This window comes from Durio zibethinus, chromosome 1 (genome assembly GCF_047325235.1).
Source record: "Durio zibethinus cultivar Kanyao isolate XHJ-2024 chromosome 1, ASM4732523v1, whole genome shotgun sequence".
Classification (NCBI taxonomy): domain Eukaryota; kingdom Viridiplantae; phylum Streptophyta; class Magnoliopsida; order Malvales; family Malvaceae; genus Durio; species Durio zibethinus.
In genome coordinates, this window is record NC_143162.1 from 27091998 (window position 1) to 27164086 (window position 72089).

At 29.8% G+C, this 72089-nt stretch overlaps 2 protein-coding genes and 1 pseudogene across 3 annotated transcripts; 1 reads left to right on the forward strand and 2 right to left on the reverse strand.

Moving 5' to 3' along the window:
* Nucleotides 1-17547: 17547 nt before the first annotated feature.
* Nucleotides 17548-22124, reverse strand: LOC111311186 (very-long-chain aldehyde decarbonylase GL1-9-like). Its single transcript, XM_022910559.2, has 3 exons — nucleotides 21943-22124; nucleotides 21294-21651; nucleotides 17548-18226 (listed from the first exon to the last, which is right to left on the reverse strand). Exons 2-3 carry the CDS (start codon nucleotides 21522-21524, stop codon nucleotides 17684-17686), a joined length of 774 nt encoding a protein of 257 aa, XP_022766294.2. The 5' UTR covers nucleotides 21525-21651; nucleotides 21943-22124; the 3' UTR covers nucleotides 17548-17683.
* A 2623-nt stretch (nucleotides 22125-24747) lies between these two features.
* On the forward strand, nucleotides 24748-28244 carry LOC111312206 (NAC domain-containing protein 17-like). Its single transcript, XM_022912269.2, has 4 exons — nucleotides 24748-25218; nucleotides 25964-26241; nucleotides 26336-27587; nucleotides 27802-28244. Exons 1-4 carry the CDS (start codon nucleotides 25029-25031, stop codon nucleotides 28152-28154), a joined length of 2073 nt encoding a protein of 690 aa, XP_022768004.2. The 5' UTR covers nucleotides 24748-25028; the 3' UTR covers nucleotides 28155-28244.
* A 2097-nt stretch (nucleotides 28245-30341) lies between these two features.
* On the reverse strand, nucleotides 30342-49396 carry LOC111310730 (exocyst complex component SEC5A-like; annotated as a pseudogene). Its single transcript, XR_016328472.1, has 16 exons — nucleotides 49330-49396; nucleotides 48862-48998; nucleotides 45426-45482; nucleotides 44554-44691; nucleotides 44263-44448; nucleotides 43880-44008; nucleotides 42137-42270; nucleotides 41851-42061; nucleotides 39709-39824; nucleotides 39382-39616; nucleotides 39007-39100; nucleotides 32471-32548; nucleotides 32307-32363; nucleotides 31905-32054; nucleotides 31212-31427; nucleotides 30342-30821 (listed from the first exon to the last, which is right to left on the reverse strand). The product of XR_016328472.1 is annotated as an exocyst complex component SEC5A-like (transcript).
* Between the last annotated feature and the right edge of the window lie 22693 nt (nucleotides 49397-72089).

A 72089-nucleotide genomic window follows, 5' to 3' on the forward strand; every position in this document is an offset into this window, starting at 1 on the left:
CCCAAATTAAATTATTTAATAGGAGAAATGGAGGGATATAATGTACGGTACGTCTTAGCGAAAGAAGGAAAAAATACAACGACCAATTCTAAATTTGGTGGGCCAACGAGTGTTGAGCTGGATAATGGGCCTAAACAAGATGAAGGTAAGGTTAAGCTTAGAACAGCCTAGGGTAAGTGGAAGAAGGCAGCAAGGAATTATAATGAAAAGGTAGAGAATGAAACCGTAAAGTTTGACGGAGAAGGGGTAAGCAGTAAAAGAAGTGACATACTGTGTTAGCTGATAGAGGAAGGGTTGCAAGAGGTGAGAGCAGAGACAGAAGGACAATACCGAGGTGGAAGGAAGCTTGACTTATGATGGACGCAGAACGATAGAGGCTAATATGAATGGCCAGCCTTGTCGAGAACAATGCAAATACTAATATGGAACTGTCGAAGGTTGGGGACCCCTCGATCAGTTCACGAGGTGACCAAGTCTGTAGCTCAAGCCCTCAAGTGGTGTTTTTAATAGAAACAAAAAGAAGAAAGACAGAAATGGATTGGTTGAGAATAAAGTGGGGTTTTGATAGATGTTTTGTGTCTAAATGTATAGGTAAGACTGGAGGTTTGGCACAGGATTTCAAATAGTAGTTGTATAATAGAATAGTAGTCACAAAATTGTGATAGCGTTAACACCCGTGACCTCTATCGAGGAAAATGCAACCGAAAAATTGAATTACACTCAAAACGATACATACCAACCATTAGAAAATGATGTAACGAGAAATAGTCTATTATTATTGTTATTTCCCGTTTTCTTAGTTACTGGTTCAAATTAAACATAAAAAAACTTCAATCGACAATAATCCTAATTCAATCCACATATTACCTAAATTCAAATTAGCCTCAAGTTTTAAATCAATAATCAAAATAAAAAAAAAAGATAAGAAAAAGTTAAATTACCTTTTTTTGAAAAAATTTTGTAAACTAATGTTGATCTTTTCGATAACCTGAGAGAGATGATATTGAAATATTCTGTAGGCAATGACATTGATGAGGGTACACGAGAGAGAGTGATAGGTGCAGAGAGAAAAAGAGAAAAAAGAAAAAAACACGAAAAAGAGTTGAGGGCGAAGATTTTTGCCTTTCTAGTTATCAAAATTTGGGAGAAATTTTGGGGGAGAGGGTTGTTTGCACTGAGAGAGATGCGTGGGTGCTGAGTGGGGTGGGGTGGGTGGTAGGTTTTTATTTATTTAATTTTGTAATTAATTTTATTAAAATATATGCTTGAAAATTTGTAATTTTTGAAATTATATATGAAAATTTTTAATAAATTTTTTGTATAAATTAGATAAAAAATAATTTAAATTAAATATTATAATTTGATTTTGTTATTTATTAATTTATGGTTTTGTATTTGAAATTTAATAAATTTTTTTGTTATTTTGGTATTTATATTATTGTCAATTCTTTTGTTATTAGATTAATTCTTATTAATTTATAACTAGAATTGATGGAATTTGAATTTATTATATTTTTAAGTTTGTAATTTTATTAAATATGGATGCTTGGTATTTAACGTATTATGTTTAATTAATATTTTAATTTATCTAGAATTAATTTTGAATATGAACTTGGTTCAAGTAAAAATTTTGTTGTTAAACCAAATATAAATGTTTTATTATAATCTAAAAAAATTGTGAATAATTTTTTTAGAGAATAAAAAACATAGTGTTATAAACTGTTTTAAAAAACATTAAATAAGAATTTTTATAATTATAATTATAATTATTATATTTTATAATAAATTATGCAAAATTAAAAAAACATTTACGATTGCGATTATCACAATGATCTCCGTTATATTCAAAAACACGATAAACGTAACACGATCGAAAATATGATCGTAACTGCTATTTAAATCCTGAGTTTGGCGATGATGTGGATGGATTGTTTAAAAGTCAATGTACTATCTTACCCTAGATGGCATATTGACATCTAGATATCAAAAGGTGATCAGGTACAACCATGGATGTTCACAGGGTTTTATGGGAACCTAACACTTAAAAGAGGAAAGAGTCATGGGACTTACTAAGGTCAGACTTGCCGTGGATTTGTGCAGGCAGTTTCAATGAAATTCTGTAAAATGACGATAAGCTGAGAGGTGCTCCTCGTCCTGCATGGCAAATAATAGATTTTAGAAAGGTGGTGGATGAATGCGAAATGTAAGAAGTTCTAGTGGATGGTCCAATTTTAACACGGCGAGGAAATGGTGCAGAAACAGTTTTTGAGAGACTTGATCGGGTCTAGTTACATCAAGTTGGTGGAACATGTTTCCGTTTTCGTGGTAAGAACATCTAGTATCAAACACGTCAGATCAACTTCCACTGTTATTGCATGCATTAGACAGACCAGCTACTTCGATTAAGAAAGGAAGGAAAATATTTAGATTTGAAAATATGTGGGCACAACATGCAGAGTGTGAGGGAATTATACATGAAGAACGGGGAAATGTCCAACCAGTAAGTTTACAAAAGGTAGAAAGCCGTAGAAGAGCTTACCGAAGGAAACTAAAGGTGTGGAATAGGGAGGGTTTTGGGAATGTTCACATGAAGATACAAGAAAAGCAGAGGGAATTACGAGAGTTGCTAATGAAGAAACAAGATAGGGATCAGGTGATGGGAGTAGCACAGTGTAGATGTGAACTCACGGGATTGTTTCAACTGGAGGAAACAATGTGGAGACAACGCTCTCGAATCACTTGGCTGAAGAAGGGGGACAAGAACACTGGATTTTTCCATGCCACAGCATCTCGTCGGAGGTAGCATAATCTTATTATGAAACTAAAAGATGAAAGAGGCGTGTGGACTACTGATAGAGCCAAAATTGAAAGGACCATTCAAGACTACTTTCATGACATCTTTGCTACATCTCACCCTATTAACGTAGGAAGTGTGATTGATAATATAGATAGAAGGATCACAGATGAGATGAATATGCAGCTTGGCAGGGACTTTACTATTGAAAATGTCAAGGAAGCACTATTTCAAATAAATCCAAATAAGGCACCTGGCCTGGATAGAATGAATGCTTTCTTTTACCACCAATATTGGCATATAGTGGGAGAAGGAATAACCAAGGCAGTATTGCAATTCTTAAAAGGGGATGCCCCATCTGAGATAAATCACACCAATATAATGCTTATATCGAAAGTGGGTACTCCAAGTACGGTAGTGGACTTTCGCCTGATCAGTCTAAGCAATGTTCTGTATAAGATTATTTCGAAGATGCTAGTAAATAGATTGAAGCCAATACTACCCATGATCATTGGACCTCATGAAAGTGCCTTCATATAGGGAAAAATGATTTTTGACAATGCTCTAGTTGCATATGAGACTATGCATTCCATGCAAAAAAAGAAGAGTGGTAAAGTAGAGCAGATGGCACTAAAGCTCGATATGAGTAAGGCCTATAACAGGATCGAGTGGGTTTATTTGGAAAGAATGATGATAAAACTGGGTTTCTCTACGAAATGGATCATATGGATAATGATGTGTGTACGTAGTGTTGTTTATTCGATAATGATCAAAGGAGATCCAAGTGGTAGGAATATTCCAACAAGAGGACTCAGTCAAGGGGATCCATTATCCCCATATCTATTTTTGTTGTGTGTGGAAAGGCTGTCTAGCTTATTCAATCAAGCTGAGCTAAGAAGAGAAATTAAAGGAGTGGCAGTAGCTAAGAAGGCACCAAAAGTTTCTCATCTGTTGTTCCCTGACGATAGTATATTATTCCTTAGGTCAGATGTAATAGAGGGGCAAGGGAACCACTTCGTAAGTATGGGGAAGCATACAAGTAGTGAATGTTGGGAAATTGGCAGTGCTATTTAGCCCTAACACAAGTGTACAAGTACAGAATGATGTTAAGGCATGCTTGGGGATTAATAAAGACCTAACCAAAGACCTTTATCTTGGCATGCCGCTCTTACTTGGAAGATCGAAGAAAAGAGTTTTTTTTAGAGGATAAAAGATAAGGTATGGCAGCGACTACAAGGCTGGAAAGGAATACTATTGTCATATATGGGTAGAGCGGTTCTAATAAGTAGTGTTGCACGATCTATCCCAATATGAGCTGTTTCTTGCTTCCTAAATGTTTAGCGCATAAACTAAATATGATCATTGCACGGTCTTGGTGGGGCGGCAGTGAAGACCAAAGGTGCATACATTGGAAAAGCTGGGAATCTTTGCGTGTTTCAAAGCTGGATAGTGGAATGGGGTTCTGAGATTTTGAATCCTTCTACCTTGCAATGCTAACAAAGTAATTATGGCACCTAATACAAGATGGCTCCTCGCTGTGTTATCAGGTCCTCAAAGCAAAGTACTTCAACCAGTGAACATTGTTAAGTGCGATTATACGGTTTAATGCTTCTTATGCATGAAGAAGCCTTATGGTAGGGAAAAAAGTTTACTAGCAGGATCAAAGTGGGTGGTGGGGGATGGAGAACTGGCTGATAAATGGAGAGACAAGTGGACTAATAGAGCACCTGGTTACACACTGATTTGCCCTTAGGAATATACTGGTCATCTTTTGAAGGTTGCAACACTAATTGACAGCACCACATTAACGTGGAAAGAGCAAATGATTAGCTCTTTATTCAGTGAAGAATTTGGAAACATCATTCTTAACATGCCTTTGAGTAAACAAGCTATACTGGATAGACTGATATGGAATGATTCGCAACTGGAAATTTTCATGTTGAGATCAGCCTATCATGTAGCTATGCAAGTGTTGGGAAAATAACAAGCAGAGGAGAATTTGCGGTCTTCGCTCTGGCAATACTATAGAAGGCGAAAGTGTTACCGAAGGTGAAAATCTTTATGTGGAGGTTATTATGGGGTATTTCTGCCAGCAAAAGAAGTATTGCGAGGTAGAAGAGTGGGAGTGGAAAGAAGCTGTTGTGTTTGTGGAGTAGAAAACAAAACAGGGTTCCAGGTTTTCTTCGATTGTGCGTTCGGCCGTACAGTATGGGAGGAACTATGTGCGTGGATGCCGACTTTATTGGAGAGGGGGGCCTCGTCTGATGAGTTTTGGTTTGATTTCATAATCAAATCTAAAGCAAAAGATCATATAGAAATGTGTATGTATGCTTTATGGCTTATTTGATAGAATCGAAAACAATCTCTTCATTATGCCACATGTAATACTATTAAAGTCATAACTAACAAAGCAGTACGGATGAAAGAGGATACGAGATTGACGATAGGCCTGGTCAGCTAAAACAAAAAGCTCGAACCATGCAAAGCTGGAGGCCAGCTGAAGCCTTTGAGGTTAAGATAAATGTGGATGTTGTTATTGACTCTGCAAACAAAATGGCAAGATTAGGGATGGTAGTTCGTGATCACAGGGGACATGTGCTGCTAAGTGGCGTAACTAAGTGACACCCTAACCCTCACCCATTACAGGTTACAAGCGAAAAAAGTTTAATTTGAGTGAGAGTATTTCGTTAGCCACTGCGGAGGCATTAGACTTCACGAAAGTAAAAGGTACATTACTCCTTCCTAGAGGGACGGAGCTCAGGTATAGAGCTCATGTTATGCATATGCATATGAATGACATAATTAATAAAGTAAATAAAAATGAATGAATAAATAAAATATATACAGAAAGGTTCAATTTTATTAGGTTTTTGGATAACACAAATTTATTTGCTGGCCTGACTCTCAGCATCTCCAGCAGAGTCGCCAAACTGTCATAACGTCTAAATTTGAGGATCTATCGCTAGATATTGACTTGAAGGAGTTGCCACCAATCTTTTTTATTAAAGTGCGATTGGTCACCTAAGGAATCTATCCTTTCAAGGAACACCTAAGTTTAAGGGTCCTTAAAAGAATAGGTTCAGGTCTACTAACCAGAATAGGGTTCGGGAGTTCGGTTACGCGTGAAGAAGTTTATAACACCCTCACAATACCCATCGAAAGATGGTACCAACTTAATTTTGTGTTATCCAATAAGCCTTAAAAATTTATCAGATAATTAATTATTAGAAATTATTCTCAATTGACTCTAATACTTTTAGCAGAAAATTGAAAAAATTCTCTCACCTCAAGAGTATGCAAGAAAACTACTGTTTCACTTGCAGAGGCTCCATCGTCGGATTATTTAAAAAAAATTCAAGAAAATAAAGAGGAAAGAAAAAAAATGATTTGCTTTTGTGCAGGAAAAATTGATACTTTCAACTTTTTCACAAAAATATTTTTTTTGGAAAGCTTATTTTCAAGGAAAATTGATACTTTCAACTTTTCATCAAAAATATTTTTTTTACAAAGCTTATTTTCAAGGAAAATTGATACTTTCAACTTTTCCTCAAAAAAAACTTTTTTTTGAAAATTTAATTTTAAAGAACATTGATACTTTCAATTTTTTCTCAAAAATATATTTTTTGGAAACTTTATTTTCAAGGAAAATTGATACTTTCAACTTTTCCCTAAAAATATTGTTTAAAAAGCTCATTTTCAAGGAAAATTTATACTTTTAACTTTTCCTCAAAAATATTTTTTTTGAATTTTATTTAAAGAAAATAATAAAATAAAAATAAAGGAAAATAAATAAAAATAAAAAATATTAAATAAATCTAACCTAATCAATAAATAATAATAAAAAATGATAATAGTAATAAATATATATATATATATATAAAAATAAAATGAAAAATGAAAAAAAAAACCTGAAAAAGGCTCAACTAACGGCTCGGCTCGGCTCGGTGCAAGTTGAGGAAAAAAAACAGCTCGGAGACGCTACTCGACTCAAAAAATGGCTCACACTCGGGTTGAACGCGGGTCGACGCTCAGGTCGGGTCGGATCTTGGTAAAACATGTGGATTCTTTAAGTTACTTAATACAGAAACGACGTCGTTTTGGAGATGGTATATAAGGCTGAAGGTCAGTTTTTTTCTCAGAATCCTTTCTCCTCTTCTCTCTCTTCCCTTCTTTCTTCTTTCCCTTCTCTCTAAAACCCGAAGAACTCCGGTTGAATGTCTGTCGAATTCTAAAAATTTTTGCCAGAATCTGAGTTTTTTGTCAAAAGTTCATCGAAAAACTGATCGATTTTTGGAAATGGTTACTGAAAACTGGAAAATTGGTCGAAAAATTCAAACTTGGCCGAAAAATTCAATCTTCGTCGAAAAATTCAACTAAAATCTAGAAATTTTCTAAAAATTTCCAGAAAAAAATAAAAAAAATTCTTCAAAAATTTCCCACCGATTCTTAGAACTATTCTCCCACCTTTAAACATTTTTTCAGCTTTTAAATATTCTATGTTTGTTCTTTTCTCTCTGTTCCAATACCTATTTATAGGGATTGATCAGAAGAGTTTCTGATCAATCCCAATTCTCCCTGGGATTTGGATTCAATTTTTGAATCCAATCCCAACTCTGTCAGCCCTAAATTCACGTCAGAATCTCAGCTGTTCCTAATCCTAATCCCAATCGGATAATCAAAAAAATTGAAGAAAGAAAGAAAAAAATAGAAAAATAAATAAATAAATAAAAGATAATATATTAATTAATAGATAAACAATAATTAACAAATAAATAATAACATATAAATAGATAAATAAATATATAAATATATTAACAGATAAAAACATACATTAATAAATAGTAATAATAAATAAATAAATAATAAATACGTAAAAGATAAAGAAAAAAATATATAAAATATAAAATAAAAATAAAATATAAAATACAAAAAAAATAAAGTGGACCAACCCATTTGGACCAGGCCCAATTGATCCAAGCTTGGACCAAATTAGGTGTCTACATCTATGTGAGGATATTTTTTTGAAAATAATACCAAAGTAATGGAGTTTTTAAAAAAATATTCAAAAAAAAGTTTCATTTGTCAATTTTTCCTAAAATTTTGATAGATGTTAATAATAATGTGTAGTGACTCCTTTAGTAATAAAATTGGTGTAATCAAAGTTTAAAAATAAAAATAATTAATTAAGTAAGAAAGGATAAAGTGAATAAAAATTTCCAAGAATGAGATTCTAAAGAAATCCGAGTAGAGATTTCTAAAAAATTCTTAGGTGAAAAATTTTTTTTAAAACACCGCCAAAGTATCGAGGTATCTAAGAAAATTTTTAATAAAATTTTTATTTACTTTGTTCCTTTCAAAAGTGTTTGGAAAATAACTAACGAAGATTGAAACATAATAAGTGTTGTATTTTTCACATGCATATTCTTTTTTATTATTTGTATTACATAATATTTTTACAAAATAGAATTTTCAATGATAGAATTTTGGGAAGTCCGAGTAGTGATTTTCAAAAATTCTCTAGACGAGGAAAGACTTATAAAATTTACCAAAATATTGAAATATTTAAAATGATCTTTTCAATACGAAAAATTTTCTTTTCAATATGAAAAATTTTCATTTTATCATTATTCTTAATTTAATTTTTTTATATCTTTTTGGAAATAAATTTGTTTAAAGATAATGTTATTATTATATGATTTTTAAAATAATGAGAATTCTCGATAATGGGATTTCGAAAAATTCGAGTAGTGATTCTTAAGAATTCTTTAGATGAAAAAAGTCTTTTAAAATTTGCCAATGTATTGGAATATTTAGAAATTTCTTTTCAATATGAAAATTTTTTATTTTATAATTATTTTTTATAATTTGAATAGTTTGCTTAAGAAACAAGAATATAGTTATATTGTTACATGACTTTTAACAATTTTTAAAATTAGACAAAAAATCTTCGAGGATGATTCTAAAAAAATTCGAGTAATGATTTTTTAGGAATCTTTAGGTAAGAAAATCTAATTAAAATGCCACTAATGTATTATTATATTTAGATTAATTTTAGATAAAGATTTCTCATTCTTTTTGTAAATGGCATAAAAATGAGTTTCATGAAATATTATTTGCTTTAAAATTATAGATATTATTTTTTTGTTTTTTTCAAAAAAAATAAATGTTAGAAATAAATATGAACTACTAAAGATAGGATTTTTTAGAATTTCGAGTAACGATTTTCTTAGGTGAGATAGTTCATTTTAATATCATCCGAGTATTAGTATATTTTTGGAAAATTTTCAATATAAGGTTCTTATTTACCTTTCGAGCTTACTAAACAATCAAAATTATGTTTCTAAAAAAAATTAAGAAAATTAAATTTTTTTAAATACCAAAATTAAGACCATTTTTGTCAATATTAAAATATAACATATAATTAATTGGTACCGTTTTAACGAGCGCTATGGGAGTAATAATCCTTCCCCACGCATAATCGACTCCTAAACTCAAGCTATTTTTCGGAAACCTAAAAATTATCTTTTTAATAAATTTTAATTAATTTATTAAGAAGGTAAGTTTTAATAGGTGGTCAATCACACCTAACAAAAAAATATTAGTCATGACTCTCTTTCATTTGTTTTCAAATTCATTTAGCGGTTCCCAAAACCATTACGACACCAAACATAATCATCCTCAAAACTAAACTCATGCTTTTTATAGTCTTTTTTTAGACTTTTATTCCAACTTTTGGATACTTAAAATTATTTGATCATGGACACTAAAGCCATATCCGCCACGATTAATGTCTTTAAAAATAGTTAAAATTTCATGCATAACCACACAATCTATAAATTTTGTGTCCAAATTAAAAAATATATGAAATTTTTTCACCCAACAAATAGAGAGAATTTTAACTAGTTACAAAGAATTATATAACTTCTCCAATTGAATTGAAATTATCTTAGACAATATGTTTATTTCTTGTCAAAATAATATTATATAAATCAAATAATATTAATCATACATTATTTTCTTACCAATAAAATGCTATAATTGAATATGAACCATAAAATATGACTTTATGATAAAAACATATATACTTTCTTTTTTTTCTAGAAAAGATTTATAAATTCACAATTTTTTTATGCCTTAAAATAATTCTCGAGAATTTTATCATTTTGATTCAATAACATGGTCTTACCAAAGTAAAACAAGGCTATAAAAGATTCACAACCAAAGCTAGCAAGTACTCAATGTCCATTTAATACTCATGACTATTCAATGCCATGATAAAAAAAACTCACATATAACATACCATAAAATCATGAATCATAAATTAAATAATTTAATTTAGAATCAAAGTATTAAAAAGATAGTTAATAAAGAAAGCAAAATTTAATGAAACTCAAGGTTTCTTATAAATTATTAATTATCAATTCTTTTAGTAGAATATAAAATCTAGAAAGATAATAATAAGAAAATTATCTTGTAATTAGTATTTATTTCATTAAGAAACTATTTGGATAATTGAAGTTTTCATGCTTGTTTCAAAAGTCAATTTTGCCAATTTTGTCAATTTCTTTTCCTTGTATCTTCCTCATTCAAAATATGAATTTCATAATTTTTTTAAATTGTTGGAAAAATTAAATAAGAGAAGAGAAATAATAAAAAAAAATTTTGACTTTAAGGTGTGAATAATATTTTTTTTAACGGCAATTACGCCTATAAAATATAATAAAATCCCAAACTCTTCAATTAAAAGTAGTAAAAATAATTATACTAAAATATTTATTTATAATAAATGAACAGACATAAATTTTTATTTAAAATATAATATTCTATTTATATTCAAATAATTATGACTATTTGTCATATAATAATTATTTCTATTTAAACATAATTATTTAAAATATGAATAAAATTAATAAAAAAATAATTTTATTCATCAATAATTAAATATTTTTATCCAATATAAGATATACCACATTTTATACTATCAATAGTTTTTACCTGCACAATCCAAGATAAAAACCAAAGCTATTTCATAATGAAGCAAAGTAATGGAGCAAAGTAACCACATTTCATAGCTCGGCAAGCGTTGGGAAAAGAACAAGTAGAGGAGACTTTGCGGTCTTCGCTCTGGCAATACGATAGAAGGCGATAGAAGGCGAAGGTGCTACCAAAGATGAAAATCTTTATGTGGAGGTTATTATGGGGTATTCTGCCAGCAAAAAAAAGTATTGCAAGCTAGAAGAGTGGGAGTGGAAGGAAGCTGTTGAGTTTGTGAGGAAAACAAAACAGGGTTCCAGGTTTTCTTTGATTGCGTGTTCAGCCGTACAGTATGGGAGGAAGTATGTGCGTGGATGCCGACTTTCTTGGAGACGAGGGCCTCGTCTGATGAGTTTTGGTTTGATTTCATAATCAAATCTAAGCAAAAAGATTATATAGAAATGTGTGTGCATGCTTTATGGCTTATTTGGTTGAATCGAAACCAATGTCTTCATTATGACACTTGTAATACTATTAAAGTCATAACTAACAAAGCACTAAGGATGAAAGAGGATACGAGATTGACAGTAGGCCAGGTCAGCTAAAACAAAAAGCTCGAACCATGCAAAGCTGGAGGCCAGTTGAAGCCTTTGAGGTTAAGATAAATGTGGATGTTGCTATTGACTCTGCAAACAAAATGGCAGGATTAGGGATGGTAGTTCGTGATCACAGGGGACATGTGCTGCTAAGTGGCGTAACTAAGGTGACTCAAGTATACAGTCCTTTACATGCAAAAATGCAAGCCATATGGTTTGGTTAGAGTACAGCAAGGGAGAAGGATATGATTCCGTGCTGCTAAAATCGAATTCAAAGTTAGCTGTGGATGAAATCAAAAAGGGAGTTGCTTCTTTGTGGGATGGGGTAGGGATAATTATGGACATTGTATTATTAGCATCACAGAGTAGAGATAGTGATATAGTGTATGGGAGTCAAAACACAAACTCATTAGCACATAACATAGCTAGAGTACCTTGTCCAGCTGGATGTAAGTGTCTATGGAAGGGATCTTACAAATATAGATGCTGATTTATCTTAATGAATAAGATTCTTCGATCAAGATTAATTTTAATTTTATAGTAAAATTCAGAACTTATCTTAGTTTGTTCATACAATCACTTTAAGATATAGCATTCATCAGGTTTGAAGTTAAAATTTTAGCATATGCAACCTCTAGTTATCCCTAGATAACCTTTTTTGGAAAAAAAATTTAAAGTAGCAACTCTTCCTTGCAATGCCAAAAGCTTCTCACTCGAAGTCTCTGATACCAATTTGTAAGTTGTTTCTGATAGAAAAATTAAATAAGAGAATAGAAATAATAAAAAAAAGGCTTTAAAATGTGTAAAACATTTTTTTAAAGGCAATTATGCTTATAGGATACAACAAAATCTCAAACTCTCAAATCAGAAGTGATGAAAATGGTTATATTAAAAAATCTCTTTATAATGAATGAATAGCCATAAATTTTTATTTAAATGGTTTAACCTTTTATATAATCATGACCTTTATGAACAGTAATCTATTTATATTCAAATAGTTATGACCATTTGTCATATAATAATTATTTTTGTTCAAATATAATTATTTAAAATATTAATAAAATTAATATAAAAATTAATTTTATTCATTAATAATTAAATCTTTCTATCTAATGTGAGATGCATTACATTTTAAACTATCAATGATCCCTCATTAGTTTGGAATATTGATGGTTAATCTTTGACATTCTTCACAAATAGATATTATGAATACAAAAAGGTATCTCTCGATTTAAACTTTCAATTAACATATATATCTTAAAATTCTAACGAAGTTAATGGTGTCCGAAAATTAAACCTCAACTCCTAGTGTTTGGATTGAAGATACAACACACATAATACTTATTTATTATTCTGCTAGAGGTTTATAACCACTTTAACACTATTATAGCCACGTACTTATCTTATTCATAAACATTTACAAGAGAGACCCCAATTTTTGTTATTGAAGCATCACTACTTCTATGTTTATATATGTGGAATTTTCATTATGTATTTATTGCTTCAGACATTTAAATAATAAACTCCATTAAGAGTATAAAAAACTCATTATTCCCATGTAATGGATCACACTAGTTTCTAAAATTTAAATGGATTTACTAGTGCTTAACAGACACCTAACAACAACTAATTTTTACCCATTAAACTTTGTAATTAAAGGTTAGTAATTCAAAGTTGGGTTTCCATTATTGGTGTCAATAGTAAGGGTTTAAATCCATTCAACTTGTAGTACTATTAACCAAATATCTTCGAATTCAATTTTCTTTTATGGTAATTATTTCCACTTAAGATTAAATCTTTAATATAATCACTTTAGGCTAATATGTCCAAACTTTTCATTTTGCATATTATTTATATGCTTTAGACAATATTGTCTTGTTCTTGTCATTTTAAGAAATAGATGGTATTAGTTGTGACCACAACACTATGCTTATAAATTTCAACCAATCTATTTTTATATTTTTATACATCTTTAATACAATTTTACTTCTAGTATAATTGGATAAACTCCATGAATAAATCAAATCATTTTAGCCATTTTAAGATTTTTAAGGACATTTTTATGATCTTACTTTAATAAGTTATATTAAACTTATTAGCTTGTATAATTTTCTCATAAATTATACTAAAATCTTACAACACTATGGTGGTAATTTTTATTTCTTTTGATTCTTATCACATCCACCATGTGCAAATTTGCACTCTTTTATTAAATATTATCCCATTCAATTATCAAGATATTTTATATATTTAGTCAAGTTGCCATTTTATTTATCTTTTCACTATTTGGTAGTTGTTTTTTGTTTAAGTAGAAGGCTTCCAAATTCACACTTAGTGAAAGATAGCCAGTAAATATTCTATATCTTAATATTTTCTTTTCATACAAGTTTCAAAGCTTTTATTTCAACTCAATATGAGAATATGCATCAATAAGTGTGATACCAAATACAATCACCCTCAAAACTAAACTTATGTTTTCTATAGTCTCTTTTTGAAACTTTTATTCCAACTATTGGATACTTAAAATTATTTGATCATGTACACTAAAGCCAAATCCACCACAGTTAATGTCGTTAAAAATAGTTAAAACTTCATGTTTAACCACACAATATTATAAATTTTGTGTCCAAATTATAAAATATATGAAATTTTTTCACCCAACAAATAGAGAGCATTTTAACTAGTTACAAAGAATTATATAACTTCTCCAATTGAATTGAAATTATCTTATACAATATATTTATTTCTTATCAAAATAATTTTATATAAATCAAATAATATAAGTCATACATTATTCTCTTACCTATAAAATGCTATAATTGAATATGGACCATAAAATATGATTTTATGATAAAAACATATATACTTTCTTGTTTGTTTTCAAAAAGATTTTTAAATTCACAATTTCTTTTATGCCTTAAAATAATTCTCAAGAATTTTATCATTTTGATTTAATAATCATGGTTTTACCAAAGTATAACAAGGCTATAAAAGATTTATAACCAAAGCTAACAAGTTCTCCATGTCCATTTTATACTTATGACCATTCAATGCCATGATAAAAAAATCCACATAAAACATACCATAAAAATCATGAATTATAAATTAAATAATTTAATTCAAAATCAAAGTATTAAAAAATAGTCAATAAAGAAAGCAAAATTTAAGAAACTCAAGGTTTCTTATAAATTATTAATTATCAATTCTTTTAATAGAATATAAAATTTAGAAAGATAATAATAAGAAACTTATCTTGTAATTAGTATTTATTTCACCAAGAAACTATTTGGATAATTGAAGTTTTCATGCTTATTTCAAAAGTCGATTTTACCAATTCTGTCAATTTCTTTTCCTGGCATCTTCTCCGTTCAAAATATGACTTTTATAATTATTTTTAAATTATTAGAAAAATTAAATAAGCAAAAAAATATAGAAAAGAATTTTGGTTTTGAAGTGTGAAAAAAAATTTTTTTAACGGTAATTATGCCTATAAGATACAATAAAATCTCAAACTATTCAATCAAAAGTAGTGAAAATAGTTATACTAAAATATTTATTTATAATAAATGAACATATATAAATTTTTATTTAAACTATTATGATTTTTTGTATAATCATGACTTTTATGAATAATAATTTATTTATATTCAAATAATTATGATAATTTATCATATAATAATTATTTCTATTTAAATATAATTATTTAAATATGAATAAAATTAATATAAAAATTAATTTTATTCATCAATAATTAAATATTTTTATCTAATATAAGATATACCACATGCATTTTAGACTACCAATAGTTCCTACCAGCATAATCCAAGATAAAAACCAAAACTATTTCACAATGGAGCAAAGTAATGAAGAAAGGAATTTTTATATAAATTTATATATATATATATATGTATGTATGTATATATTTACCTAAAGTTGAATATTGTAGAAGACATGCCATTCCTCCAAATGACTCAAAAGAAGTAGCATTGTGTAAGAGGAATCCTTCTTGCTTTAAGAAATCCAAAATCTCATGTAATTGAGTCTTGCATTTATAGCAGAGGTGATTATACGCTGAGCCGTACCACACTAGATTTGGTTGTCACTTTTGAAGTCTTTCCTAAAACTCAGCTCGATCAGCACATAGAGGTCTATGTAGGTTCGATCATATTGGAAAAACTATTAAAATATTAAAAAATACTTTTCATATTAATATTTTTAAATATATTTTGTTATTAAATTTAAATAAAGAGAATTTTATTAATATAATAGTAACTAGGATCAAACTAAGACTTTAAAATTCACTAAATTATTGTTCGTGCAGTGCACGAAATTTTTATTTTTTATAAATTATTTTAATTAATTAAATTTCCATCGATAATATTATATTTCTTTTGTGTTGTATAACTTGTTGAGACGAAATTTGTTGCAATTGATTTATGGAAGTTTGATTATCATTTTGTTTGATGACTCGATATACCTAAAAAGATTCATTCTATTCCAATAAATCCACCCGATTATTAACAAAAAAAAAAAGTATCAAGAGACCAGTAACTTTTATCTTTAAGTTTGTCACCATCGAACAAAAATAAATAATATTTTAAATAAAATCAGTCAATTAATTATATGATTTTTATTTCATTTAATTATCCATTTACAAAATTAAAAATTAAAAAAAGTGGCTGCAATGCATCAGCATTCAGCTTGTGTTTTGTCATAGATAAATCTTGCCATTAACCGTGTTTCAAAAAGAAAAATATCACAAATATTTGGCTGTGTTAAATTTCCAAAAAATGTTGTTACATATATTCTCCTTTAACATAAATTGATAAATAATATAATTATTTTGTCATGATTAAAATGGACCACAATTAATATAATATACAGTGGAGGTGATATGTCATAGTTTCTTTTTTGATAAAATAAAAATACCAGTGATCTAAAAGAATAGAGGAAGAAAAATATTAAGTGTTGGAGTTCAATTTTAACTTTTGGAGAATCCAACTCTTAAAGAAAATGGATAAACTATTGAAATTAAACCTTAAGCTCAATATGTCATAGTTTTAGAATAATTTCATGTTTATATAAAATTGTCTATTTCATTTGTGGTTAGTATATGTGTTTACTTTCTATTAAAGATTTTACATTATTACCAAAATTTACTGGTTTTTACTTTTTAAAATGGCAAAATATAGTTTTAAGTTTTGGAGTTGTATGCATTGTAATTTTCTAGTGCAAGAGAAAGTAGCTCGATAATGGCTAATTAAGCAATTAGGCGATAGATCAAGATTGAACAATGCTTTATATTTAAAAAAATAAAAAGAAAAAATTTGCATAATGTCTTTTTAAAAAAATTTATTAAAGTAGCAATAAAACAAAGGAAAAATAAAAATTAGAGCACCCATTGATTCATGTATCAATAATTACTATAGTATAAATAATTCAAGCAAAGGAAAAGAAAAAATTTAGTAAATCAGGTAAAAATATTTTATTGTTAATTGAAATATCAATTAAAAATGAAATCACATTTTCTTATCATTGTCTAATGATTACATCCTTTAATGTTTTAATGAATAATAAACTGTTTATTGAAAAAGAAAATCATTTGGCCAAAAAAAATTAAAAAAAAAAAAAAAAAAACAGAACGAAAATAAATACTAATAGGATGCACCGATAAAAAAGGATTCCAGTAAAAACTTGAGTACATTATGAAAAGAAAAAAACCAATGCTCAAAATTAACATTTAACTTGGTTTGTGAACTTTAAAAAACTCTAATGAAGATACCTCTTCTCACTCAACTTCTTTTATACCCGAAAAAAAAAAAAAAAAAAAAGAAACGAAGGACAAATTATTGTGAAAAAGAGAAGCAAGAAATCAAATTAGACAATACTGCAATATGATGCATAATAAGAACCTGAAATCAGTAATTTAGGCACTGTAAATTACATATAATAATCTTGTAAATCAATTCTAGCCGTCTTGCTCATCAGCTAGTCCCAGACAAATTACCAAACATGAAGACCTAGATCCGGCTAACATAAACAAATATGCTACACAATAGACAACCCAGAATGGCAGAATTAACAATTCATATAGTTGGTTGGTAAAATAATTGTAACTAAACACAACATCGTCAAGCAACTAGAAACAAATAACCCAATGACCTCCCCTAGAACTTCAAGCCTCAAACAAACCGTTTCTAATTTAACTTCCCTAGAATGGCACAACCTCATAATATATATATATATATATATATATATATATGTTCCAGTGTGAAATGAGAGCCTCTAGCACTACACAAGACAAATCATCGGAATGTGACTAGTCTTTCTTTATCCTTGCCTCAAAACCCCCTTCTGGTCGCTTTAAGAGAACATAAGGCATGTGAGTTCCAAGTAGCGTATCCCAAATTGGGAAGAATGGCTGGGAGTAGTTGTACTTCATTCCTTGGATTTGATGATGGATGTCATGATAAGCAGAGTTATTCTGGAAGCAAATGTGGAATAAATTGCCAGGCAACCATAGCCCACAATGATCATCCACAGTTTTAACCACAGCAAAGCAGAAGAAAATTACAGCTGTTCGTGCAGTCATTCCTGAGATGAGGAAAGAGATGGCACCGCCAAATGTATCAAGCAAGAGACCCTCAAGAGGGTGATTATATAGGGCCCCAATCGCATAGGGAACAACCAGCCTATGATGTTGGGAGTGGACATGACGGTATAAAAATTTGTTATGATGCATGAAACGGTGGACAAAGTACTGCCATGTATCCATGACAATCATTGCAACAATAATTTGCAAAATTTGAACAGGAATAGAAGGCTGGATTGTGGTTCCAGATGCATCTGCTGTTGATGTCAACTACAGCAAGAACACAAGAATATTAATTAGCCAAAAAGTGTCCTCCATTGTAATAAAAGTTCCATATCTCAAGCTCAAATAAGAGCCATGGGCTTATTATCTTATTGAAACCACTATTATCTAAGTCATAGCAGTTTTTCAACCTCTTGGCAGAAATTAAATAGACAATAAAACTACTTAATCAACAAAATATTCAATTGAATTAATTGTTTTGCAGATTAGATAAAAAAGCACTAAGGTTTTAGCAAATAGACATTTCCAATATCAAAAACATTTTACAGACAAGACAGAAGTTAAAAGAAGAAAAACATGTACGATCCCATTGAAGTTCAACAATCTAATGATATCAATTCCCATTTCAAAATGAAGCAACAGAACAAAATGGAATTTGGTTCCCAAAGTACGAGACCATATAGAAAGACTTCCTCCATGGCTAACACAATGGAACTACAAATATGAGCAGAAGGTAACACACATTCAACTCCAAAGAAGCAAGCCATGATATCCAAGTTTCAAAGAAAATTAAAGCCTATTTGGAATTGTGATTGGGGAGTAACTCTGATTTGGAACATTATGAGATTTATACAAGATGGGGAACATTATGGTGATAAGCCACATTTTTCATTTAAACCTCACTTAGATTGAAATCTGAGTTCATTTGGCATCTTTTCCAGTCCAAATGGTTTTCAGGATCCCAAGCACAAGCTGAAACTCGCCCTAAACCAATTACAGACATAATACTGCCTAAACAAACTTACTAAGCAAAATAATCCAAACACATGCCACCTATCTGACTTTTTAGGTGCTTGAATGAACATAAAGTCTCCTGGTTCCACTTCTATGACAGTGCCACTGGAGAGGCCCTGAGTGCATCAAGATTTGGCTATTTCAGCTTGGCCTACTTAGCTGACTAGAAAAGAGACCAAGGTCACTGAATATAAAAAGGACAAAAGGTGATTTCAGATTGTTACTAACAACTCTTGAATATGATAAATGGAAACACATACTGCTTGTATAAATGAGGACAAGAAAGGAGGTAGATTTGGATGATTATATGGAGGGGAACTGAGATTTTTTTTTTTTCTTCATCCAATCACGCAACCTAGATTAGCAATAAGTGCATTAAATTCATGACCAATTATTTGACACACTTGATGGAGCTGTAAGCTACGCTATTCTTGATGGCATGGTGTTGCTTTGATTAAGGAGATTTACAAGCAATTAGGACCAAATGCAAGAGGAAGTTGACAAGTTGTGAGGCATTATCCTAATAATACGAACTCCACCGTGTTCTAAAATGGAAAGAAGAATACTAGCAACAGTTTCAGGAAAAAAAGGAAACCTAACACTTAAGAGGACATCTTACTGTCATGACCTGTACAAGCCAAGAATCAAATTTGGGGAATTGACATCAACATAGCAAAAACTTTTATTTTAAATGTTTAAGTTTCAAATGAAAATACACAATGTGTCATGAGCAGTCATCATGCACCAGAAAAAAGATCGTTGAGCAACAGAAGTAATTATATCCAACAGGTCTTAATATGCATTAACAAATGGGAGATGCCAAACTAGAATGTAATAAAATTAGAGGTCTAAATACCTAAAGAAAATAACTCAGTCCTTACCAGTATCCTTTAGAAGAAGGGAGAGGGTAGGGGGAGAAAAGGAAAAGAAAAGCATGCAAGGCAAAAAAAATTTGTTTTCCCTTGTACATGACACTGCCAAGATTTCAATCCTGAACTAAAACTATTTCTCTTCATCAGCTATTAAACCCATTGTAAATGCAAATTTTACTTCATCAAAAAAAAAAAAAAAAAAAAGAGAAACCAAAACTCATGTATCTGCTTCACCACAAAAGATATAACCCCATGCGTAAATTCTAAGCAATGCAGATTACATCAATAAACATACACAGAAAACCACAAAAACCAAATAATTCCAATAGAGTTATGCGACCTCTTTTTGGTCTCCCTCTAATACCATAAGAACCAATAACCAATCCATTCCCATTGATGGAAGTCCTAGGTCTTCATCGTATCCAAATTTTCCTCACTGCATCAGTGACCACTTGCCACCATTGATCATGCCTCCAAATTACTTGCAACGATCAAGTAACCAAAGAAGATATTCAAACTTGATTGAAAACATAAAACCTAATCTATATTTACTCTATCCTCCTAGAAGTCATTAAAGGGGGAAAAATTAAACTGACTACATAAACTACAAGGACTAGGGAATATATGTCAAACCTAGTGTAAGGCATTGCTATTTTCACACAACTCACTTTCATTTGCCAAAGCCATGATTAAATTACACATATTATCCATGCTCAATTCCATTTTGAATCACAAATACAAATTGCCAAAATCAATAAAATTTTTCTTGTTATTCTTAGCCTCATCTCTACGTATGCTGCACAGATTTCTTTGAATGCTCATTTTGTGAACAATGAGTTTGGTTTTACTTATTCTTTTTAGTGCAGAAGCATTGTAAGGAATTTAAATTCACAACTGCCAAGATGTAGTTTACTTACATGAAATAGGATATTTTAAAAATGTAGGCCTATGGTTTATTTATTATAATACTAAGATGTTTTATAAAATTAAAATTAATCTTTATAAAAATCACTACAACTTAATACTCCTTTTTTTTTTCTTTTTTTCTTTTTTTGGCTATAATATGTCCTTTTCATTTTAAGTTGTTATTTCTATTGTTAACATATAACAGTACTCTAACCTATTGCTTTGAATTCACTTACAACAATTTCCAGCATATCTCTTCTCAACAAATAAAAAAAAAGATGAACTCCTACAACACTGACACTAGAGCACCTAAACCATAACGCCAAGCACAAATTTTACTGTAAAACAATCAAAGCACCCCATCAACTGAACAAAAAAAACCAAGAAACAGCAATTGATCTCATCTCATAATGGTAAACACATACGACATACTTACAATGAAGATTAGAAAGTTTTATTTATCCAAAAAACAAAAGGATTAAAAAGCAAAGTAAATGATGAAAGTATAAATGATGAAAGTATAACACGATTCTAAAACTAACCAGAAAGAGCAATTGAGCAACTGTTGCTTGAACAAGCTGTTGAAGCAAAACACCCTTAACAACTGAAGCGAGGGTCACGAAATTCTTCTCTTCCTCCTCCTTTCTAGTATGTAAACGGTACTTATCCAAAGGGGGTAACAGCTGATAAAACCCAGCATACAACCAATAGACTACAATTGGGGCAAATGTCCCCATTGCTTCGTCACTCACATATCCTTCCCAAAACACCATTTGTTTTCTGTTTGTTAATACCCAATTGACGAAAGCATACAATTCCAGATCAATAATTTTTCTTTTTCTTTGGCCTAATACCCACTTCGAATTTTACAAATTTGAAGCTGCATTTACAGTTTCAACCCTGAAATAAACAAATATATAAATAAAGGATCTTTAACACGAAATTAAGCAAAATTTAGCAAGATCAAAACTTTTCTTTTTCTACAGTGATTCTGCTTCAGTTAATTCCACATAAAAATAAAATTTTCTAAAAGAATTTAAGTATTAATTTATCAAGTTGTGACTGGTCAGTACCTTGCATTGCCATAAAATATGCAAAACATTTTTTTTAAAATGGCAGAAAATGAGGGGAAAAGAAAATGAAAAAAAATATGAAATTTTGGAAGAGAGAAAAACGAATGCTTTGACTTACACGGGATCGAGATTGATCACGAACTGTCGAAAATTGCAGTGAAGTTGACAATGCATTCAGATCTAGTACTTTTTATATATTAATAGTCCCTTTGAGAAGTTGAATTTTTAAAAAGAAAAGTTTGAGGCAGAGAGGGGGAGATTTTGCCTCCGGGTTTGTTTGGGAGACAAGAAAATGATGGTGTTTAATTTCTTCTTTTCATTTTTCATTAAAAAACATATCATTTATAATTTTTTAATATAATATTATAATTATAATAAAGATTTACGTAAAAATTTATCATTCAAATTTTATATAAAATTTTAATGAATTTATGTAATTTTAAATTATAATTGATTAATTATATTATAATTATTATAGATGACATAATTTCTTGTAATGATATTTTCTTGATAATGTACGCATAGTACCACCGTACCGTACGCGTTGGAGTGTAGAATCGCTTCAGAGCAGTTGTCTTAATTTTGTTGCCCGTAAATACTAGTATTTATTATGTTGGTTGGTTTTGTATTTTTCTTATATTTATTTTTTTCTTTTACTTTAACTTTATATATAAATTTGAACAAAATAACCAAATCCAACCATTCGATTTAATTTTTATATTACTATACTAGTTTTTTAAAAGGTTTTTCACTTCATTTAGTATTATTTTATTGAAAAAATATTTTTAATCAAATTCGATTTATGAGATAATCCATTGTATTTGCATAAAATTAATGAAGAAACAAAGAGTAATACTATAAACACCATTTATGATTTTATATACAACAAAAGGAAAGGCCTTAGTTTTACTACTATCATAATTATCAAAAAAAAAAAAAGTTTGTCCAATTGAATGTTGAAAAACTGCTTTGAAAGCACACGAATCCCCTAGCTAGCAATAGTATTTATAACTTACGTCACTGAATTCCTAAGATTGTAAAATATTATAAAAATAAATTATATGGTAGATTATACTCTATTATAAGCGTTGTTATTTTACATAAAATTTTATGCTACTATTACTAATTTCTTGATAAATTTTTTACACACACATTTGGTATAATTATGATTTATTTATTGAATTTAAATTTTATTGATGATTGGTTGAAAGCTTATTGAACATTAAAGATAATGGAATTGAGACTTATAGTTAGAAAATACGATCAAAGAGTATTGGATGCGTTTTGACTCTCAAATTAATAAAGTTAAAGGTAAATGAGAAAAAATATGAACTGTATCAAGGAAACTATAATAGAGAAAATGCTTAAGTGCTATATTTATATGTCTTCTCTTTATCTTATATATAAGATGAATGACGATGATTTAATTAAAATAATTAATATTTGATGGCAACTCTTTGTAAAGTTCAAGGAGGATTCATGTAAATGATTGCAAACTATATTTAATAATCTCAAGTAAACATGAATTATATTTTATGATTTTAAACAAATTAATAATAAAATATTTAATTATAAAATAATGTCTTAATAAGACATTAGTGGAGTTGTTGAATGAACTTATTATAAATGAGGGATGAGTCAATTTTAAGGTATAATAACGTGACAATTAAGCGTGGATTAACATAAGTACCGAAAGAGTTAATTTTGTTGATAGAATAAATAAGCAAAACAAATTTGATCATATGAAATGTAAATGTTTTTTTTTCTTCTCTAACTATATTTATAATTTTTGGAATAATTGAAAATGATAATATTAAATATTTTAGTAATGCACAAGGCAAGCATTCCTTATAAGATGGGTCACACACTTTTCATATTTTCCATTAGGGGAAATTTTCAATTTAGAGATATTTATTTAAGATTTGATAGAAAAAAAAGGTCAAATATATATTTAGCTTATAAACTTTATAATTTGGATGACATAGATACTTAAAAGACTTTTTTTGTTACATTAGTACTTGAACTTTCAATTCATTATCATATTAGTACTTTTGACAACATAGTTAGTCAATTTTGCTAACGTAATATGAACATTTAATAAATATTAATACGTGTAAAAAAGTATGATTCAATACCATATTGTGTTATGTCATGCTCATATCATATTTATAAAAAAAATTTAGATCAAATATTCAAAAATTCTAAAAATTTTTAAAAAAATTTTAAAAAATCTAAATTTTTTTTATAATTTTTGAACAATTCAAAAAATTATAAAAATATTAAGAAATTCTACAAAATTCTAAAAATTTTCTAAACATTCTAAAATAACTTTTAAAATTTTTTTGAAAATTCAAAAATTTTAAAAACTTTTAAAAATTATGAAAACTTTAAAAGACTTTAACAAATTTTCAAAATTATAAAAATTCTAAAATAATTTCAAAAACTTTTAAGAAAATTTAAAAATATTAAAATATTTTGAAAAAATTTAAAAAAATTATAAAATCTTTTAAAATTTTTAAAAAGTTCAAAAATTTAAAAATTTAAAAAAATCTAAAAACTTTTAAGAATTTCAAAAAGAATTAAGGAAATATAAAAATTTTCAAAAAGCTTCCAAATTTTTAAAATAAATCCAAAAAATTTTTAGAAAAGAAAAACCAAAAAATAACAGATTTAATAAAATCAGAACGAATTAGTCAAAGTACTAACATAATAATGAGTTAAAAATTCATGTACCAATTTAATTAAAAAAATTTTAAATATCAATGTAACCAAAATTACAAAATATAAGGCCAAATACCTATTTAACCCTATAAAAATGTTATGACTGTGACATCAGCAAACCGGGATTTCGACCCACCGGTCCGAAAGAGCACCGTTTTCTAAGGTCCAGTCTATTTATAAAAGTCGCTGGTCAGCCAGCCTCGAGTTCTAAAGCTTCCGGGAAAATTTCCTCTTTGACTACAAATCACTCTTTTCTTTTTGTCCAAATCCAAAAAGAAAAAAGTCCAAAAAAGATTAAAAAAAAAAAAAAAGTAAAAAACCCTTGTCTACTTGTACCCTAAGATCTGCTTTCCTATTTTATGTCATGTGAAATTAAGTTCCTTGTTTTCAAGTTCGCTCTGTTTTTAGCTTTCTTGATAAGAAAGTTTTCTTTTCTTTTTTGCCTATTTAGTGAAAAAAAAAATCTTTTTCTTATCAAGAGAGATGACAGCTACTGCGACGGCTGATTCTTGTTTTGGCGACGATCAAGTGTGGCCACCGGGGTTTCGTTTTCACCCAACTGATGAAGAGCTGGTTCTTTATTATTTAAAGAGGAAGATCTGTAGAAGAAAGCTCAAGCTTGATATCATAAGGGAAACTGATGTTTACAAGTGTGACCCTGAGGAGTTGCCTGGTAAATTTTTCTTCTTTTTTCTTTAACGTTGAAATTTTGGGCTCTTGTTTTTACCTTGGCTATTTTTGGTTAATTATTGATCTTGTTTTTTCTGGTTACATTTTTTCTTTCATTTTATTTTGTTGGTTTAACTGATATTAGGGAGTTATCTTTTAAAATGCAATTATATGTCTAGGGTTTTGGTGCGTTGACTTGGATTTTGTTTGATTAAATTGAGTTGATTTACTTTGCACAGTAATTGGGCTGTTTGTTTGGTTATAGTTCTTGTTTTCTTTTTGTTGGATATTAATTGGTTTTGATGGAAATTTAAAATGTAAAAATTGATTGGATGGAGTTGGTGATGGAACTGTATTATCGTGTGTGATTTATTCAGGTTCCATGCTCCGATTTGAAGGTTGCGGTTTTCAGAGTTGATTGGTGCGTTTTTATTAGAATTTTGTTTGTTTAGTCGTCTAACGCATTGGAGCTATTGTTTCTATGAAATCTAACTTCTTCTTTTAACCTCTGATTCGTATGGTCTATGGGAAGCTGATGTAATCAATGATGAAATTTTTAGATGCCCCCGTTTATTCTATAGAACAAAAATGGTTTGTTTTTGTTCCCATTTGGGGCTCTTGATGCTATCTGTTTTACAGATGGATTGTTTGTTTGATAAACTTCATCAGTAGATTGGTTACTAGTTTTTGATTTTGCTTTAATTGGTTGTATTATCAGTTTTCTAATGAACAAGAAAATGTTAATACAGCACAATCAATACTGAAGACTGGGGATAGACAGTGGTTCTTTTTCACTCCAAGAGACAGGAAATACCCTAATGGAGCAAGGTCAAACAGGGCAACCAGACTTGGGTATTGGAAGGCTACAGGAAAGGATCGTACTGTTACCTGTAATTCTCGGACAGTTGGACTCAAGAAAACTTTAGTTTTCTACAGAGGGCGAGCACCTAATGGTGAGCGAACTGATTGGGTAATGCATGAGTATACCCTTGATGAAGAGGAACTCAAGAGATGCCAGAATGCAAAGGTATGCAGCTGAAGAAGTTTCCTAAGAAACTTTTCTGGTTTTCCTCCTGTGTATGAGCTGTTTATTAATTTTGTGTTTCTTATTTGTGTTTCAGGACTATTATGCTCTCTATAAAGTTTACAAGAAAAGTGGACCCGGTCCTAAAAATGGAGAGCAGTATGGGGCAACATTTAAAGAAGAAGAATGGGCTGATGAGGAATATGCTCGTAACCCTGTAGATACAATCACCCCTTTGAAGTCACCTAATGAGGCCATTCCTGATGATAATGTTAAAGCTAATGATCAAGTTCAGTTTCCATTGAATGATATTGAGGAGTTTATGAGACAATTAGCTGATGGGCCTGCACTTTCACTGTCACAAGCTCATCTTGGATATGTATTGCCTCAGGTTGTCGGTGAAGAAGAGACACAAAGTACTTTGCTGGACCCATCTTCGAGGGATGTTCTCTTTCCTGAGCCACTTTTGGTACTTCCTGACCAAGTGAGCTTTGAATTCTCCCAGCCACCCAGTTCTGAATTGCAGTTGCATGAGGCACCCGAGGTCACATCTGTTGCTAACATATTTGAACAGTTACCTCAAATATGCGAGAATTTCCTGGAAATTGATGATCTCACTAGTCCTGAACCTTTGACCTCAAATGTTGAGAAACCTGCGGAGAACGGGCAACAGTTCAATATTTTGGATGGACTGAGTGAATTTGACCTGTACCATGATTCAGCCATGTTTCTAAAGGACATTGGGCCTATTGATCAAGAAACAGTTACATTCTCGGATGCTGATAATATGATAAATCAGGTAAGTTACCAGTTGGAATCCCAATCAAATATAAGCCTGATGGATCAGCAGTTGCATAATATAAACCTCATGGATTGGCAATTGCAACACCAATCAAATGTAAATCTGATGGATCAGCAGTTGCAGCCCGAATTGAATACCTTTGGGGATAATCAGCAGTTGCAGCCCCAATTGAATACCTTTGGGGATAATCAGCAGTTGCAGCCTCAACTGAATGCCTATGGGGAAACTGAGCAGTTGCAGCCTCAATTGAATATCATTGGTGATACTCAGCAGTTGCAGCCTCAATTGAATGCCTTCGGGGATAATATGTTAAATCAGGGGGTTTATCAATCTCATTTGTGTTCAAATAACCTGATGGATCAGCAGTTGATACCCCATTCAACTGTGGAGCAGGTGGATTACCAGTTGCAGTTCCAGTCTGTTGGAAATGAGCTGGACCAACATATACAATTGGATCAGATCAATGGCTCAATTTGCACACATGATCAGAGTGGTGATGTCTTCAATCCATCAGGATCAAATCTCGGAAATGCCTCTCCAACTTCAGGTAGAGCAAGTGTGGATATCAATATGCATTTGTTTGTGAGCTTATCTTATATTCACTGAGCTATGCCTTTGTTTTGGATAAAGTTGCTGTGGTAGCCCATCCCTTCAGAGCTCTTGATCAGATGGATTGCTTGTCAATGTGAAAAGCTACTCACTCATATACTGCTAAACTGTAACATTTTGCTTATATATGGTTATTTTTTTATTGTCTTTAGGTTTTACACACAATAGTATAAATCAAGACCAAGGTGACAAAAATGGTGGTGGTGCAAGCCGATTTTCGTCTGCTCTGTGGTCGTTTGTGGAGTCAATACCTACGACTCCTGCTCGTGCATCTGAGAGTCCCTCAGTAAATCGGGCTTTCAAGCGAATGTCTAGCTTCAGTAGGTTGAGACTAAATGCTGGAATCACTGATGCATCTGCAATCGATGATGGTTCTGCAACTGCTAGGAGGACAGATGGAAATAGGGGATTCTTTTTGATTTCTATTTTAGGTGCATTATGTGCTATCATATTGTTCTTGATAGGAACCGTAAGGCCCCAAGGGAGATCTTCTATCTCCTCGTGAAAACAGGGAATTTGCAGCAATATTTGAAACTAGTATTTGTTAACATGTAAATAAATAGAGATAGCTTTTTTTTTCTTGAGATTATAAATATAGGTAACTTAAATATGTTAAGCAAGCACCGTTTCTACTTAAAATCAAGAGTTTGTTACACTCTCATAAAAATAAAATTACTATATTTTTGTTCATTATTTACATAATGATAATATCATGCTATTACATTCAATAATATAAAAAAAAAAATGTTACACAACAAAATTTTTAATGGAAGAAAAATCGCAGAAAAGTGTCACGAAAATTTTGAGATCTTTATTTATTTTTTTCTAATTTTTTAGTGGTATTTAAAAACATGAATAGTGAATAATCCGTTTGTTATTTTAATAAAAAATTAAAAAAAACGTAGGATAATGTGGGAAAAACATATTATATTATTTTGATTTAAATCACTTTTCAATTTTATATTGCCTAATTTGTCATACCGTACCCAATTTCAAATTTACTTAAAATTTTAACAATTCACTTCATTTCATCTTGCATTACTTTTTATATTTGAACTCACTATTTAATTGAGCTAAACCAATTTTTTTAAAATGCACATACCATCTTGAGTTAAATGCTTTGCAATTTTTTAAAATTAGGTACATTGTTATTCATTAAAGAATTTAAAATTAGTTATATTGTTATATATTGAAATAATTTAAAATATATTGGCATATGTATCCATCACTTTTTATGTAAATTTTGGTAACGTACAGATTTTAACTGCTATTTTATGCATCATTTTTTTATTTTTAGATTTTTTTAAATGCTTTTTAAAACTTTTGATTTTTAAACATTTTTATTGCTTTTTTTACTTTTTCTTTTTAAATTTTTTTTGATTTTTTATTTTTAGTAAATATTTTAATGATTATTTGTGAGATTCACTTGATACCAAAATTTTCTCTTTTTTTTTCCTCTCTTTTTGTTTTTTAAAGTAATAAATTTTTTTAAGGTTTTAAATTTTTTGTGTGGTATCCACTTGATATCAAGGACATACCATATTTTTTTTTTTAAAACCTTTTTACTCTACTCTTTTTTTACATATTTAATAAATAATTATTTAAATTTTATTTTTTTGACCCACTTGATATAAAGGGTATGCCACATGTCAAGGCATTTGATTCTTTTTTTTTTCTATTTACATTTTTAAAATTTATTATTTGATTAATATTTTAAAATATTTAAAATTTTTTAAAAAGTGAGGCCCATTTGATCCAATTATTAAAAATATTTTTTTTGTTATTTTTCCTTTTAATTTGATATTTATTTATTTCATTTTATATTTATATATTATATTAATAAAATTATTATTTTATATTTAATTTAATAAAAATATTATAATTATACATAATTAAGATGTAATTTATTTATCTATTCATGCATTAAATAAAATTTTCTCATTTTAACTTTTTTTTTTAAGTTCATTCAATACGTTAACGTGACACTTTATATTTATTTTCCTTTTTAAAATTTTTTATTTTTTAATTTTTAATTTTTTACTTAATAAATTTGTTAAAATAAACTCGATTGAGGTGTCCTCCTTAATTTATCTTCTTCTCTTTCCTTTTTTTTTTGTTTGTTTGTTATATAAATTTTGCAATAAAAGAAGTTGATATAGATAAGATAATTTGTTTTTGATGAGTTTCAATTTAACTCGATGTGATAGATAACATTTTTTCTTTTTTTGTTTTTTAAAAATTTTTTGCCTTTTGCTTTCATTTTTTTAATTAGATTAATTTTGTAAAAAAATAATGTTAATGGAGCTACTGAAGTAACATTTTTGTCCAAATATTATATAAATTAGGTGAATATCTGAACGTTACTGCAATCAAAAGTTTTTTGTTTTGTCATTCTTATTCATGGATTTTTTGTTGAAAGTTTTGCCTATTTAAGAAAAAAAGTCAAAACGTTAGAAAAATAAACCCCAACGGAGATGAAGATGAATACTTAAATTTATTCTTATTCTCAAAATATATATTATAAAAAATAAATTTTTTAATTTTTTTGTATTGTATATGCGATCCATTTAATACCAAAATTTAAAAAAAATATTGACAAATACATATATAAATATAAAATTTAATAGAATATATATATATATATATATATCATATAACAGTTTGAGCACTCTAAATTTGTTTTTGACCCATCTCTGATTTCTATTAAAAATCTACTTCTTATAAAAGTAAGGCAATGATTCTATTTGCCTTTTGCTAATGATGCTAAATATCAAGTAAATAATAAACTGATCCAAAATTTTCAACCATGGATCAAAATTATGTGCCCATTGATACAAAATATGGAAAATAATGCATATTTCATTCAAAATTATATGTATCAAGTAAAATACAACATTGCACATGAACATTGGGATTTTTTTTTTTTTTTTAAGTATAGCTGCTGGCTCATCTATCTGCGCCTACGCTGGGTGAAACTAGGGGATCCCATTGCTTGTGTGCCTCTATAATTTCTGCTAGGAGAGTCCATCGGACCTCTAAAGGAAGCGTAGGCAGCTTTAGCTGATTCTGGAGCCGATTCCAATGGAAGTGACTCCACAAAACATGCTGTATTTATGCGGGTCCTCTCAAGCTCTGCTTGCAGCAATTCTGAGCTATACTGCTGTGCAAGAGCCTTGGAAAAAAACCAGAAACATGTTAAGATCCTATCCATAGAATGGAACAGAAAATACGAAAGATTAATATACTGAACAAGTTAATGATTACAGCCCCTGCAATGAACCTAAACTGGTAACCAAATGTACAAATCAGATTCGTGTACCTTTGTGCATAGACAGTATGAGTAACCTGTCCACTGGCTGAACCAACAAGGAATACTCACATGACAATAGCATTGTCAATTACTATGAGTAATTATTGAAAATGTAATTCTGCTCCTAATTCATCTCAGTGAAAGTATGATTTTATAAAAGCATATGAATATCAGCGGCCAACATGTTCAAAATTTCTCCATAAAGAACCAGTATAGGAAGATATCCTAGAACTACAAGAACAAGAATCTTACAATCAGGTCATCTGGAGATACAGACACCCCTTGCTGCCTCTCATCTGCAAGAGCATCTTCACTTCCACAAGTTGGTCACCGATGGTTCCCTGGATTTTCAACAGCCTCAGAGATGCTTTCAGTTGCTTTCTCCAACAGCACCCCTTGTAAAGACTTCACAGACTCCCTAGAATCAGCTGTGAAATATGGATTTAAAATGGTCTCAAAATATTCAAGCTGCAAAAGACACATCTCACAGAAATCAACCATCTAAGCCACTCGAACCAATCAGTTAATCACAAATGCAGTGGCAATAGTAAAGAAAAGTAATCTTTTTCAAGCAGCCAATTGATCTTTAGCACAAAATGATACATCACTTTCCTAGCACATTTCATCCAACACGGGGTGAGGAAAACTGGAAAAGAAAGAAGGCAGAGATGGGGTGACATACATGCATACGCCTGGAAGGAGTACATACTGATCCATGAAAAGAAAAGAACCTAGTGCTTGTGAACCACAACAATGTGTTCCAGCTTCTAAACAGGATGTTAAAATCACAAGTCAAAGATATTAGTTATTCTAAAGAGTTTCACTTCCCATCATGTTGGTGGACAATATCAAGTATCCAATCATCTTAGCATACAAAAAACAAGCAGTAATCAATAGTCTGGTTGAAGACCATTAAAATCACTGAAGAAAAATGCCATATAATACCTCAAGCATGAGCTGGCAGAAACCATTTGCATCAAGTGAACTGAAATCTTTAGTTTTGTTCTCATGGAAAAGGCTGATAAAAGTATCAATCAGACCTTCCACAAGAATGCCAAGTGTCTTGTCCAAGAGGGGCTTAGCACCAGCAAAGACCTGGTGGTGGAATTAGTTACTCAAGTAAACGAATTATTGAGTTTATTACCAGAAATAGTAACTTAAACAGATAAAGAGAAAGGACGCTTCAAAGTTCAAATACCGAAGAGTTCTCTGACACATTGTCAAGAAGATAAAATATCAAAATGATCACTTATGCAGGTAAAACCCACAAACAACAGTGAAATTCACAAAAACGTAGAATGGAATAAGTTAAGACAATATGGCCACACAATATATGGTGGTAAGTACCTCAGCATGTACAGCTACCAGAGTATGTAATAACTCAACAGCTGCATCTCTCACACCCTGAAGATTTGGAGCAATTCATATGACTACTTGAGTATAAATCAATGTTAGCTAAGCTGACCAGAGGGAAAAAATGACAACCAACTATAAAATCACAAATTCCTTACTTTTACTGCAGGTGCTGATCCCCACTGAACACCAGAATCTAACAAATAGTTAATGGCAGCTGTCCTAATCAAATTTGCCTGATTAGAAAACAAAAAATAGTACATAAAAACTAAAGAAATAATGGCCCACAAACAAAGTCAATGGCGGAAAATTGTTTCATGGATAATGGTTCATATTTGGTTGTTAATCACTTAAATGAACATATAAAGTGGCCAGCCTCCTGACTTCCCTTCAGAAACACGAGGATATAACAAATTCAAGTGCTCAGACAACAATTAACTCCTGATTTCCAGGAATTGTAAAACATCAATAAGAGCATGGAGATATTACAGAAGGGAGTCTTCCTTCTTTCATTGGAGGAGGGGGTGAGAGAGGGAGAAGGCTGCTTGAAGAAGACTGCTTGGTTGTTTTACCCATTCGTTTGCCTTGAGGTTTTCCTTGATTAACCACCTTTCATTACTGTAAATTAAAATTTAAAAATGGATCAAAATGCTACAGGAGAACAACAATTTTCTATGTCAGCTTATATTCTTTAACCACCACCAACTATTCCTAATAAAAAACCATGTTGCCATGTGGCTCTAAAATACGCTCTCATTTCTTTTTCTAGATAGCTTATTAATCACATGGTTAGTATCTTGCTCCTTCTGGCAAGACAAATATAACTTTAGATTTTTTTTTAATTATTATTCTTAATGTGAAGCAACAAACAACAAAAGAAAGACTAGCATTCTATCTATCTACAAGGAAAGAGTACATCTAAATAAATAGGACCAGTGAAGTTCCATATTAGGAAACAACTTACATGAAACAGAAAACAAAAAATAATAAAAGGAAGGAGAATTATTCTATTCTAAAATAGAAACAAATCTCTAGAAACTAGACAATCAGAATAGTTGACTAAATCAGAAGAGTAAATGAGAAATATTCTCAAAATAAATTAGGAAATCAAGCTGCATTAATATAGGAAAATCAGATCTGCACTAATGTAGGAGAATTAGATTTTTACACTCCACCTCAAGCTGGGTTATGAATGTTAATCATACTCAACTTGGATTTCAATTCATCAAAAATGCTTCTAGGAAGAGCTTGAGTCAGAATATCTATAATTTGTGAACTTGTAGGGATATAGTCCAATTTAACCGACCCATTTTCTATCTTTTCCTTTATGAAATGTCGGTCTAGCTCTATGTGCTTGGTCCTATCATGATAAACAAGATTTTTGATAATACTTATAGTAGCCTTATTGTCACAAAACAGTGTCATAGATGTTATAGTCTGAACTTTTAATTCTCCAAGTAATCTCATCAGCCAAATTCCTTCGCAAATACTATGAGATATTGCTCTAAACTCAAACTCAGTACTACTCTTAGCTACAACAGCTTGCCTTTTACTTATCCAATAATAAAATTGCCCAAAACATAAGTGCAATATCCAGTGGTGGAACTTCTATCAGTTACTAATCCAGCCCAATTAGCATCTGTGTACACCTCCATTGCCCTGTCCATTTACTTCTTAAAATATAAACTTTTACCAGGACTCTTCTTTAAGTACTGTAGGATGCGATGAACAGCTTTGAGATGCTCCTTGGTTGGATAATTCATGTATCTACTCACTATTCCTACTACAAACCCGATCTTAGGTCGTGTATGAGGGAGGTAAATAAGCTTCCCAACTAGTCTTTGGTATCGCCCTTTGTCTATGAAAAAGCTTTCATTTTCACTTCCAATTTTATTATTTGAGTCCATGAGTGTATCAGCAAGTTTGCATCCAATCATGCCAGTTTCTTTGAGTAGATCAAGTATATACTTATACTGATGTCACGGGTCGAGATTTAAGCTCCAACCCGCGCGGCTCCAGGACCTGAGCATTCACCATTCTGGCATTCCGGATCAGCCTGATCGCCACAGTTCACACCTTTGTGAGGTATTATCTGCTCTGATCCCCTTGGCCTCACGATTTTATCCTACAAAAGGCATCTCACAAGGTTGAGGGGGTGTGAACCCTTTTATACCCAAGTGACCCTCCTATTATATTCGATGTGGGATTCAGGACTCCTCTTTAGGTCCGTGACATTCTCTCCCATCCAACCTCGTGACGCCCTCGTCACGGAGGCTGACCACCCTGCCTACCTCCATCGAGGTGCTTGACGTGGATCGAACGGTATAGGGTTGGCTCTAATATCACTTGTCATGGGTCGAGACTTAAGCTCCGAACCCGCGTGGCTCCAAGACCTGGGCATTCACCCTTCTGACGTCGCGGAACAAACTGACCGCCATGGTTCACACGCTTGTGAGGTATTATTTGCTCTAGCTCCCTGCCCTCACGGTTTTATCCTACAAAAGGCACCTCACAAGGTTTAGGTGATGTGAATCTTTTTATATCCCAGTGACCCTTCTATTATATTTGATATGAGATTCAGGACTCTTCCTTAGGTCCGTGACACTGAGACACTGATATTCCATTCTTAAGTCGAGCCTTTATTTTCATCCCAAAGAAATATTTAAGGAAACCCAAGTTTTTTATTTCAAACTTTTTGCAAGGAGTTTCTTCAAATCATCTACTCCTTCCTTGTGGTCTTCGGTGATTGTGATATCATCCATAAAAATAATATGAATAACTCTTTTTCCTTCATTAGTGAACTTAATAAACATAGTATGGTCAGATTGACATTGAAAGAATCCATACCTCTTCATTGCCTTGGTCAACCATTCAAACCAAGCTCAAGGAGACTGTTTAAGTTCATACAAAGATTTTCTAAGTTTGCACACTTTGCCCATGTTGTGTTGCCTTTCGAAACCAGAGGGAATTTCCATGCAGACATCCTCTTCCAAGTCACCATTTAGGAATGCATTCTTGATATCAAGTTGGTGAAAAGGCCAATCCAAGTTGGCTGCTAGTGACAAAGAACTCTAATTGAATTGAGTTTGGCTACCTGAGCAAATGTCTCCTCATACTTTATCCCATAAGATTGAGTGAACCCTTTTGCAACAAGTCTAGCTTTGAACCTATTTATACTTCCATCTACATTGTGCTTTATTATAAAGATCCACTTACATCCAATCGGGTTTTTCTCTTTAGGCAAATCTGAAATTTCCCATGTCCCATTTTTCTCTAGTGCATTGATTTCTTCAAGAACTGCTGTTTTCCAATCTGGTTCATTGAAGGCTTCCTAAATATTTTTTGAAATTTGCACATTGTCAAGGTTAGTAGTAAAGGCTCGAAAGTTTTGATTTAATTTGTCATATGAGATGTACTTACAGATAGGGTACCGGGTGCATGATCTCACACCTTTATTTAATGCAATTGAAATGTCAAGGTCACTAGTTGGCTCACAAGTTTCAATTCAGCTTCAATAGGGACATTACCCATGTTAGTTTTAGATTCTTGGAAACTCAGATCAAGTTGATTTTTAGTGCTCGGCTATGTACAATTGTCCACTTCTTCTTATGGTTTTTCTTTCTTGAGTAGACAATCAGGTCTTTTATTTTTTCTTGCATAACCTTAGGGTTTGAAGAGTCAAGAGTTGTCTGAACAAGTTGGGTTTTGGATAGGTTAGGTAGATTAAGAATCTTGTTTTGAAAGGGGTGGTTGGGAAATTGGCAACGCAACAGCTAAGAATTGATATTCCTAAGTAGTATTTTCCCCCTGAATGTCATTCTTGTTGTAGTATGGAAGATTCTCAAAGAAGGTGACATCCATAGAGCTATAGAATTTTTTTGTGATGGGTGAGTAACACCTATAGCCTTTTTGGTTTAGGGAATAACCAACAAATATGCATTTTAAGGCTTTGGGATCAAGCTTGCTACGGTTTTGTTGGCTAATATGATCAAAGGCAATGTAGCCAAAGAGTTTGATGGGAATGGAAAAGATTAACTGAGTTTGTGGGTAGGAAGCAAAAGAGAGTCTGACATGGTGTTTTAAAGCCAAGAACTCGAGAAGGCATTTGGCTAACCAAATAAGTTGTAGGAGGACAGCTTCTTGCCAAAAACATTTAGGCACATTGGGAGTCAACAAGAGGGATTTGGTCACTTTTATCAACTATTTTTTGCATTCGGCAACCCCATTTTGCTGTGAAATGTCAATGCAAGAGCTTTGAAGGATAATGCCATGCTTGGTGAGGTAAGGGCCAAGAATAAAGTTGAAATATTCCATCCCATTGTCAGTTTTTAGGACTTAAATTTTGGCTTGGAATTAGGTTTGTACCATACTATATAAGTTTTGAAAGATTTGGCTAACCTCGAATTTTTCTTTCATAAGGAATACTCAAGTGAGTCGAGTATGATCATCGATGAATGTAACAAACCACCTAGAACCTGTGATATTGTTAACTCTTGACGGTCCCCAAATGTCATTATGAATCATTGAAAAAGGCTAAGATGATTTATAAGAAAGGCTAGGGTAGGTATTTCGAGTGTGCTTGGAAAGTTGATAAATTTCACATTGAAAATCTTTAGAGATGTTATTGAATAATGAGGGAAATAGCCTTTTTAGGTATGAAATATTTGGATGCCCTAATTTATAATGCCATAACATGATAAGGTCATCCTTATTAGTACTAGAGGCTAAGGTTGTACAAGAGTTTTGTGGTTGTACAAGAGTTTTATGATCTTTCAAGTGCATCATCTTAAAGAAGGTAGAGCCCGGCACACATCTTCGCACTGCCAATAATCCTCCCTAACCCCAATTCTTGAAATTCACACAAGTTGGGAAAAAATTTACTCACACAACATCTATCATTCGTAAGCTTACTGATAGAAAGTAGGTTACAGCTTAAATTAGGGACATGGAGGATAGAGTTGAGTGTTATGTCTTTCGAAACTACAATAGAACATGTTCCTGCCACCTTTGAGAGAGAGCCATTAGCAATTTTTACAACAAAACTATCATAGCAAGGTTTATATGTATTGAATAAGGATGCATCTCCAATCATGTGATCTGAAGCTATTAAATCAACAATCCAAGATTGTGTATTTTCCTATTGAACACTTAAGGGGTTTAGGAAATTACCTTTTTGTGCTAGCAAACTAGTTCTAACAGTTGCAAATTTGTTTTGAAAGGTTTGTTGGAGCATCACCTCTTTGTGACTTTCCTCATGCCTTACCTCTGTAGAAGAAGAGTTCTCACTCCTGCTAGCCATAATAGAAACTCGTGTAGCTACAGTCTAATGGTTTAGGTCGACATGCTTTGATACCATGTAGGAAACATAAAGAACAATTGTCTTTATTTCCTCTTATTTTATCTATAATGAAGGAGTACATCTAAATAAATAGGAATAGTGAAGTTCCTTCTTAAGAAACAACTTACATGAAATAGAAAGCAAAAAATAATAAAAAAGAAAATTATTCTCTTTTAAATTAGAAACAAATCCCCGACAACTTGACAATCAGAATAATTGACTAAATCAGAAAAGTAAATGAGAAATATTCTCGAAATAAATTAGGAAATCAAGCTATACTAATGTAAGAGAATCAGATTTGCACTAATGTAGGAGAATCAGATTTCTACAAATAGCTTATTAATCACATGGTTAGTATCTTGCTCCTTCTGGCAAGACAAATATAACTTTAGATTTTTTTTTTAATTATTATTCTTAATGTTTAGCAACAAACAACAAAAGAGAGACTAGCATTCTGTATGAACATTTTATTCAATTAAAGTAGTATTTCATGGATTTCTATTCTTCCAAACTGTACTTCCATGGCATTTGGTTAAAAAGCATGGGGCAGAGAAACTCTAAAAGTGGAAAGATCCAAACTCTTAATACGATGACGTTATCCTCGGCATTGTCAAATGAAGATTAAAGAGGAAAACAGTGTGTAGGCATGGTTTTAAGTCGTAAGTATTTAACTGTCTAACAACCCAATGGTTGTGACAGTTGTGGTTGTATCGACTCAAGTAAGCATGTAATACTCCCAGCAAATGAATTCAGCACCAGGGTTCATGGTGCTTCAAAACATATTGAGTTTCTTATTTGACTCTGCATCCAACATCACAACAAAAGCCCAGGCATTTTTTTTTTTTAATTTTGAAACCAATTAGCTTATGTCATGCTGTAAGGACTGAATTTTTTTATTTGATTCTTTTACAGCTTTAAAATAGAAACCAAAACAAGTACCACTTTAAACAAATAAGCTTCCTGACTTTGCCCAGTACATCAAGATTTAGTCATTTTGAAAGGATGGATCGAAGAATCTTCACATCATCACATTGAGCTCAAAATCCAGAAGGAACCAAAATTTAGGCTAGACTTGGCTGAGCATTAATTAATTTTATTGCCATGAAGAGTCAATTTTGTGATGATCAGCAAATATGCTAAGCCAGTGTACCTGTGTTCACTGCTTCCAACTCAACTTTCCAATCAGTAGAGAACACTCAAAGGTCCATCAAAAGGCTCACAACCTTACACAATTTTCCCTTTCCAAGTTTTTATCTGTTTGGATGTTAGTGGTTGTGTGTTCTTGTTGTTTTTCTAAAAATATAAATAATGTCTGGTAACTTCTCCAACCAAATTTACCACACAATCTTGTCATACCTTTGCAAAAGTATACTGCTCAAGGACCTTCTCTTCAAGTTCAGAGAAAGACATTACCAAATCTTGTATGTCAGAATCCTCTTCATCTTTTTCCCTACAGTATTGAAAAGCCATAAGATCAACAAATAGTGCATAAAAAATACAAATGTTTCAGGTCGAGCAACCGAAAAACTTGAGTTAACATGGGTCAGCCAGGTGCCCAAGCTGATTCCTTCTGCTAAGGATAGGGGTATAATCTGAATGATTAACTAACTACACTCCAAGCACTAGGTCTCATTATGCTACCACAAGAAGGAATGACTCCAAACATCCCACAACAACAATTGTAACATTATTGATGCTCAAGGTATTAGAGGTGAAAGAATCCCAGCATACCTGGATTGCAGCCAAATGCATTTGTACTTGTTGTACAACTCGGAATAAAGCTCATCTTTGCAATATCCGATATAACTTAAAACTACTAACAACCGATGATGTGGATCAACAATACTTCCTGGGAGATCAGATGATAATTCCTCTTCTGATTCATGAGAATACCCATTTTGCAAATGCAGGCTTTCTTTGCTTGATTTGCTTACAGCAAGATCGCTTCCGATATGCTCTAGATGACCTAATCAACAAGCACATAATGAAAAACATCATGACAAACTGACAACCGTTGAAATTTTTCTAGACAAAATAAGATACTGTTTTCCATCATACCAGCAAAATCCAGGAAACAATTTAGAAATGCGAGCCTAACCAATTCTTGGATTTCTTGAAGTTGTGCAAACATATCTTCAAACTTTGTAGCCTCACTCCTCAGAGACTGGATCATCCTTGGATAAAGAAAGCAGGGGAAAACATATGAAACAGCTTTAAAAAAGAGCATGGTCATCTGTCAAAAAATAGATCAATAACAATATAATGCATAAAAACATCGTTACTGAGATTTGAAAGAGGGCAAAGAAAGAGAATATCCACTAGGAGAAACCAACAATATATACTTCCTCAAACATATATAATATGCATGACACTGAATATTACAAATAGGTATCAGGACACTGGTATTACAAAAACATGAATCAACAACAACGAAGCGTTTTCCCACGGGGTGGGGTTGGACAATATTACAAAATATGGATAACAAAAAAAATCTTATAACTTGGCAATGCTATAAAAAAGGTTCTTCAAATTTGCAGTAATGCCTTGAATCAGAAAAACTCCTGCCAATGTTCTTCTTGTTGTATATCATGGCAGAATCAGTAACCAATGCCTTTGTCATTTAGACATGGCAGCAAACATACTAAAACCAATCTAAGGCAATTTAAGATTCTTCTGATTTATTTATTTATTTACTTCTTTATATTTTTAAGAAAAAAGGCATAATCTGGCTAACTAGCACAATTCTCGCATTAGAAAAATGCTATAATAGTATAAAAGTTCTTCAAATTTGCACTAGTACCTTGAATCAGAAAGACTCCTACAAAGGATCTTCTGGTTTTGTATCATGGTACATCGGTAACAAATGCCTTTGTAAATTTGACATAACCATAAACAGGCTAAGAGAAAAGCTTAAGGCTATTCAAATTTCTCCTGATTTTAAAAAATAAACAATGCATCAAAACTACATCAAGTTGAGCTCTCACAAGCCTGAGAACTAGCTAGAAACTTAGCCAAAAGGCTCTCAGCTACGAAAAAAAATTCTCCTACCAATGTTCTTCTGGTTATATATCATGATAGATCGGTAACCAATGCCTCTGTCGTTTGGACAAGGAAGAAAACATACTAAGAACAAACCTATGGCAACTCAAGTTTGCACTGAGTTGAATTTTGTTTTTAAAAAATGCATAATATGGCTAACTAGCAGGATTCTCACATTAGAAAAATGATATGATACTATAAAATTTCTTCAAATTTGCATTAGTACCTTGAATTAGAAAGACTCCTACAAAGGATCTTCTGGTTTTTTTATCATGGCACATCTATAACAAATGGTTCCTAAATTTGACATGACCTTAAACAAGCTAATAGAAAAGCTTAAGGCTATTCAAATTTCTTCTGATTTAAACCTACATCAAACCTACATCAAGTTCGTTGAAGTTCAAAAGCCTGAGAACTAGCTAGCAACTTAGCTAAAAGGCTCTCAGCTAATAAATTATCCAATCTAAGGATTAAACTGGGCTTATTCAATCACTAATCCATCAAAATTTAATATTTGAAAGTCAGAAATTCTGAATAAATTAACACACCTTTAGAATACTATTTTAAATATGAATGTATTCACAAGCCCAAATCAAGAGTGCGCTCATGAATCAGACCAGCTCATCTATGTTTATGCCTACTTGATTTGACAAACACATTCAGAAACAAAGCATCATGGTGGTGAGCAAGCTTTTCATTTAACCAAGCCCAAGCTGAACACCAACAGCTTAGCTCATTTGTAGACTAGACCAAACCAGACACAATTTTGAGACATCACATTTCTTCAGCAGATATTCATGGTAAACCACCATCGCAATGAAGTTAGTAAGGCAAAGTGCTTCTAATGCGTAAATGTTTTTCTTTTTTGGTTGCATTCGCAGGATAAAGGCAGCAATAATGGCCTTTACCTAGTCATCTCCAGTCAGAAATATCAGATCCTAAATTACACTTTGATTAGTTTTCTAAAACACATCACATAAAAAGCCATTTGAAAGTTATTGCTGTCCAATAAGTCATGGGCAACCTCACTAAGCTAGAGAATTCTTAAAACCACTTAAAAACAACTATATATATATTAAAATAATGACTTACTCTAATCACACAATGTTACAACTAATTACGCCTCTTAGAACTTCAACATCATATTCTCTAGATACTTGCATATTGCTCTGATCCATTGCCGATACCATAACTGAACGAAAAGCCAGAGGTTAATAAGAGATAGTGTATGGGGATTTGTTCCTTTCAAGGATAGACACCAGGACCCAAGTTTCATCTTTTGTTATCCCCTCTGTCGATGCTCGCATCCAAGAACAAAGCCTTTGTATGTAAATCTTTGCAACCTCCGCCTGAAGTGTCCTGAGAGCCATGACTGTCAGATGAAAAAAAGAAACAATTAGAATAGCTTAGAAGTTGATAAGAACAGTTTCAAAGAAAGTTGAAGTACCAGCTAGAGGAGGAGCAGACTCTTTTGCTTCAAAAGCAAGGCATGCTTTAGATATTTCCTTTATGGCATCACTCATGTACGACTGAAGAATAAAGAATATTAGATTCTTCGAGATCACGGAATGTGTTCAGAACCTGTATCAACAGCAAACTCAGTAAGAGCCAATGCAAAACTAAAAGATAGAGAACCACTACCTGTGAGAAATGCATGTTGATAGGACTGGAAACATTGCAGTTTGATTTGCTAAATGATTTAATATTTTACAAATTTGTTACTCAGATTTGGAACCATTTAACAAAACAGTCAAAGCAAAAAAAATGTTAAAAGTGTTCAATAGGGAAGAACCTACTTATTGCTGTTTGCAGAAGAGTTTCAGTCAAGATGTTGTAAAAACTCCTATTATTGGAGAATATAGTTGCTACATTTTATCAAAATTCTTTTATACTATACTCTTGTCTCTTTTCTTTTTTTTTTTTTTTGCTCAATATACCATCCTCTTTCACTTTTCTCAAACATACGCTCTTAACAGAACCCTATTGAAATTTAATACATCAAACATCATTTCAACCAGTGTAACCACCATATCATAAAGAGTTTATTTCACTATCTTTTCTTTGCATTAGGTTTTACCAACTTTATTTATTTTTTTTGTAGACTAAACTGATACTACCCTATTCCAACATTATATGCTTTGTCAAATCATTTAATTGGTAAATTTTGAATCCCTCAAACTTGAAATATGTAATTAGAGTTCAATGTTAATTTCATATATAACAGATACATAATGACCGTAAAATAAATTTTTTCTATAAGATAATTTTCAGAGTTTCGCATCTATAATCATCAAACAATCTAATTGCATTTAGTATTTAAATTCCAAGAGATTCTGAGCAGTTTTCACAATTCAAATTTAGTGTCTCAAATTCAATGCCAAAAATTCAGCAACTATTCCAGAATAAATTTTCAGTTTTATCAAACAGTACCTAAGTACAATCTGAAGTTAAATTAGTGAAATTATCCAGCAAAATAAGCTAGAAACCCCTTAGAATAACATTGGTCATTTTTTCCGTTTATTTCAGTCCCTTAGGATCATCCAGCATAATGCATACCTCAAAAAGAAAAGGATGGTATAAAAGGAAAAAACCCCAGACTTGATAATCTCAATGATTAGAAATCATCTTAATGAAACAATCAACCATGTCTTCCAGAAGAGAACCATGCCTTCCACATACAACAACAAACTTTCCACATGATTCTTGTGGATGAAATTCCAAGCGGCCTTGGTACTCTAATGAAGAAGTTACAAATGTATATCATAAAAGCTCGCCAAGACAATTTGAAATTTTGACATAAGGATCAACGGTTTAGAAACTCATCTCTATGTCATTGCGTTGATTACTTATTGGACAGAGACTCAAGAAGAAAGAAGAAACATGGATATTTTTTGTTGATGGTCTAGCATACATTCAGATTCCATGTTTCTGATTGAAACAAAAATACTAGAAAAAATGGATGCATGCATAGTTTCAGAGAACTCCAGGGACATCAAGAGAATTAAAACTATCTTATATACAGAAGAACTCTTTTTCAAACAATAACTGAAAATAAAATAACTCCATCAAAACCAAAGCATCATAAATTTCAATCATAAACTGCTATTTATTTCAGAATGCAAACACCACTACATAAAGGTGGTAAAAAAAGCAAGACATCAAGTTACAGTTCCAAGCAATGCATATTCACCTTGACTTCATATACAGATATTGTACTACGCATCATTCCTGCAACTTCATCAAGAGAATGACTCGAGTATCTTCCATCTCCAACTTTTTCTTCACTTTTACTTTCTGAAGAATTAGAAACCTGAGAAGACTGAAAGAATAAAGGCCAGAATAAATATTTAACTCAGTGAATCACATTATTATCTTGTTAACTTGTATTTTAAGAAAAAACGCTTATAGTAATGAATTTATGGCCATAGAAGAGAAACCAAATTAAAGACAAAAAAGAATGTGTTGATAAACTATAAGAACTACTATACGAGACGAAATATGAATATATAATGTTAATTAAGGCATAATTATATGCAAATCTTGCAAATATGATTTAAACAATTTTCAGAGTACCTTTGCAAATTTCCCACTGAAAACAGAAAGTGCCACTTTCCAAAAAGCTGGTATGTGATGCACAAGTACAGCAGTTAGCCATCTGATATATTTTCCTCTAAGAACATCAACTTCTTCACCATTCAAGTCCAGTGGTTGCAAATCTACAGGCAGTTCAATATTCGCAATAGAGTAGTTGGCATCTGCCTGAGTAATAAAAAAATAGATGAAAGAAATCTCATAATTAGGCAAAGAGCCAAGAGTTTTTCCTCATATAAATATCAGATCATCATTCTAGCTAGTAGCACTTACATACTGACTTAAATTTTGTTGAATTTGCTGCCACTTTGCATCTGAGAGTGCTCTTTCACGTATCTCAATATGCAAAGTTTCCATCTGTGCTTCATGATCTGAAGTGCACTTCTCAAGCAACCCTCGAATTCTATAATTCTATCAAATAAAAAATCCTAAAAATTTCAATGAGTTGACCTTCAAGAGTGAGGAAATGTAAGCAAGTCAAGTTGCTAGCACTCAGGAGCTTCTTGGACTAGACTCTATTATCAAGTTCAAGTTACTTGAATAGCAACTTGATTCAAACTGATTCATCTAGAAGCACTCTAGCCTGTTGGACTTGACTCTATTATCAGGTTCAATTTACTTGATCAGCAATTTGAAATAACACAAATCTAGAACCACATAATTTTAAAACAAACACTCAAGAAATAATATGAAATCTCAGTTGCCAAAATTCTTGAGACAAAAGTCTCAAATTATCAAATTCTAACTCAAAGTCAGTCAAAACCCTATTTATCTGAGAGTCAGGAGAATAGGGATGTTTTATTACACACTCATATAACCCAAATAACAAAGACCCTTTTTTTTTTTTTTTCTAAATCTTCACCTAAATAAATGTTCTTCTAAATTTTAGACAAAAGCCTTCATCACTTCCATCTTTTATGTAAGGGCACTTCTTTTTAGGTTTGGGGAATGGAAATGGGAATTACAGCCATTTCACTTTACCAGCCAACTAAACAATCAGCATGTAAGAAAAATGCCAAGCACTTATTAAATAAAATCATGTAGCAAGTAAAAGACATGCTAACATAGAACATTTCATTAGCCAGAAAGGACAAAAAAAAGTGTAGAGAATTTTGGCACTACAGCAAAGTTCAGCATTCACTAACCTGTACATTTAAATAATGCCACCCTGGATCTCACTCAGGTTCAAGCTCCAACAACAACTCAAGGATTTAAACAGCGGTCACGGTCACGTTTTTTGTCGCATCGTATTTATCGCGTTTTCGAATATAACGGAGATCATTGCGGTTATGAAATTTTTTTTTTACACAATTTATTATAAAATGTAATAATTTTAATTTTAATTATAAAAACTCTTATTCAATGATTTTAAAAATAGTTTATGACACTATGTTTTTTATTTTCTAAAAAAATTATTCACAATTTTATTTAAATTATAAAAAGCATTTATAAAATTTTCAAACATATATTTTTTATTTTTTAGTTTTTAATCTTAGTAAGAGTAATAGATCATAAAATGCTAAATTTATTAAATAACTTAATCTTTTTGATACACTAATTGATATAAATTTTTTTATCACAAGTAACTTTCAATAATTATATAATAAATACAATCTTCAATAATTACACAAAAATAATAAGAATAAATCTAATATCAAAAGAATTGACAAAAATATAAAATATCAAAACAACAAAAAAAATTAAAAATAACTTAATCTTTTTGATACACTAATTGATATAAATTTTTTTATCACAAGTAACTTTCAATAATTATATAATAAATACAATCTTCAATAATTACACAAAAATAATAAGAATAAATCTAATATAAAAAGAATTGACAAAAATATAAAATATCAAAACAACAAAAAAAATTAAAATTCAGATACAAAATTATAAATTAATATATAATACAATCAAAATATAATTTTTAATTTTAATTATTTTTCATTTAACTTATACAAAAAAATTTATAAAAATTTTTCATCTAAAATCTCTATATATATTATATTAAATTATTAATCTCTTATTTTTTTAATTATAAATTTTCAAAACTTCTAATTAAATTTTATCTAAAAAAATTTCAAAAATTAATTACAAAATTAAATAAAAAATTCAACCCCACACCCCCCCCCCCCACACCCCACCACACCCAATCCAACGCCCCACCCCACCCAATCCCTTCCCATGCCAAATGTCCCTCAATTTGTTTAATTCTAGGAGAACCATCCAAAAACGCAGCTTGCTCTCTTTTGTTCATCTTTTTCCTCATCCAAAGCTTGGCTTTTCAGAATTTTCTTCTTCTTTTTTTTTTTTTTTTCATCTCTCATTTTTTTTTGCATCATTTTATCATTATCACTTACCTAATACTTACGAAATATCTCAATCGCATTTTGTCCAATAACAGTGGTGGTAGCAAATTTGCGACCGTTATTCCGCTTTTAAACTGCTATTTGAATCCCTAACAACCTTACTGTATTCTCAATTTACATGAGACAAAGAAATCTCTGTAATACTTATCAGAGAGGCAAAACATGAGTAAAGTTTTCGTACGCTAAGTCTCTGCATTCCTTAAAACAATACACAAAATTATAAGATGTAAACTAGATCCTGTTATTTTATGGATCCTTTCAACAAACCAGCAATATAACAAGGATTCAATGCAAAACACATTGTTCATTCAGTATTTATAAGACATTGTGAAACTTGCTGCAATTTATCAACCTAAATTGTATATCTAGAAAAAATCAAAAGCTTAAAAAAATCTAAACTCACAAAATCTAGTTTATTTTTTGTAAACTTAAAAGCAAGTAAGATTATTGAAAACAATGTTTTGATGATATGGTTAGATACCTGGGTGTTCCTTTGGTCACTAGAAGACTTGCAGGAAAAGGTTGGATGGCACAGGCCTATATGGTTCAAATTCCATGTTCCAAAGCATTCAATGATAGCCTGGATGGTCATCTTGAATAGACTCCCAATGAAGGACAGATTAAGGTCTTGGGGAATGGAGATAGACAACAGTGCAGCTTGTGTCAAAGTGCGGATGAATCCAGGGATCATGTGTATTTCGACTGTGCTTACACTAAAGAAGTTTGGCATATGGTACTCCAGTTATGCAGGATTCACAGAAGAATAGGGAACTGGGAAGCTGAGCTGAGGTGGACAGTGAACAGGTTGAAGGGAAAAGCTTTGATTTCCATTATATCACGTATAGCTTGGAATGCTTGCATATATTTGCTATGGAGGGAAAGAAGTCAATGGTCATTAAAGCATACAGAAGAGACAACAGGACAGGTGGTGGGAAGAATTAAAAAAGTTGTCAAATATAGGCTGCGTGGTTTAAGGCAGATTGCAGGAGATATGGTGAACAAGCAATTGTGTTATGACTGGAACCTTAATGTAGCTATTCTATAATATGCTGCTAACACAATGTCGTTGTTTTGTAAATTAGAATGGTTGTGCTGTAGCAGATTTCTGCTTGCTTTGGATAAATAAAATTCAATTTATCCAAAGAAAAAAAAAAGTTTTGATGATGTAATATAGACTTGACAAGGCTTTCTTAAGGAACTTCTTTACCCTATGAGATGAAAAAGGAAAAAAGAAGAGCCATATACAATCAAAACGATCTTACATAAATGAGAGCAATATTCAGTTGATACAATATATGAAGCAATAAATAGCATATTAACATCTGTTCTTAGCCAATCCTTACAAATTGCAAGTGCATCATCTTAACTAGTCAAACCACCACCATACTATTTCATCATAAATTCATGAAAACTAGGTGATGCTAAGGCAAAACCTTAGCCATAAAATGGACCAGGAAATAATTAATCTTTTTTATTTGCTTTCCACATCAGCATTCTACTACATAACATCATATTCAAGATAACATAATTATAATCAGCCATCTAATAAAAAAAAACCAAAATATGTAAATAACATATCTATAACTTATCTAGCATAGATATTTGGAGAAAAACAAATTTGGCATTTTTGTTCAATGCCAAGCTTGAATAGCCAAAATAATTTACTTCATGCTGTCAAAAAGAATATTTACAACAATATCCTAGAGCAGTAGTTTCATACTCTGACTAACCCAACAAAAAGATCAGGATTCCACCTACAAACTTTTTAGCATAAATACTCCATAGTTCTACTCATGCTAACGTTACAAGATGTGCAGATGGAACATTACAACTCAAAAGAGAACAAGAAATTCCAACATAGTCAATTAATGTAAATCTTTTCAATTGGATTGTCAAATTGTGGGCATTTGGCTTATCTAATACCTTGCACGTTCTCTTTTATCTTCATGCCCATTCAAAACTTGCCTAAGTAACTCAACAAAAGTATTGTTATAGGCTCATTTTAACGGTATACAATTGACTTAGAGAGAAAAAAAAAAACTGGCACCTCATGGATTAGTAAGCATCAAGCAAATTGTATTTTAATATCATGATCACTAAAATTCAACAAAAATCCATGGACAATCTAGGCCTTAGGTCAACATCAATTGTTCCTTTCTTCACTAGCACAAGTTGTCAAAATATTGAAAAAGGCATGTCAAATGCTTACGCTTGTTAGGTCTACTTGTAGATCTTCCATAGACTTGTAAAGCATGCCTTTGAATTCTTGCATCACTTTTTCAACCTCTTCAAGAACTCGTTTTAGTATATTTACCTGGCAGTGAAGAATAATGTTAAGTACATTTGCTCATGCAGGAAAAGAGCACTGTCATGTGAAAAAATTATATTAATGAAATAAAGATGTGGCATTCTTCAGCCCACATAAAATGCCTTGATCAACTTAGCTCTTTCAAAAGACCTCTGACATAAGAATAAGACCACCAGAATTATGTAAAACATGCATAGAAAAAAAAAATGAAAGGGTCCAACATAGATGTTAGCCATCGGGGAATCAATGCATAAAAATAATGTATAACAACTGGTACAATAGAAGCAATGGATTTACAGTTAGAATTTTGAATTAAACCATGCTCAAACATCAAAGAATTTGTTCACTACTTGAGCTACAACCAAAAACTAGCAAAATTTCTGTTTGTTCTATGAATTTTCTGAAGAGCTCTGGAAATCAGAAGCAATGCTGACATAAAAACTGACATACACAAAATTTATCAACTAAGTGGGAAATAGAATTCCATGAAATTTGTTGAGGAAGCCAAGGAAACACTCTACAAGTAGACAAAGGTGAAAATAACATCATTGAAGTAAGACTTTATTCACATATTTGAATAATGTTAGAACTTAAGCAAAAACATGCTCATGTATATACCCCTTTCTACATGTGAGCATTATTTACAAACATTGAAGAAAAAGTACAGAAAATAATATGAGAGGTATATAAACTGGATAAGCATTGCAGATTAATACCAAATTATAAGATAAGGGTAACTAATGCATTGATGGCAATTTTTGAACTCGCAATATGTTACATCAAGGATAACTTAACCAAACATATACATTTCTATATTGTGTTAATTTAACCTGATAAGGCTCAAATTGTTTAGATCACATATCTCTCCTTAAAATCACAGGATAAAAAGTGATTTTCACCCAAAACATTGAAAACAGGAAAAGTTACTTGCTCTTCTTGATTTACACTGATAGATTTTAATTAACCTAACATAAAAAGCATAAATAACAGACCTAATATGTTAAAATATTTAGAATTTAATTAACCTAACATAAATAATATGTATTAGACTTAATATACTGATAAATTTTAATTAACCTAACATAAATAACAGACATCAAAATATTTTGAATTTGGATCACATATTAAATCAACTAGAAACACGAATAACAAATGGAAAAGCACATAGTTAACAATATAATACCATAACAGACTTAATATGCTCAAAAAAGCAACAAAAAATGAACTTAGCTTCAGTAATTAACTTGAGAGACTCAGAAGTCGAAGAAAGCTAGCTGTGAGTTTTGTGGTTTAATAGATTTTCTTAAATAGTAGTTATTTCTAGAGATTGAATTCTTAAAGGATCAGAAAATAAACTAAAATAAAGGTAAATTGAAAGTAGGCCAAAGTTCAAGAGTTGTTGATTTAAACTTAACACCATAAACATTGCGTAGAAAACTTAAAGAACAATTGTCCTTATTTCTTCTTATTCAATCTAAAATGGAGGAGTACATCTAAACAAATAGGAACAATGAAGTTCCTTATTAGGAAACAACTTACATGAAACAAAAAACAAAAAAATAATAAAAGAAAGGAAAATTATTCTATTCTAGAATAGAAACAAATCCCTAAAAACTTGACAATCAGAATAGTTGACCAAATCATAAAAGTAAATGAAAAATATTCCCAAAATAAATTAGGAAATCAAGCTGCACTAATGTAGGAGAATCAGATCTACGCTAATGTAGGAGAGTCAGAGTTCTACACTCCCCCTCAAGCTGCATTATGAATGTTAATCATACTCAGCTTGGATTTCAAATCATCAAAAATGCTTCTAGGAAGAGCTCAGTCAGAATATTTGCAATTTGTGAACTTGTAAGGATATAGGCCAGTTTGATTGACCCATTTTCTATCTTTTCCTTTATGAAATGTGGGTCCAACTCTATGTGCTTGGTCCTATCATGATAAATAGGATTTTCGGTAATACTTATAGTACCTTTATTCTCACAAAACAATGTGATAGATGTCACAGTTTGGACTTTTATAGGTAATGATGGTTCATGCCTTTCAAACATGCAATTCGTGATGAATTTGGACACTGAAGGCTACGATCAAGTACTGTCAAATCGAATAATTATGTTTATCCTTTTTTATCCATGAAATTGAATGAAAAAGTTCTTTTTTTAAAATTTGTTTTAGTTTCTTAGCACTTTTTTGTTAGTATCCAATCTTATTTGATTTGCTGTGCAAAGTTAAATTCTCAAATTTTTATTTAGGATATGTCTTTGTTGATATAGTTGCCAATTATTTTCATGTTCAAGCTTATAGGTGGAATCTGGCTTGATTTGTACTGTTGCATCTATACAGGTGCAAAGGCTTTGGTGGCTAGCCAAGGATCAAAGTAGAAAATGGAATTAAAGGTTGAAAAAGTTGTTGTGGTATGGTAAACTCCCTTTTTTATGTTGTTGAGAGTTTATTATTGTTATATATAGGGGTTTATCCATCCATTTTTCTTAAGAATTGACTCAAGCATTTTGCATCTACAAGCTGTTGATGTTGCAGTAAGGAATCAAAAATATTTTTAGTTTTTTTGGACTTAAATTAAGGAGAAAAAAGACAGTTGTTAAGTTAATAAATTTCACCCATCATGCTGTATTATACATTGTACTTTGTGATTTCTCTCCTTTGAGAAGTGACAATGAGTGTGTATATTACATTAATGTTACTACATGTTCCTATCTTTGGTCATTATATGAAACTTCTTTACCAAATTAAAAGATGAAATTTAAACTTCTAATAGTATCTTTGTACTAATTGCATGCATTTTTTTTGGTAGGTTAGAAAAAGTGATCATTCCTATCCCATTCAAAAGAAAAGGGTCAGTCAAGAATTTTTGAGAACTAAAGCTCATCTTTGTCTTAGAACAAACACATTTGGTGCGGTATAATTTTGCTATTTGTCACTATCATCTCTAGTTCCAAGTATATACCTGATTTTATTATGGTTGTGATGTTGCAAGCATTATATATCCAATTGGTAGTGTTTTTTAGTATATTGTTTCTGTTTGTGGTTGTGATGTTGCAAGTATTATATAACTAGGTTTTCTTTGATTCTTAATTTAAAAGTGAGAATTGTACTTTTTTTATCACTTGATTTTTAAAAATTAATTGATTTTTCTTTATTTGCTAAGTTTTTATGAAGTTTACTTATCAATTTCAAAGTTACAAAAACTCCCATAGTCCTACTATAAATTTCACCTTTTAACAAGTTATAACTATATCGATAAAAGGGAAGCTTCATCTTTAAATTCTCTATCAAAAGGCCTTTGCCTAATTCTTGTGATTCTTAATTTGATGTGTCTGCTTGTGTTGTGTCTATATGTTTCTACTTTATTTATTTGCATGTTTATATCTTAATTTAAGTTATTATTACAATTTTTGCCTTTCTATCTTGATTTGGATGATACAACTTCATTCATATAATACAAGATATATCAAAGCATGATAATGACATAGGTTTTTTGAAAGTAGGTGCAATTGTAATGTTCCCATGATTTTATCCAAATTGATTTAAAAATAAGCTTGAAGTAATGGTAATTACATGTTTAAACATAACCACCCATCTTTTCCTTATTTCTTATGATTAGTATCAACATTGCAGATTGAGAAGTTTACTTGTCAATTTCTTGACAAAAACTATTCTTTAATACAAGATAGGCCCTCATTTAAAAATTACATATGCATAAAATGGATTAGTTTTTTTTTTATATTTGTTTTGATCTTATTGTGTGTATTGTGGTTTGTTTTGATATTGACTATTATTTATTTATTGTAGCTTCAAGTGACACAAACTCACCATCAACATAATCATTCTTGACACAAAATTTGGATTAAGAGTTTGAAGACATGATTTTGATGACTACCTATTTCATAGTTATAACTTTTTATTTTTTAAACAATATTATTTCTATATTATTTTAAGGTAGACTTTAAAGAATATACTACATTTAAAAACCAATTTAAATATTTGGTGGATTTACAAGAACATTACATTAATTATGTCATCAATACTGTAACGATTTACTTTTCATCACTAATATATCAAATTTATCATTTATTTTGCAACGATTATAGCCTTTAATGACATTTTTTCATAAATAGTTAATGAAAACTAACGTCACAAAAAATAAAGCATAAAGCATAATGTGCCATTTGATTTTATTGTCACATTTGATGTTATCTTATAATCATTTGTGACGATAATTGTGTTACTAATACTATGATGATTTACCTTTTGTCATTAATATATATGATTTTATCATTTTATTTTGTGACGATTATAACCTTCAATGACATTCTTCTTTATAAATAGTTGACAAAAACTAATGTCATAAAAAAAAAGGGTAAGGTGATGTTTGATTTTATTGTCACATTTGACATTATTTTATAATCATTCATGACGATAATTGTATCACTAATATTGTGACGATTTATCTTTCATCACTAATATATTTGATTTTATCATTTATTTTGTGACAATTACAGCCTTTAATGAGGTTGCTGTTTATAACTAGCTGATTAAAACTAACATCACAAAAATTAAAGCATAAGATGACATTTGATTTTATTGTCATGGTAGACATTATCTTACAATCATTGGTGACAATAATTTTGTCACTAATATTGTGACGATTTACCTTTCGTCACTAATATTTTAAATTTTCTCATTTTTTTGTGACAACTATAGCTTTTAATGACTTTTTTTTTCATAAATAGTTGACGAAAACTAGTGTCACAAAAAATAAAAAACATAAGTTAACATTTTATTTTATTGTCATGGTAAATTCATAATAGGTGATGATATTTGTTATCGTCATATTAGACCTTTATCGTTATATTAGACCTTTAGCGACGGTGCAAATATGATGAACGTTGTAACGTTTAATTTTTTGTCACGGAATATATAGGATGAGGAAAAACAAATATTTAGTGACATTATTTGATGTGCCACTACTGACCAAATTTGTTGTAGTGTGGGATGTGTTATATTTTACAAATGATCTAATGGATGTTTTATAATACAACATAATATAATAGGTGTTTTATAAACACACTTTACTAAATAAAAATAATAAAGTTCCAAAATCACTACCTTACTCCGAAGTATTAATACCTTACTTTATCTCCTTCAGCCTTTTAAATCGAATATATACACGATGTGGATGAGTGGGCTTTGCTATATCGATGTAATCGATGTGAAACTATTTGACAAGAATGACATTGTCATTGATGCAATAAAAGAGCTCATGGGAAGGCCGATGCTCTCGTCATTACTAAGGGTAGGGACAAAGCCAACATGGGCAGCCTGGGTGATACAGGTGTCGATGAGATTGGGATGGAGTAGGCACAGACGGCTTGGATGTTGCACGTGTCGATGCTAATGGTCTAGATTGAATAGGTAAAGATGGATTCAATGCCTAAAATGATGGTGCAAAAATTTATGTGTGATGCGATACTATCGATCTAGACAGACTACTGTTGCCTGCTGCAGTTAATGACTCAAATAATATAGTATGTGCTTTAATAACTACATCTCTTAATATATTGACACTTTACTCTAATCCACTAGACAATACATGCTCAAAAATAAATAAAGCGAACGAGCTCCGCTACAAATTATTAATAAGGTAATCAGTATTGATAATATATAATTAAAATTAACAAAGTAATCAATAATCATAAAATCATTAAGTTTACGAGTTACAGTATCATTGATAAGTGCACTACCAATTATTTGAGATTAAAATCCAAATCTACTTTTTGGATTTTAAATTTGACAATATGAAATTGATGCAAACCAAGTATCATTGTCTAATGAACACTTTCTCGATCTCTTACATCTTTGGCCTCGATCTCAACTGACACAACATGTATATCCCATCTCTCATAGTACTGGTGCAAATAGTTATATACAACATCATATGTGTTGGACAATGAATCTTATTCAAATCAAAATGAGGCCAAAAGGGTTGAAGGAATGGTCTATACAAATCCAAACTATCGTATAATCCTTTCTAGATGATAAGACTCTATAATAGCCCTACGCTTGATATATCCAACAAAAAATGCAATATCATATAATGGATGTTCCTTTTGTCAATTGACATATGGTTCTTAACACACACCTGATACCATTTACACATCCAATCGCTCTTGTAAGAAGCATAAGTAAGAGTCTTCCATTGTCGAGCATGTGATAGATCATCTATGTATGGTAATATACCTATTAGACTCAGTGATGAAAAGTTTTTATAAATCCACGCCTATATGAAATACATGAGTAATATTTAATCACATAATCACATAATCACATATACGAGTAATAATAAATAAATCAAATAATTATAATATGTTTCAACTAATTATAAATACATACCTGTAAAAGTATTAAATAACCAATGATCTGATACACATTTACCTTGCTCGTAATGCTAAGCTACCTATACAAATATGTGTGTCAAGTTGTCCCCCATGCATATATACCAGTGGCAGTAAGGTTGCTCAGTAAGGTTAAATATGCTAATAATACTTTCATCTTTTCCTTGTCAACGAATAACGTACACACTAATAGATGGAATAAAAAAGCTCAGGATGCATAAACTATTGCCTTGTCATTTGATATATCTATTACATTTTTAAAAGTATCTTGCAGTCACCGTAATTAATAGCAAGTCCTTGAGCCCTATTAGTCTATATGGCAGCCTCAGCATAAAAACTTCAAGTAACCTTACTAACAGTGTGTTCACTTTATCGATTGTCAAATAATTAACTAAAATCATAGTCCTAGTGATTGGTATGTGTAGAATCACAAACACATCATCTAACATGATCGTCATATCTTTGAATGGTAGATGAAAAGTGACGTCTCAAGCTGTCACCTTTCAACAAAAATCGACACTATCATATTAGTAATCAAACTATAGGTGTAGTCAATAAGTGCATCCAACCTCGACTAGACTATATAACCTCATATATGATTACATGTATCATCTAGATATCACTACTGTAATTTAAGTAAAAGATTAATCAATTTTGATAGATCTTGCTCCTATAATAATAACAACAATAACAATAACAATAAGATCAACAACATCAATAATATAAACCTTAAAAGCAACATAAACAATATCATCAACAATAACAATTAACCAATTCACTTTAAAAAAAATATACTAACACTATTGTATTATATGATTCAAGTGATTACTTGGTCATTTCATATCTGCAATGCAACATGAGATTCGAAACTTATAAGAATAGATATCAGTCGAACCTCCAAAAAAAGTTATAAGGATAGCACTGTTTGGTAACTATAAAAATAATTTTTGGAAGTTTATTTCTTCATTTTTCGTTGTTTGGATGATTAAAAAATTTATGGTCAACAAAAAAATTAATACTTACGGGAATTATCTTCTGCCAATTTTCTTCCATTTTCATAGGTGGAAGATAATTTCCAAAACTTATCGACACTTCAATTCAAAAAGTAGCCATAAACCACAAGGATCCTAACTCAATAAGCAGCTAACCGACCACCGCCTTTCTTTCATGCGAAGGCCTTCTATAATTTCCTTTTCATTTCATTTTTCATTATCATTTTCTTTCTTGACAAGATTATGAAGAATAATAGTATCTTTTTTATTCTCTATTTCTTTCTTCATTTTTCTATCTATTTTTTTTATTATTTTTCTTTGCTCTTTATTTCTTTCTCCAATAGCCATGGCCAAAATTGCCTAAAAACCCACAATACTTTTGTTGGCTTTCATCATTTGTTACCCTAAGCTCTAATGCACCATTTTTATGGATGTTTTAAAAGTTTGGCCTCAACCTTGCATTTCTTTTTGTGAAAACCTTGCATTTTCTTAGATAAGGATGAATGGGTTTCTAGGCCCTACTTGACTAGTTTCATATTCTTCAATGTTTATAGGGTTTTTTAAAGATAACAATGAGTTTTTTTTTTTTTTTTTTGGTATAGTTGTGAAAAGTGGTAGCTTTTGTTCAATTGTCTTGGATGTAGGAAGGTTTTTGGATTGTGATTTTTTTTAGATATTTGTTGTAAACTTTTGGATATGAAGGCCACAAAGTTATGGATATTTTTCATTGAATATCAAAAGTTAGAAAATAACTTTTAATGAATTTACCAAACAGTTAAAATTTTTTTCTTTACTGGAAGTTAATTTTATGAAAATATTTTCTTTTCAAGAAATTCATTTTGGGATACCAAACGGAGCCTATATGATTCAGGTGATTACTTGGTCATTTCATATCTGTAATGCAACATGAGATCCAAAACTTATAAAGATAGATGTATAGACCGAGCCTCCAAGAGATGGTTGAGAAACTTGCGCTGCAATATCATTTCCATCACTATCATGATGCACATGGATGGAATATTCCTCATCATGAGTGGAAGGTTAGCTTGTGAAATGTCATGTACTGCAAAGTCCTCAACCAGCTTACTATCTTTCTAGACTTGATGTCTCCTCTCGGAGGTAGTTGGACACCTCTGACTTGGACAAAGATTAGTTGTGGCATGTCCATCACCTTTATCAACACCTTTACCTCTCATACAAATGCCTCCACCTCAAGTGTGACCCATATCTATAATAGAAAATGGCAATTCAATAACAACAAATGAAATATATTTAAATTTAAAGCTTATGAAATTGGAAATGGATTTTTATAGGTTTTAAAAGGCTCTCAAAAATAGATTTCCAAGATACATGATTTCAATAAAAAAAATTATAAACCTTAACAAATCAACCAAATTAATTAACAAAAATTTCAAAATCTTACCTACAATGAATGGACTACCAAAAAAACTTGTGATTTAGGGGATGGTATGATGGTTTTGGATTGAATCTGGATTGAGATTAGATAGAAAATTGAGATAATGAAGAAGAGAGTGAAAATGATATAAAAGGAAATGTGAAATTATTAAGATGGGGTGTATTGAGTAAAAATAGAGATTTATAATTTAGATGTTAGGTGTTTTTAGTAATAGGGTATAAGGAGTGCTTTTTTTTATTTATTTACAATTTTCCCTTTGAATATTATTGCTACTAGGTTTCATTAGAATCTATGTAGCTTTTAATTTTTTTTAAATCCAATTTTATATTTTACAAAAACAAAAAAAGAAAAAAGAAATCCTCACATGAGAAAAAAACAAAAGAAAAAACAATTCTAGAGATAAAAAACAAAAAGAAAAGCAGGAGAACAAATCTTAATTCAAGCAAAAAATGAAAAAGAAAATGGAAAGCACAACATTAGTAATCAAACCTTAAAGTTAGGTATGGACATTATTAACCCTAAATATAAATTTTACTTCCACAATTAAGCTTCAATCAACATTAATTTTTTATTTGATTTACCCCAAAGTTAAATTCTAAATTTTCCAATTATTTACTATAGATAATGAAGGATAACTTTAATTTATCATTAGTTTTATATAACAATGACTTTAAGAATAACTCGAGCTCAACTTAAATATTATTTAAATTAGAATTATCCTTTACTATGTCGGAATGGATTAGTTTATTTTAAACTTTTTTGTATTTAATATATTTATAATTATTTAATATAAAAATAATAAAATTAAAAATAAACAAAATATTATAAAAGTATTAAAATTAAAAAATATATACTTTTCATATATTGCAATTATATTTTTTGTTAATTTTTATGAGTGTTTTGATTAAATATATGATTTTTCAATTTATTGTAGATTATAAAATTTTTATAAAAAACATTTAAAACAAAATAAAGATAAAAAGAAAAAGTAACTTACCTTTTTTTTTGTCTTTTTATATTTATATTTATTGTTATCATTATTTTTTTAATTTTTATTTTTATTATAAATAATAAATGATAAAAATTCAAAACTCATAAAAAATACACTCAATTATTTCACAACCCTAACCTAAATTAAAATCAAAACCAATAAACCAAAATACCTTAAACCCAAAATCTCACAACCTAAACCCACATAACTAATAAAAGACAACTATTAAAATTGAAAGCCTCAACAATCTCAAATTTAGTAACCTTATTCAATCGATTGAACATGGATAAAAATAATAGTATGTTACAATTTAAAATTTCCAGCTAGCAAAATTCGAGTATTTTTATGTTCAATTTTATTAACATTCAAATTTATTTGAGTATTTTATTTTAAATATTTTATAATATATTAATATTATGTATAAATAGTATTATAATTATTTATTTATATTTTACCTCCACTATAAAAAAATCTTAATTTTTTCTCGATTGAAGTACAAACTCGAGTTTGAGTAACTTAATTTCTATCTTGAGTCAAGTATAAGTTAGAAAAATAAAACTTAATCTAGCTTAAACTAAACATGATCGAATTAAGCTTGAACTTGAATTTTACAATGTTTCTACTCGATTCGCCTTGATTATGTCATAACATTTAAGTTGGAGAATCTAAACATTAAATATAAAAAATTATGGTGTTGCCACCAATTTTATTTTATCTAGGTGTGGTTGGCTACCTTTGTAAATCTATCATTTTTAAGGTTATCCTAAGTTTAAACTAAGAGTCCCTAAAAAGAATAGGTTATGGTTTACATTAACAGAACTAAAGTTTGAGAGTTGGTTACGTGCAAGGAAAGTTTAAGTACCCCATTATGCGCAAAATTGATATCAAAATAATTATGTATTATCTTATCTAAACCTTAATCAAATATGATTTTTATCATGCAAATAAATCAATTCCAATCTTTTTATTTATTTACACCACATTATCATATAAAAATTCTATCAAAACACCATGCAATCATGGAAATATCATAACAAATATCATGCTAATATAAAAACCATGTAAAAAAAAAAACTACGCAAAAATATCATGCAATAAATATAAAAACACCATGCAAAATATAAAAAATAAACATGCAAAAAATTATCTTGCAACAATCATTCCAAAAATATCATACTAAATCATGAAGAACTAATCATGCAAAAATACCATGCAAATATTTAATAAGTTATGCAAATAACAAATCATGCAAATAATAATGAATCATGCAAATATATTATGAGTCATGCAAATAATAAATAATTATGCAAATATATTATTATTCATGCAAATAATAAATAATCATGCAAATATATTATTAGTCATGCATATATATTATTAATAATAAATAATCATAATTGTTCATGCAAAAATAAAAATCAAACAGAAAAATAAAAATTAATATTAAAGATTTTTTCCTTTTTTTTTTTCCCTATCAAAATTAGCTAAATCACAATTAAACAAGAAAATAAGAAAAAATAAATAAAAAATAAAGCATAAAGTAAAAATAAAAAACATAAAGATCAAAAATCAAAATGGAAAATAAAATGTAAAAAAGAAAAGCCAACACCTATGATCGAGTTAGGTCAAAGGTAGGTCAATGCATAGGTTGCACGTGGGTCACACATAGGTTTGAGCCTTCAAAAGTGATAGTATTTGCTTTTTTGTATAAAAACAAAAAATTAGCTTTGTTCTTCAAATTGCCTTTCCTCATTCTTTCTCTAGCCTTTATGTTCTTTTACTTCTCTCTAAACTCCTAATGAAAAATTTAAACAGCCAAGTATTAAACCCAAATTATGATCCTCGAAAATTTAATTGGCCATAGAAAAATTTAAACTTTCTTAGAAAATCCAAAAACCCAGAAATCAACCGCCATGTACCTTGCCAAAAAACTTAAACTTCACTAGAAAAATCAATCCAAATCTAAAAAATTTTTAGAATTCAATCAAAAGTTAAAAAATTCCCAAAAAATTTTCAAAAATTGAAACGAGAATTCCAGAAGCCCGAAAAACCTAGATTTCGAAACTTTTTTGGAATATTTCAATAATTCCCAAAATCCAAACAAAATTCCCTAAGACCTTAGAAATTAAAAGCCAAAACTATTTTGAAAACACAAAGAATTGAATCCCGGAATCAATTTCAAAAATAGCAAGAATTGAATGCCTAAAACCAGAAACTAAGAACCCATAAAATTTTAACAACTTTAATTGCTTAATTTCTTATGTATATTGTTGATTACTTATTCTTCTTCTGAATTGCTTTGTATTGCTGGAGATTGCTTCTTTGTTGAACTACTAGTGATTTGCTAAAAACTACCTTCGTGCTTAATGATCTAACTATTACAAAATTCCTTCCACCCCACTTGTGATCACTAATCGAAAGCCTTTTGTAAGGATAAAATCGCAATTCAATTGGAAAACTTTAATTCCACCATATATAGAAAAAATCTCCAAGATTCAATTTTTTGTAATTTTCCTTTTTTTTTATTCTAATGAATTGATGTTCAAGAATTTCTATAGGCATTTTTAAAATCCAAAATTGAATTCAAGATCAAATCAAAAAATGGGTTCAAGATTTTTTGTCTATTTCCAAATTTCATGTTTGACTTTTTCTGACCTTTTTTTTTTTTACTCTTTTGACTTTTTTTTAAAACTTTTTTTGACTAAAACTAAAATTAAACCAAAAATAAAATAAAATAAATAAAATCAAAATCAAAATTCAAATCACAATAAACATTAAAATCAAAATTCAAATCAAAATTAAAATTAAAATCAGAATTAAAATATTTGGCTTTCAATATTTAGGCCCAAAGTTCATTTTTTTAATTTAAGACCCAATTGTACCATCAAATCAAATTTCGAAACCTAATGAATTTCAAATAAATCTTCAAACAAAATGGAGTGTTTATAGCTTTTTCTTTTTATGCATTTTCTATGAAACAGGAATTGTGTAAGGACAAAAAACATCCATTTTGTTCGATCTAGAAAAAAATTAAAAAGAAAATTGCAAAAGTTCCCCCACAACTAGCTTGAAAACTTTTAAAAAATAAAATACTCCTCTAACAAGGCTTCGAACTTTTGAAAAATAAAGTACTTGTCCACCAAGACTTTGACTTTTGAAAAAAATAAAGTTCTCCTTCACGAGGCTTTAACTTTTGAAAAATAAAGTATTTTTCCATTTAGGCTTCGAACTTTGGAAAAATAAAAGTGCTCCTCCACCGAGGCTTCAAGCTTTAAATAAAATAAAGTACTCCTTAATCGAGGCTTCAACTTTTGAAAAATAAAATACTCCTCTATCAAGACTTCGACTTTTGAAAAATAAAGTATTGTTCTACCGAGACTTTAACTTTTGAAAAATAAAGTGGATATCTAAGATTTTCAAGATCATGCCTTGAGATAGATCATTTTTACCTTCGAAAAAACTCTTCTTTAACAAATGTATTGAAACTTTAAAAAATTCTTACCATAAAGTGATTTCTTTCATTTCAATTGGATCATCATTGACGTGTTTTCTAAAAATCATCTCAACATTTACTTTTTTCTTCCTACTTTCCAAGCATATGCAATGAGTGCATGTAATGAATGAAAAGACTTAAAAATTCCTAAAGTAAATTTAACAAGTCAAACTTTAATTTTTCTTCCCTTCTAACATGCATATGAATTCAATGAATGAAATACAGTGAATGCAGTGAATGCAATGCAATGAATTTAATGAATGTCATGCAAAAGGTTTAAGAAAGGCAAAGATTCAAAAATCGCAAGATTCGCAAAGGTTCAAAATTCATAAAAATTCCAAGATTTGCAAAGGTCCCAAAATTCATAAAGGTTCAAAGATTCATAAAAATTCTAGATTTGCATAGATTCTAAGATTCACAAAGGTTCCAAGATTCACAAAATTTCCACAAATAGTTTTGAAAATTCATAAATGAAGCTTTTTAAAATTTGAAAATTCACATTCAAAAAATTTTTGAGATTCACATTTAAAATTTCAAAAATTCATAGTTTAAATCTTAAAGATTCACATCCAAGATTTAAAAATTCACATTTGAAAATCTTAGAGATTCATATACAAGATTTCAAGGACTATTTTAGAAATTCACATCCAAGATTTCAAAGACTTTTATTTTAAAATCTTTAAGGACTCATATCCAAAATTTCAAAGATTCACATTTGAAAATTTTTAATGATTCATATCTAAAATTCAGAGATTCTTATTAAAAAATTTTGAGATTTTCATCCAAAATTTTGAAGACTCATATTCAAAAATCTTAGAGATTCACTTTTGAGGTTTAAAGGTTCATATTTGAAAACTTTACAAATTCACATGTAAAGTTTAAATATTTGCATTTAAAGCTCAAATATTCTTATTTAAAAATTTTAGAGATTCACATCTAAAAATTCAAAGATTCTCATGTGAAAAGTTCATATCTAAAATTCATTAGCTCAAGGATTCACATCACATATTCTCATCTTGTGACGAAACAAACTCTTTTACACTGAGACTTTAAAACTTTAAAATTATTAATTTTCTTTTAATGTGCCAACATAGTTGGGTTTAAATTCTTAATTAGTGCTATAAGCTTAATCTGAGGTTAAGTCAAATCTCTTTGTTTCTTTCTTCACCTTCAAGTTTGTAAAAATACGAATGTCATTATATGAATGTCATTGTAACCTACCAAGATATAGATGCAAATACTTATCTCATAAATATAAATGCAAATGCTTTCTGCAACAAATGCAAATATCTATCCTGATAAATTAGATACACACCATTTTTCATCATCTTTCTTGATATATTTAAGAATCTTAATTAAATTATGCAAATATTTATAAATGTTAAAAATCTAAATGCTCACCAAATGATGCAATCAATTATGCAATTTACAAATTCCCCAAATGTAAATGCATGATCTAAACAATTATGCAAATACAATTATCAAAACCAAGATTTTTACATTTACCAAATGATGCAAAAGTAATTATTAAAACAAAGCATTTTTGTTGCCTCAAAAAAGTCACTCTTGTTATGTTGATTTGGAAATCATATTTCTCCCATCCATCAAAATTCATATACACAACAATCTAAATTTGAAAATTTTTAAAAACTCTCAAAAGAATGGCAACACCAATGATAAAAAAAAAAAAAAAACCCACATAAATTTTTTATGATTAAAATGTATCAATTCTTTATAAACATGTGAGATTTAGATCTTTTAAAAACTGGTGATTCTTACTTGTAATGAATTAGGTGAATTGCATTTTGGTATTTCCAAAAAGATAAAATGGTATGGCACATTGGGATTCCAATTCCTAAGAAAGATATTGTCATTGAATGATATAAGAAAGATCAATATTTCTTTATTTAGGCTTACAAATGAAAGTTATGTTTTGAAGCACAATCCATTTTTACACTCTCTTAATTTCTTGATATGGCATTTTAATAAATGTCAAAACTGACTATGATATGCTTAAAATTTTTAAAAAATAAACAAAGAATCAAATTGTAAAATAAATTTTCAGATTGGGGTTCATCTTCTTAGATTTCTTAAAGATCTTCATTGTTCATTAGTTCCTTCAAAATCCTTTCTTCTAATGAAATTGTTTGAGTTACTTTCAAATTTTCAATCTTGTTCAAGATTGCCTTTTTGGGTTTTCACCTAAAGTTTGATTTAATCTTCTTTTTTTTTTCTTTCTTTTATTTTTTTTTTACTATTTCATCATGCATTTGAAATTTGAAAATTCAACCAAAATAAAAAGTGATGGTGATTTTCCAAAGAAATCCACACTTGATCAAAATGGGTTTTTCAAAAGATGTAATATAAGCTAGGGTTTAAGGTTTTGAAAGAAATGATAAACAAGCCTAAAATGTGTTTAAAGGTAATCAAACTAATGATTATTTCTTTTCTCAAAGACATTTTCTTTTCCACTCCTCAAAACATGCATTTTCATCTTTTTTTTTTCATGTTTGCACATTAAACAAATTGAGCCTAAAATTTTAGAACTTGCCTTTTGACTGTAAGCTTTTTTTCCTTATCCTTAACTTTGTATATAATTTTTCTCAAATAGATCCTCTTTCATACTTGCCTCTAATGTAGAGGGTGATTCTTAATTAAAGTTTCTTCAAAAAAATTCAATAGGCTCAAAAGGGATAACAAATGGATATTTTCTTTTTGTGAAGGAAATATGAAATGTTGTCATTTATAATATCAAATATGGATACCACTATTGAAAAGAAAATTTTGGGAGAAGATTTTTTCTCTTTGATTTTGGAATCATTTGAATACCTCATATGCATAATATTATAATCAATTATTTTTTTTTTCAATTTTTTTCCTTTTTTTCTACAACTCAAGCTTAAAATGTATCATCTTATTACATCTAATGAAGTCCTAATGAATCATCATTTTCATAATCCTTACCAAATGTTTATATAATTCCCCTTCAATAAGAGATGAATAGAATGCCATCTAGAACACAAGATATTGGAAAAATTGGATAATATGGCTTTTTGGTAAATTTGCCCTAAGATGTGGGTAAAGGAAAATTTTGGAATAATGAATGAAAGGGAAAAAGAATATTGTGTAAATCAAGATGTCAAACAGGGATTTTATGTCTTAAGGAAAAAATTGGAGATGTTAAGGTTTGTGAAGAAACATGAGTAGTGATGTGTTTGGAGTAGTCTTAACACTTATCAAATTACCAAAATCTAGAATCTTTACGAAAGTGCCTCATGTATTGGCTTACAAAGAATTCTTTAAAAAAGATTTTTCAAATTTCATTGCTTATAACCTTAATGAAGATCATTAACTTGAAAATCTCTTTTTGTTAAGTGAAAGTCAAGATCATAGGACTTAAAAAGTCAGGCTTTGAATGGTATAGTGCTTAATTGATTTGAGGAATGAAATGGTAAGTAAAACAACTGTGTATGTTCATTCTTAACAATAATTACCAATTCTCTTAAAATTGTTTCCACAAAAATTTTCTTTACAATGAATATTTTTCAATCATGGACAGAAATCATATGGGTTTTTATTGTCAAACACTCTTAAATTCAAAATGGTGATGAAATATATACAAAACATAAAAAATAAAAATTGTCCTAAACAAATAAAATAATGTACATACAAAAATGTTTACAAGAATAAAAATGTATATACAAATACATGTAAGCAATACATGGTAAAAATAAGAATTTATATTGAAAACTATGTACAACACTAAAAAGGTAAATATTTTCTTAAAAAAGAAAAATGGTGTACATACAAAGATATTTACATGGATAAAAATGTATATACAGATGCATGTATGCAATACACAGTAAAAGTAAGAATTCATATTCAAAACTATGTACAAAATTGAATTAGTAAAGATTACCCCCAAAGAAATGAAGTTATGTACATAAAAAGTTATTTACATAGATAAAAATGCATATGCAAATACATGTATACAATATATAGAACAACAAGAATTCATATTCACAACTATGTACAAAATTGGTAAAAGTAAAAAACTACTCTTTAATTTACAATTAGGCATTCACATTTGTTTATATATGAAAAAAATGAAATGGAGTTTTTCATGGACAATAAAAATATATGCACAAATACATGTATGTAATGGATATGATCTTAGATCATGTAACAAGAGTATAATGCATTTTGATTCAAAATCTCACTTGTTTTTCTTTCATTTTCCTTTGTAGTTTTTTTGAAGAAAAAAATTAAAAGAAATTTTATTTTTGTACAAGTTCAAAATATAAACAAATATAAGGTGAATGACAAAATACGTCCTTTCATGTGTCTTATTTTAGGATTTTCTAACAAAAAGGAAGACGTGGCTCTAACTTAGGTTTGGATCCTTAAAGTTTATGTACATGCAAGGTTCAAAAGTGACACTTAAAAAACTTCCAAATTGTTTCTTACATCATCGTCTATTATAAACTAGTAAGGCACTCCAATTCTTGCCTACCATTATAAGCTCAAATAGAAAAAGTTCAATTTGAGTGGGTACTTGCTCATTTCACAAAAGTGTAGATACTTTCTATCTACTAATAAAGGATAAAACTCAAGTCTAGAGTTTATGCAAAAATGCATGTGTAATGTGTGTAAAAGGACATGCCAACGCAAATAATCAAATTAATTAGCACACATGAAAACTTAAAATCTGTAAAATAAATAAATAAATTAGTACACACAAAGAAACATAAGCTACAAAATAAACAAATAGGTTAGTGCATATGTGTCATATCGATTTTTTGTTTGGGAAGACTCGATTGTTAGACTTGATGAAAATTTTTGGAGTTATCACCAATATTTTTTTGTAGGGTGTGATTGGACACCCAAGAATATCATCTTTTAATAAAAACCTTAAAATTAATTAAGATTTACTTAAAAGATGCTTAGGTATGTGAAATCACGATTGGGTCCAGAAAATACAGTTATGAGTGAAAAAGGTATTAGCACCCTCACGTTGCCTATTCGATTAACAGTACCAACTAAACATGTGTAATTTTTAAATTTTGATATGATCTTATTTATATTTAAATTTAATTTTTTAAAATTTATTTACGACAAAAAATATTTTTGTGAAATTAGTATTGTTATTATTTTCGTATTTTATAAATTCTCCAATGCTTTGGCAGAATTTATAAAAAATATTTGTTTAGAAAAAATTTTTAGAAAATTAACCATTCACAAAATTCTCAAAATTTTGTCATAGGATATTTTATTCATTTATTAATTTTATTAAATTGATTTTAAATTATTCTGACTTTTTGGCAAAATCCTAAAAATTTTAAACAGATTTTAAGATCATCCTAACTTTACGATGAGATCCTAAGCAAAACCATTTTTTATTGATGATAATGAAAAGATTTAATTAATTTTTATTGTGATTTTTTTATTTTCTGTTATTATTTTTTCCTTATTATTTAAACAAATCTTTATTTAGTAAAAAAATAAAATTTTTTTTGAATTATCCCAACTCTTTGGTGAAATTCAAAAATATATTTTCTTATAATAATTAAGAGATTTATTTAAAGATAATTTTTTTATTTTTTTTATTTTTTATTATTATTTAAATAAATATTTATTTAATGAAAAATAATTTTTAGATTATCTCGACTTGCTTGTGAAATATAAAAATATTTTTCTATTTTTTTACTTGCATTAATTGAAAAAATTAAACTCTTTTAATTTTTTTAAAAATTACATTTTTAGAAGATTTATTCAAATAAATAATTGTTATTAGTATTTTTTTATTATTATTTGTTTTAGCAAAATAATTTCTTAAATTATCCAAATACCATGGCAAAATTTAAGAAACATTTTTACTTATAAAATTATGAAAAATAAAACTCCTTTTATTTTTACTTAATATTATTATTATTATTTTATTTATCCTTTTATTTTTAAATTAACATCTTAGTATTTATTTATTATTTATTGTTACTGATAATTATTTATTTTTAGTGAAAAAATATATAAATATATAATATTGTAAACCATCAATTGTAAAAAAAACCTTATACAAATAACAAAAATAAAATAAAAGTGAAATCAGAAAATAAAAATAAAATGAGAAAATAAAAACTTACAAACGGGTCACGTTGTTACTAGGTTGAGGCACGAGTTTGATAAAGTTGCTCCATGGGTCAGGATGCCAAAATGGCGTTGTTTTGGTGTACCTATTAATGGCCCTTTTATTATTTTTTTAAATATTTCTTTCCCTCTCTTTCTTTAAACCCTAGAACTTCTCTCTCTAAACCACATCCCCTCTCTACCAGCCATTACAGAGACCCAGTTTTCAGACAGCCACTATCGTATCGTGGTCAAAAAATTTAACTAGCTCTAAAAAACTTAAACTTTTTCTAGATTTTGACAAGTTTTCCAGATTTTGATGGCCAAAAAATTAAACAATCATCAAACAATTTAAAATTTTCCTAGAATCTGATGATTCCAAAAAATTTTCAAAAAATTTTCAAAAATTCCCAAAAATCTTGCCTTTAACCTTTTAAAACCTTTTCCTAAACTAGATTTTTTTCAAAAATATTTCAAACTTCTTAGATCGAGAATTTCATTCTCATTTTTTTGTTGTGCTTTTGAATTTTTTTTGCTAATGGTTCTTTTTTTGGGATGACTGTGGTGTGTGTTTTTTTCTTTATTTCTTTTTTTTTAGAACCCCAGTAGTTGCCAAAAAAATCTTTCTATTTGTTTTTTTTTTTTTTTTGTAGTGTTCTTTGCTCTAGGTTCCTTCTTCCCCTTTGCTTTGCAAAAATTGGCTCTATTTATAGAGCTCTCCAAGATTTAAAATCCCAGATATTCTAGGATTGGGATATCAAATTTTCAAGATTTTATGTTATTTTTTTCCAAAGCACTCGAGACTTTGAAACACCATTGAAGACTTTTTGGTTCATCATTTTTGCAAAATTAGATAGTGACAGGATTTTTAGTGGATTAAATGCACTCTGACTTTGGGGAAAAGATGAATAAAAGAAAGAAAAAATGTTAAAAAGAAAAGAAAAATGTGTCATTAGAAGAAATGAAATATATAATAATAATAATAATAATAATAATAATAATAATAATAATAATAATAATAATAATAATAATAATAATAATAATAATAATTTTTTATGAAATTGGGCAAAATGGTATCTATCTATAGCTACCATTCTTTGCCTATTTCTGAGAATTAGGATATGGCAAAGATAAAAAAAATAATCATTTTGTTCGGGCAAACACATACAAAAAAAAAAAAAAACATTGAACACAAAGGTTTTTTTTTTTGGGGGAAAATTTGAAAGAATCTTTTGAGTAAGGACTTGATAACTTTTGAAAATTTAAAAGCTTTTCTTAGTAGAGGCTTAATAACTTTTGAAAATTTAAAAGGCTCATTTGACCAAAGGCAATAAAACTTTAAATTTAAAGGTTCATCTGATCAGAGGTTATAAAATTTTAAATGGCTCATCTGACCAGAGGTATTGAAACTTTATAATTTAAAAAGTTTCTCTGATTAAAGAATATAAAACTTTAAATGGCTTTTCTAACCATAGGCACTGAAACTTTAGAATTTAAAAAGCTCATCTGACCAGAGGCAATGAAACTTTAAATGACCCATGAAACTTTAAATGGCTTCTCTGACTAGAGGCACGAAAACTTTCCTTTAACCAAAAACAATGAAACTTTAAATGGCTATTCTAACAGAGATAATAAAACTTTAAATAGCTCATTTGACCAGAGGTAATGAAACTTTAAATTAAAAATCTGAAAGGACTTATAGATTATGCCTTATGGTCTTACAAATCATGCTTAATTTGATGGAGTCTTTTAACCAGAGGCTCTTAAAATTAAAAAGCTCATTTGACTATATAGACTATAAAACTTTAAATGGCTCATCTAACCAGAGGCAATGAAACTTTAAATTAAAAATCTGAAAGGATTTATAGATTATGCCTTAATGAAACTTTAAATTAAAAATCTAAAATGACTTATAGATTATGCCATTTGGTCTTACAAATCATGCTTAATTTTGATGCAGTCCTCTAACCAGAGGCTCTTAAAATTAAAAAGCTTATATGATTAAAGGTTATGAAACTTTAAATGGCTCATCTGACTAGAGGTAATGAAAGTTAAAATTTAAAAAATCTGAGAGGATTTGTAGATTATGCTTTTTGGTCTTACAAATCATGCCTAATTTTGATGGAGTCCTCTAACCAGAGGCTCTTAAAATTAAAAAGCTCATCTAACTAGAAGTAATGAAACTTTAAATTAAAAATCTGAGAAGCAATAGTATTTGAAAGATTCTTCTAAACAAAGGGTTTACATCTTTTTTGCTTTTGACTTTTCCTTTTGTTGGTCTTGGATTGTCCTTAGACTCATATGTTTATTATGTCACATATGTGCATGAATGACGTTTTCATCCTTTTGCAATGTCATGCAATGAATGATGACCATTTTTATGACTCATAGGCCTATTTTCTTATTGACGTTTGTTTCTTACTATTTTGTTTATCATTTTAAATTTCTTTCAAAATAATGTGTCTTTCATGATCATTGTTGTTCACTCATCATTTTTTTGAATTTCATGACAATTATAACACATTACACATTTCTTTTTTTAATAAGAGGGATAAAAAAAAGGATAAACAAAAGTGTATTTTATTTTAGTAAAAGGGGGAAATATTTTATGCATTATCCAAAAATATATAACAAGAAAGACAAGTAATTACATAATGAATATTCAGATCATCATGAACTAATTCATCATAGATTCTTTTTTTAAAACCTTTGATTAATGCCCCTTGACTTTCTGAAAACATGACAGATTAAGCTAGCCTAAAACCAATGAGATCTTCTAGCATATATTAAGAATTGGCCCACTCCATTTAATAATTTTCTATTTAAGTCACATTTTCAAGTTTTTAACTTAGATATCTTTTCGATTCATTTTGCCTTTTCACTTTTTTCCTTTTTTTTAAGCATAATACCTTTTTACTACATTGGCATTGACTAAATTTGACAAATCATCTCCATCCATTCTTACCAAGATTAGTGTCCCATTAGAGAATGTTATAATTACCACATATGGGCATTCTCAATTATGAGTAATTTTTTTTTTTTTAAAGATCCTATTGGTTAGAAAAAATCTTTTTCAGTACTAATCCTTCTTAAAATTGTAAAGGGTAAACTTTTTTGTCATGAGCTTGCATCATTTTTTTTATATAGTTGGCCATGTCACAATGCTGTAGTCTCTTTTCTTCAATGAGATTTAACTATTCATAACGAACACAAATCCATTCAACTTCTTCTAACTTGACTTTTATGAGAACACGCAATGAAGAAATTTCAACTTCAATTGGCAACATTACCTCCACCCTATAATCCAATGAAAATGGTGTAGCTTTTGTAGATGTACAAATCAAAGTTCGATAAACATGTAATGCAAATAGTAACTTTTCATGCTAATCTTTATACACATCTATCATTTTTTTGACAATTCTCTTTATGTTCTTATTGACCACTTCAACTGCCCCACTCATCTTCAGACGATAAGGCATCGATTTATGGTGTTTGATTTTGAACTGAGCACAAACATCACTCATCATTTTGTTATCCAAATTAAGAGTATTATTTGAAATAATCCTCTCTGGAAGTCTATATCTACATATGATCTCTTTCTTGATGAACTTGTAAACCACTATTTTTATCACATTAGCATATGAAGCTACATTTACCCATTTTATGAAATAGTTGATCACTACTAAAATGAATCAAT

Bases quoted from the DNA above. Each gene is read 5' to 3' on its own strand.
- LOC111311186 (XM_022910559.2), bottom strand. From the start codon at position 21,524: ATGGTGTTTTGGGAAGGATATGTGAGTGACGAAGCAATGGGGACATTT. The intron at 18,227-21,293 runs GTTAGTTTTAGA...TTCTTGCTGTAG, and splicing joins TTGCTCAATTGCTCTTTCTG to TTGACATCAACAGCAGATGC.
- LOC111312206 (XM_022912269.2), top strand. From the start codon at position 25,029: ATGACAGCTACTGCGACGGCTGATTCTTGTTTTGGCGACGATCAAGTG. The intron at 25,219-25,963 runs GTAAATTTTTCT...ATGTTAATACAG, and splicing joins TGACCCTGAGGAGTTGCCTG to CACAATCAATACTGAAGACT. The intron at 26,242-26,335 runs GTATGCAGCTGA...TTTGTGTTTCAG, and splicing joins AGAGATGCCAGAATGCAAAG to GACTATTATGCTCTCTATAA.